This window comes from Salarias fasciatus, unplaced genomic scaffold (assembly GCF_902148845.1).
Source record: "Salarias fasciatus unplaced genomic scaffold, fSalaFa1.1, whole genome shotgun sequence".
NCBI lineage: Eukaryota > Metazoa > Chordata > Actinopteri > Blenniiformes > Blenniidae > Salarias > Salarias fasciatus.
In genome coordinates this window covers 85-71101 of record NW_021941244.1, presented here as the reverse complement: position 1 = coordinate 71101, position 71017 = coordinate 85, and the positions used below count along the sequence as shown (strand labels likewise).

The window sequence follows — 71017 nt, the reverse complement described above, 5'->3', positions numbered from 1 at the left end:
TTGTAGCTGGATAGGATGTGGTGGCTGATGCACAGCTGGATCAACAGGTATAGAGGGTATTGGCAGCTGGACAGAAGGTGGTGTGGAATGCAACTGATGCTGGAAAGTATGACGTGGTGGTGGAGTGTTCATCGAAGAGCGAACTTCTTGTTGGACAGTAGGATGTGGTGTGGGAGGCATTTGCAGTTGTGGTGGAGAATTGACCAGCAGTGGAGGGTACTGACGTGCCATGGACCAGCCATAGGAGCTTGATGCTGGTGGTGGTGTTGTGGTCCAGGGTGATGCAGACGAGGGATGGGAAGGTGGAGCAGGATTCAACGCAAATGCAGTTGTGCCCATTAGTTGCATGAGCATCTGGTTAGTGGACTGAAACTGGTCCTGCATAGCCTGGAATCGTTTCTCTTCACTGTCCCTTTGAGCCTGATGATAAAAGATAACAAAATGAATGGGGAGAAGGATTTTATCCACTATAGCAATGGTAAAGTCAAAAAACACATACCTGAACCAACTCTTTTAAAGCAGCGGTCTCCTCAGCCAACTGCTTCTTCTCCGTTTCACAAATGTCTTTCATCATTTTTTTGGTGTCTTCCATGTATTCCTGAATTCCAACTTCTGTTACGTTTTTCAATTTCTTTTTTCGTTTGCGGGCTTCAGAACCAGGAACAGGAAGCCTTCCCCCGATGTTCGACCCTCCACTGTTTATTTCGCTTGTGTTTGGTGCTGAGGGACCACACTCTGCCTCACCAGGGTTTTCGGCTGACTCTTCATCTGGACCTGTGAAGAAAAAATAATTTTTAATGTGTCATATTTATGCAAACAGTAATTATAGCCTAGATCCTGACTGGTCCCTTCACACTTGGTCTATAGGGCAGGACAGAACAAAAGAGAGATGGAGAAAAGACATGAAGAATGGGAAAGAGTAGGGAAGGTGAAGTCAAAATGGACCTACATAGAAAATATATAAAAAATTTTAATGTAACAGCCATTTATCCCCCTGATGACTTCTACAATAGGCAATTGTAAAGACATAACACAAAAACTTACTATTGATTGTAGAAGCAGTGTTGTCATCAGTAGAAGGAGTTGTAGGCTTGTGTGATGAGCTGGACTAAACCACATCAACAGGGTCGACAACGGGTTTACCCCCTAGTATTTCGTGGAGCTGGTCATACCAGGGCAATTTGTCCTTCTCCGACCCATCACTCCTGGTTTTTTGCAGTTTGTCGTGGATTTTAATGTAGTCCGCCCTCAACTTTTTCACTTTCGTTCGGCACTGTTCTATGGAGCGATTAAAGCCCCTTTCTTCAGCAGCTTACTGAAAGTGTCGTACACGGCACTGTTCCTGTGTCTACTTGAGAGTTGAGCGTCCACAAACTCTTCTTTCCATATATTCAAAAGGGAGTTAATTTCTTCACTGCTCCAGGTTTCCCCACGAGTGGTCTTTCTTCTTTCAGCCATTTTGACATGTGATCACTTTTCGGGGCTGACTACGGGTGCCTGTGTAGTTCATAAAGGCGGCAGCATTTGGCTGTGGGGCGAGCTAAAGCCGGTGCGCTTTCACAGTTCTGCCGCGCCGCATCCCACATCGACCCAAGCCGCTCCGAGACCACCCTTTCAGCCGCTCTCGGAGCGGGGGAGTTAGAGCGGCAATTAGAGTGAGTGGCGCTTTCACACCAACCCAGTCGTGCCGTGCTCGGTCCAGAAACTCTGTTAGGTCGAGCTAAAGTGGGTAGGTGTGAAAACACCCTTACTTGACACACCAGGTTTGAGACCAAACACTGTCAATGTGTGCCACTCGCCGCTCAGGCACGGGAGGCATTGGGTGGACCGTGAAAGTGTGTGTGTGTGTGTGTGTGTGTGTGTGTGTGTGTGTGTGTGTGTGTGTGTGTGTGTGTTAATGATTAAATTCTGTGTAATATCGCTGAAAGAGCCAACAATCAAACTGTTTTAGCATGATTCACCAATGATTTCTGGTTCTGCTCAGTGTTCATGTTGACAGACAGGGGCATCAGTAGGTTTTTTTGGGGTGAGGGGGGCTCAGCCCCCAGGAGATGCACAGGATGTGAGCGATGAGCCCAAAAACCGCACAAATGGCCAACGACTGAGAAATATTTATTCACTATCATGTCAGTTTATTATTTTTTTTTTTTTTTAATACAGTACAACAACAAGTATAGGTTGGCACAGTAACAGCAGCAGTTCTCAAACTGCGGCCCTCGGACCCCCAGGAGTTGGTGAGCCATACCTTGGGGGGGGTCCATAAAAAAAATGTCAAATAAATTAATAAAAAAATTGAATCATATCAGTAATAATAATAATAATAATGATAATAATAATAATAATAATAATAATAATAATAATAATAATAAACTGCACTAATTTCTCCCCCTGAGCTTAGCTATGGACCAATGATTGTTACCTATCACTAAATCTGTGATCATAACTCACATGGCACACAGCTCAACTGCAAAATGTGAGTTAATATCCTTGAATTAAGACTACTGGGCCTAGATTTCAGTAGTGCAGTAAAATACTGTTTTCTTTACTAACTTGCATTTAAACAGTTCTGTGAAATTATAGTGAAGTGTCCTTCAGGGGGTGCAGTTTGTCAGCAAAAGAAGTATAGTGAAAACATTTGCCGAACAAATGCAATTAGCTGTTCATGTTTTTACTTCTAATGTTCTTCAAATGCGTTATACCAGCAATTGCAGGTTGTAGTATCAGTGTTTTCCCCATTACAGAGAGCATTGTACCTATTTACATTTATCATAATGTCCAAAATTTTACTTGAACTCTTTTACTCAGAACTGTCTGTTGTGAAACAGCTGGTTTTGTTCATTTTCTACCACAATTTACTATCTCATTTAACCAGAGTTGGGGAGTAACGGATTACATGTAACGGCGTTACGTAATCAGGATACAAAAAAATGTAACTGTAATCCGTTACAGTACACGCAAAAATTATGTAATCTTTACAGGTACTTCTGATAAAAACACGGATTACTGAGCGGGATTACTTTTGAAAATCAGACGGAATATACCAGCAACAACAGACATACGCGTCGTGTACAGACATTGTGACACTTTACGGCACTTTACAGCACTTTATGGCACAAACCGCCACATCGTAGGTCTATAAACAATACACACCATAGATATATAAACGATAGACGCCGCATCGACCGCTATCTTGGAGCAGCCTCCCGCTCTACTGATATGTTTAACCGTGAATAAACAACCCGCCTTGCCGTGGATTTTACCACCTGCTGCTGGAGTTGTGGCTGCTCCCAGAGAGAGAAACTCATTCTTTGGCTGGAAACATCAACATTTTGTATTTAAGTCAGATGAGGCTTGGAACGTCTCTGTACAATGTAAATTCTGCGTCCCAGCTGTGAAAATGCTCTCAACATCCAGCGACTCGTCAAACTTGAAGACACATTTACAGGTATGAAACACACCTGAACTCACAGTGAAGCCAAAGTGTTATTAGCCCGCTAGCCTGTCAGTAACCTGCTGCTGAGAACCACAGCCTCACCAGGCTGAACTCAGAAGAATGTGATGGAGGCAATAATATCTTCAGCCTGTGTGGAGGATTTAATGGAGACTGCAGTGGCGGCTGGTGGTGAAATTTGTTGGGGGGGCTAATAAATGCTTGCATATTACCGATTAAATAGTTAAAGGTGCTGTAGGCAGGATTACCTTCGCAAGATGGCGATTTGACCCATCCAAGATGGCGATTTGAAACCCGGAGTCGTGCCCACCTCGGGGTGCCGAGCGGGGCCGGCAGTGTCGCTGCCGCCTGCGCTGGGGGGTTGATTCACCTGTGACCTTTTCACGGCGGGCCTGGGGTCAAAGCCTTTTTTTAAGAATTCCAGTAGAAACAGACAGTGTCCTACGGGGAGTTTTGATGATGTTATGTCCGATGAAGCATTTAAATATGCGGGCCTTGACTTCCTCGTATGCGTTCACGAGAAACAGAGCTTTAAAGCGGTGCCCCCTCGACCAATCAGGATAGAGCCTCAGGGGCTCTTCTGATTGGTCAAAGATACCGAGAGCGGTTGTGAATCCTTTTCAGCTCAGAACAGAGACAAATGGAAACGCTGCGCCCTCGCAGTAGTGCAATTATACTACACTCCTAAAGGATTATCAATGGATACTCTAACATTTAATCCAAAGAAAACACAGAAAAATTAGCATTGACTAGCAAAATCCTGCCTGCAGCACCTTTAACAGAGTTGCAAAAGCAACATCACCTATGATACACAGTTACATCAATTACAGGTACACTACATTCTTTTAGTGCTCTACATCAACTCTCTCTCTCTCTCTCTCTCTCTCTCTCGCTCTCTCTCTCTCTCTCTCGCTCTCGCACACATTTAAGCACTATAGACGTGTTACAACCCAACTTCAACGACTACCCACAGATAGCCTGCTGCAACTGTCTTATTACAACTGTGACATGTAGCCAAACACGCCTTCAGTACAACAGATAACCTCAGCAAAAACAAGGCGTCACCGTCCTTTAACAGGTCAACATGGGCCTACCTTGTTTGAAAAGAAGCTCACATCGACGCCTTTCTGGGATGCAAACAGGTTTATCACCATGTCGTTGAAGTCTGGTAATTTTTGGATGAAGTCCGTCTCAATAGACAGCGTGGCAAGTGCATTCAGTCGGTCCAAATAATTGGATTATCCAAAGCAAATAGTCCACCTTGTTCATGCTAATGCCCACCACAGCTGAACTGTTTCTCCCTCCTTCCCAACTCTGGCCCAAATAGCACCACTGCTGCGTTAAAACGCCGCTATTTGTCAAAAGTCAGTGGCTTGTGCGCTAACTGAAGTTAGCCCAAAATGCTCAGTAAACCACGGGGGGCGGGACATGACACCTGTCAATCACTTACAAGAACGAAATGAATGTATCTGCTGGGGCTAGAGATGGGTACCGAATTTCGGTAATTTTTTGGTACTGACTGAATTCCCGCTTAAGTACCGAGTATCGATTCACGGGAAATCCGTCGGTACCACATTTCGGTACCTGAATGCACCTTTTTTTTTTTTTTTTTTGACCCTGAACGCACCTTGACATTATGCATCGGCAAGAGCGGAGGACACGGTGACGCGGTTACGTGGGTCCAAAATCTTCGGGGTATTTTGACTCGCAGACTGGGAGCGAATATATAATATACCGGGAGAGCGGACACGCACATGGGCCGTGAGAGCGAGCGGGGCGGGCGGGCGGGGGGGGAGGGGCTTGTGGCTGCCGGCCGGAATAGACCCCACTGGCCTTGAACACACCAGCCGTTCGGGAAACCTCCCGATGGCCACCCCGCCCCTGTTCGGAGTTTTTCGCGGGAGGAACAAGCCGCTTCTGCGGCTTCTGCTTCTGCGATGGTCGCTCCCGCTGCATGTCACTTCCTAAATAATGCTCTGCGCATGCGCGGCTCGAAACAAGAGCGCGCATCGAGCCGGCGACTCGACATGATAGGTCATCACGCAACAGCGGTCCCACGTGGCTTTTGATTGGCATTATGACTGCCCAATCACGAGTTGGAACCATACAATTCTGATCCTCCAGTATACCTTTGAGTGTTTGTTTACTGTAGAGGTGCAGCTGGTGCTGCTAATGTGAAACATTTTATACAGTTATTTATTTTGAAAGTTGTTTGTTACTGTATGGGCAGCAGGTGCAAATGTGAAACATTTCAAACAGCTATTTATTTTGAGTCTATTTTTATTATGTTATTTATTATTGTTATTTATTTAAATTTTTTACTTTATCCCCACACACATTTTTCTCAAGTTCTATGTTGGAGTTATTTCAGTTGATGTTATTGAAGCATAAATGTTGAAAATTCCGAAGTTTTGACTATTTTTTTAAATATACAAAATAACTTTAATTACCAAATGCATATCCACCCCCCCCCCCCAAAAAAAAAAAAAAAAAAAAAAAAAAAAGTATCGAAAACAGGTACCGAAAAATACCGGTATCGATTCGCAGGTACCAAGTATCGGTATCGTATCGATTCAGATGTGAAAGGTACCCATCCCTAGCTGGGGCTGTAAAAAATCAGCCAATTTAGAGATATTCTGTTTTCCTTTTGACTGATTGAAGCTGTTGCTACCTTTTGTTTTATCTAAACTTAGAACAATCTGTTCTAAGTTTTTTAAAAAATAATTTTCTCATCTTTTTTTGTATTAGCTGTCTTTTTGTGCTGGGTGGGCTTAGCCCTACTAGCCCATTTATACCAGATGTCCCTGGGAGACTGCATGTTTCTTTCTGTCACTGAGGAACTGTTGAAAAAATACTTTGCACGGCCTACCTAAACGCAAAGCACTGCTCCTCACTACAGCAGTACAGCTACACAGCAGATTGAGTATATAATATAAATGTGTGTTAACACCATAGATTGTAAATAAATGGATAAACCTTTCGTGACGTCACCCATTGCGTTCCCAACCGCTGTTCTGAACATATATAGATATAAACACTAGATGGCTCATGCGCGCTGTAACCCAATGGGGACTAATGTCATCACATGGCGGCCATCTTGATATAGGGCTGCTCACTCACTCATCACATTAATGTCAATGGAGCGTCAACTTTGAAATAGCTGTTGATTGCTCAATTTTCAATCGATTGTCAAACGACTTGGTTTGTTATAAACATCAGACACGTAGCTATTTAAATGTGCGAAACGAAAAGTTGTGATTGTAAGATTTAGTCTGAATCATAGCAACGTAACGTTAGTAATTAATCAAACCGTCTGTAAATTTGTCAAGAATTCAATGAGTTGAGTATTTTAGTGAGTGTAAAGGCCGCCACACACTACAGGATTTTTTCACTCTTCCCCGATTCAGAGACCACACACTAGAAGTCAACAGAGGATAGATCACACCCGATCTTCCTCTCCTGATCTTCTAGTGTGTGGTGTCGCTCCAGAGCAGAACACACACTACAAGATTCTTCATCAGAAAATCGGCTCCTCACTCTTCCAAATCTCACGTACTCCAACGTGAGTTTGTGCGGCTTCCTTTCATTGCTGTGTTTAACATTGATCTCCACTTTCAATAATAAGCAGAGAACTCATTCATTCCCTCAGTTCATTCATTCACATCGGTGTCGCTCTGTCAGCCCCCACCGGAAAAAATCTCTGGGAACACACCGCACACTACACGAAGATCGGACCCGAACTCATTTGCATACTCCCGACAATCGAACCCTGTCGGTTTCGATCGGGAGGAGATCGGGGCAAAATTTTAATTTAATTAAGTTACTTATCATCTTTATATGTTGTAAATCACAAATTCACCCTTGAAGACGTCGTCTGCATATTCATGCATATTCTGCCTGTTCATGCTACATCTGTTAAGACATTTTTTCCTGCAGTACAGGGTCAAGTAAAACTCCCTGTCGTGACAGTTTCCACCGCCGATTGGGGTTCTGCAGGATTCTCCACCTCCGAGTCAGGTTCTGTCTCCACCTTTTGAGGTAACAAATCCATGTATTAATTTCTCAGCGTCACTCTGAGTCAACATGTTCCTCATTTAGAGGTTTTTTTTGCAGGTGAAACAAAGAAGTCCCGGAGACTTGTTTCATGTGGAGTTGTTCTGGTTCAAAGTAACTCCAGGTTCCTCTCAGTGGTTCTGGTTCTGATCTAGAGTAACTCTAAGTTCCTCTAGGTTGTTGCTACTAGATGTTTAGATCATTTCTGTCTCAGACTTGTGTTTTATCTGAGTTATACAGTGCTATAATGTACTTATATATTATACAGGGGTGCTTCAAGTAAAGTGTTACCCAAAATTCTATTCTGACTGGTTGATCAGGATCATCTGGTTCCACAGATCAATTGATTTGTGGATGATTTGCATCACAATGGAAGTTAATTTAATGTTTCCGATAGTGTTCACTCCAGGAAGCGTTTGTTAATGTGCTTCATTTTTCCACTAATTGGAGATCAGATATGTGAGCTGGGATTTTTACCACATCAAAATTATTTTTCAAAGTTTTGATCATTCCATCTTTGGTTTCACTTAGTATCTGATTGAAAGAAAAAAAAAAGAAACTTTCCACATCTTTCTCAGTTGAAACTTGTTTTGATCCACTTCTTCTCATCTTCTCATCACCACCCAATGAGGAGACGACTCAGCAGATTCATGAGCAGCTTCCGCTCTGTGGTGAGTTCCTACTTTGTGGAAGATACACAAAGAGAATAAGCAACGAAAGCTTCCACATGCTCTCTTTGTTTGTCAGATCGTCTGAGTTCCACTCCAGGACTGGCGTCCATCCTGACTCATCGGCTTCGGCGTTACCAAACACTGTTACCAAACTGTTACCACAGCACGCAGCGAGGAGGAGGGGCCGGAGCCCTGACTGACAGGGGCAGCCTCGGCCTTCCTCTGCCTCCTGCTGGTCAGCGCTTCCTCCTTGGCGTGGCCCCTCGGGGCCCCTGAATGTTGGACTTTGTTTATGTGACTCCTGATTTTAGTGTTTGAGCGAAATCAGAGGAGCTGTCCCTTCTGATCTGTCAGTGATGGCTGCTCCCCACCTCCCACCTCCTCCCGCTGTCCTGACCCCCTCCCCTTCATCCCCTCCATGCTTGTCACTCTGACCAATGGGAGTGGTGGGGGAGGTGAGTCCCCCCCCCCCAGTATAAAGGCCCGCGGCCCCGTGAGGGCCCTCCTGAGCAGCTGAGTTCCTGGCCCGGCCTGGTGGAGGGACTGCAGGAGGGACGCCACTACACGGCCTCTCTGTGTAGTTCGGAGGAGTCGGGAGTTTCCAGGCTCGACCGTTCTCATCGGGGACTTTTCTGGGACACCTCAGTGGATAAGGAGCCAGCAGCTCGACCCTGCTCCGGGCTCCGCCCCGTCAGTCCCGGCACCCTTGTGAGAACAAGTGAGTACCCGCGGCGGCCCCCGCAAGCCCGGACCCGGTCCGGGTCCCGAACCCGGTGTTCTGATGCAGACTGTCGGGAGTTTGGGTCGGTTCTGGTTCGGCCTCGGGGATGTTGGGCCTGTTTGCAGGCGTGCAGTACTTGGAGGATCAGGTCTGTGGAGGTTAAGAATAGCCGCTGAGAGCATGCGAGAGGCCCGTCAGATGGCCGCTGATGGCTTTTTAAGGGAATCAGCTGCGGGGGTATCACTTGCTCCTCCAGCTATGTGCCACATGGTGTCTGTCAATCAGGTGCCGGGGTCAGTGGTGGGGATGCAGGGAAGGAAGGGGAGGGGGGGGCGGGGTATTTTTAGTCACTGCCATATCAGTCGTTCAGATTCTGTTCTGCAAATATCCCACTGAGCAGTGTGGCCTTCACTGTCACACACACGGGAGGAAATGTCAGCTCCTGCTCACTGTGCTCACTCTGGAAAGTCCAAACAAGTTCACAACAACATGCACACAACATCAATACAACATTCACACAACATTCAGACAATATTCTTACAACATCAACTCAATATTCATAAAATATTCACATAACATTCATACTATATTTACACAACATTCATACATCAACAAAATATTACCACAGCATTCACAATATCCACACAACATTTACACAAAATGAACACAACATTCACAGTTTTGCTGTTTGAGCTGAGATTTGGATCACAGTGAATCTGATTTTTACAGTCTATAAACATGAAGCCCCCCCCCCCTCTCTCTCTCTCTCTCTTGCTCTCTCTCTCTCTCTCTCTCTCTCTCTCTCTCTCTCTCTCTCTCTCTCTCCCAATGTGTGTGCGTGTGTGTGTGTCGCCTGGTGTTCCCATCAGTACTTGAGCTCTTGTTCCTGATTGGCTGTTGGCCTTTGCAGGTATTCCCAGTGAAAGTGACCACAGAGTGTCTTTAAAATAGATTCTTTGAAACCAGCTGAACTTTTTCATCACTGATGAATCCCACTGTCAGACTCTGTGGACGCTCTCTCTACTTTGTGTATTTTACATAGTTTGTGTAGATGTTGTTTGTTGTATACATCAGAAACATATTTTTTAACTGTTTATTTCGTAACTTCCGTACACCAAAAATGTCGTTATTTTGTTGGACATTTAAAGCTTCACTGTTATTTTTCAATGAATGTGAAAAATCAGCCAATCAAAGAAAAGCTTAATGAATTTAGCCAATGCAAACTTTATTAAGGTGGTTTGGTTAATGGTTATACTAATAACCCTTTCATACCGATGTGGTGACTCTGCTGAGGTCTGTGGATCGCTGTGGACTGCTGTGTGCGAAACGCTGCGCGAGAAGTGATTTGTGCTCAAAAAAGAACTTGTGTTTGTTCGCTGATGTGTCATAACTGGCGGATGCTGACGGAGTGGACTGACTGCATATATGGTGTGCGTATGGTTGTATAAAACCACAGATCGATGTCGTACAGTTGCTCAGAGTTGGTGGAGGGACGTAGAGACGGTGTTTTGTTCTCCTGCAGTTCGGTCTGATCTCATTTACATCTCACACCACTGTGGACAGTGGGTGGATTGAGCCCATAAAGAAAGGTGTTTTCACATTAAATTCAGAGTGGATTGTGTCGTATGAATGAGTAAAACTTTATAAAAGTCCAGGTGAACGGTCGCACGGAATACTGCACGAGAAAAAAAATAAACCTGTTTAATTTTGGGAAAAATGTTTTCGGACAATCTTGGAAAGCTTCAGACCGTGGAGAAGGGATTTCACATCATTTCCCAATGCATTTCGTAAAGCCACATGCCAGACAGTTTCACCATCAGCGACAGTAAGCAGCCCGGTTGGGAGTGTAACCAGCGAGCTGCAGCCGGGGCAGCCTGAAAGAGGAGTGAGATATCAGCAGAGTGATGTTTCACACTGTCAAATGTGACTGTGACAAGATAAAAGAAGAAGGATCAATGAAAGTAGAAGAATATGGACTGGTGAAAGTAGAAGATGGACTGACAAAAGCAGTTTTTTTTTCAGAGAAACATCTAATCTGCACTTTCAGGAAGTCTGAAGAAATGGGGGATTCCTCATGTCCTCATTTCACTGGAGCTCAGTTCCAACCAGCGCTCTTGTTGCAGAGTTGACTTCATCAGAGAAATTGTGAGGACTTCTGAAATCATTTAACTAAATAAACATAAGTTTAAAAAAAATGGAGGATTAGATGGTGTCCTCCAGTTCCCCAGTAATGTAGGGCCCAGAAGATTTCTCTTCAGAGGAGGTTTCACCATTCACAGGCTTCACAATCTGGAGGAACGACACCGGAGAACATCAGTGAAGATGGGAAAAAAGTCTGATAACGGGTTCTCAGGTTACTAGTTTCAGTTCAGTAAGAACTTCACAAAGCATCTCAGCAACAACCAAACAATCGTTTCTACTGTCTCCACACAAACTAACAGCTTCATCGTGTTCACTGTCCAAACTGAGGAGGATGAACCCCTGCAGGAGAGACAGGGACAGTATGGGGACCTGAACTGAGACGGCAGCTTCTGGCAGCTCCTCCTGGATGAAGCCTGCAAAGAGAAAAGAGACGAGCCTGATCCAGCGGTGTGAAGCGTCCATCGTTCTGAGAATTCTGACAAGAAAGAGGATCTTTTTTCGATGACGCGTCCCTGAACTCTGTGCGCTCTAATCAGTTTGACACAAACAGAAAGACACTGAAAGGATGTTGGATCTGAGGCATGTCCTCTGAAGCTGGACTCACAGACCCTGGACTCTGAAGCTGGACTCACAGACCCTGGACTCTGAAGCTGGACTCACAGACCCTGGACTCTGAAGCTGGATTAGCAGACCCTGGACTCTGAAGCTGGACTCACAGACCCTGGACTCTGAAGCCGGATTAGCAGACCCTGGACTCTGAAGCTGGATTAGCAGACCCTGGACTCTGAAGCCGGATTAGTAGACCCTGGACTCTGAAGCTGGTGTAACAGATCCTGGCCTTTAAAGCTGGACTAACAGACCTTGCCTCTGGGTTGACTCATCCAGTGTGAAATGAGGGTCACCCAGACTTTTCCCATTCTGATCAGTACTATGAAGCAGGCTGTCAGCTCAGTAATTCAACTCAGGCTTTACTGATATATTTATAACATGAACCATGATATTGATTAAAAGACAGTGATACCACCTTGCTAACCAGAGTGGTGTCCTCCTCTCTACCAGAACAGGAAGTTCTCGCTGAGGCAGATGAGGTTCTTGGACCTGTCCTGTCTCCTCTGAACCCCATTGGTGCTGGGGGGGGGAATTAGGGAATGTCTAGTTTATTTCCTAACACTGATAACATGTGCGCACCGCTCTGTGCAGTCGTACACAAACAATAAGTGATGAAAGTTCTAGAAGGGTTAAACACCTAAACACCACACTGAATGGACACTTTAACACAGTTGTGTCAATGACAGGATGAACAAACCGCTTAAAAAAGAATCTTATTTCTGTGTTGTGCTGTGCTATGGCTCCCTTTGCTAAATCAGTGATCGTAAATGTTTGAATACTGACAGTGGCTCTTTTTGAAAATGATAATAATGTGAAGTGGGCAGAGGAGTGAATATGGTTCTATTTGAGGGGTTTCTGACTGAAATAAGAGATGAGGCCCTGCTTCGGGCCCTTGGCCACAAGCCTCTGCTGTTTGCTGCTGTCGATGTTTTCATTTTTGTGTTGCTATTTTTGAATTTAGGTTTTGGTTTGATGTTTTTCTGTTGATGCGCTATGTTAATGTTTCAGTATTTACGCTTTGGTTTTATGGTTTTGTTTTTGTCATAATGTTTTTTTTTTGTTGATGATTTTGTCTTAATGTCTTGCTTTCGTGTTGATACTTAAGTGTTAATGTTTTGTGTCAGTGTTGTTGTTTGTGTGTTGGTGTTTTTGTTAGTGTTTTGTATTTGTGTTAATTTTTTGGGTTTCGTGTTAATACTTTTGCGAGAATGTTTTTCTGTTGTATTAATGTTCTTTTATTGTTTTGTGTGGTTTTTATGTATTGGGTTAGTGTTGCTGGTTTTGTGTTGATGTTTCTATTTTTGTGTTGATGTTATTGTGGTGATGTTTTTTAATTGTTGTATTAATGTTTTTGTGTTGATACCTTTGTTTTTGCTTTTTGATATTTTTTGTGTTTACTCTGTGTTGATTTTGTGTCGATGTTTTGTTAATTTTTTTTGTTTTGTGTTGATTTTTGTTTGTTGTTTCATTTTTTTTAATTGATTTTGAAATGCTTTTGTTTTCTTTTGTATTTTTGTCTTGATATTTTCATGTTTCTTTTATTATTTTGTGTTCATATTTTTCTTTTGATTTTTTAGTGTGGATGTTTTGTATTTATGTTTTTGTTTTTGTGTTGATTTTTGTGTTGTGTTTGCTGTTGATGTTTCTATTTTTTGTGTTGGTTTTTGTTTTGATATTCTGAAGTTGTTGTGGTTATTTAGTGTTTTGTGTCAATGCTTTTGTTTCTGTGTTGATGTCTTAGTTTAAGGTGTTGTTTTGTGCAGGTGTGTTTTTGTTTTTTGCAAATTTTTTTCATTGGGACATGCGTGCACACGCACACACACACACACACACACACACACACACACACACACACACCCATATACAGAGTAGCTCTGACCTGGGATATTTATCGCTATTTTTTAACCATTCAAAAGGTCAAAAAGATACATCTGGAATGAGTAATTTGTGGAATGAAGTGACCCTGGTGGCTTTATTCTGTATTTATCAGACATATCGTCGTCTTGCACAATTTGATGGGCCCATGTTTGCTTTCTCTTTCAGGGTGCCATCACCATGACAACACAAGCACCGACGTTCACGCAGCCGCTGCAGAGCGTCGTGGCACTTGAGGGTAGTGCCGCGACGTTCGAGGCTCAAGTTAGTGGTAAGAAACCGTTCTGATGCCAAGAGAAGTGGGACTGGAGACACTGATGAGAGTGACGAGACTGACAAAACTGCTAAGACTGATGACAGTGATGAACCCTTTATTTTGCACATGTAATAAAAATAAACAACGAAAAAAGATAGAACGACAGAACATCCAGTTATGTAAACAATATAGAAAAGATGACACAATCGTGCCAGTGTCATTCGCATGTACAATCTTTGACGAGCCTGATGAGGCTGGTTGAATTCATTAGGTGGACTGGACTTGTGAACGTGGCTTTTTCGACGGTGGTTTGATTCCCGCTCCACCCCGCGCAGGTTCTCCAGTTCCTGAGGTGAGCTGGTTCCGTGATGGCCAGGTTCTTTCTGCCGCCGCTCTGCCCGGCGTTCACATCTCGTTCAGCGACGGCCGCGCTGTTCTGAGGATCCCCGCTGTGACCGCCGCACACAGCGGACGCTTTTCCGTCAGAGCCACCAACGGAGCCGGTCAGGCCACCAGCACTGCCGAACTGCTGGTTACAGGTCAGGCACGCTTTGTGGACAAGTTGTGGTTCTGTTGGTTCCTAGACATGGCTCTGTGGCGTGTACTAACTGGACATGTTTGATGTCCTCCAGCCGAGACGGCGCCTCCAAACTTTGTCCAGAGACTGCAGAGCTCCACAGTGAGACAGGGCAGCCAGGTCAGGCTGGATGTCCGAGTCTCCGGGATCCCCACCCCTACCGTCAAGTTCTACCGAGAGGGAGCCGAGATCCAGAGCTCCACCGATTTCAGGATCCTCCAGGACGGAGACCTGTACAGCCTGGTGATTGCAGAGGCCTTCCCCGAGGATTCTGGGACTTACTCTGCAACAGCCACCAACAGCAGCGGACGGGCCACGTCTACTGCCGAGCTGCTGGTCCAAGGTGAGGAGCACAGTTCAGTCCTGTCGCTCTGTTCTTTCCCTCTGTACTGTCACTCTGTTCATGCACACCTGCTTGTTCCACTCTGACTTCAAACTTTGCTGTTCCAGGTGAAGAAGCCGTTCCAGCAAAGAAAACCAAGACAGTGATTTCCAGCACTCAGATCTCACAGACCCGACAAACCCGAGTGGAGAAGGTAGAGTTCTGCTGTTCTTCTTCTCCTGTTTGATGCTTTCATGAATTCACTGCAATTCAATGTTTCTAAATAGCAAATGACCTTAGATGGGGTCTTGTAGCAGTGTGAACAGTGTAGAATGATACTTGAGGGTTAAAACCAGAAAACATGAACTGTTCTTGACCAGTGTCTTTCCTGTTTCCTTCATTGGTGTTATTGGCATTAAAATCCAAAGTCAATCCAACAATGACAAATTACTCTCATTCTCACATTCTATCAGAGGATGGAAGCCAGTTTCCAGGCCACAGCCATGGTGCAGATGCACGTGGAAGGCGCCGAAGTGACTCAACAGCTGGCCCACAAGACTCCACCCAGAGTCCCCCCGAAACCCACATCGAAGTCCCCCACGCAGGCCTCGCTGGTCGCCAAGGTGGCCACAGGACGCCAGCAGTCACCATCGCCTGTCAGACATGTGAAAGCTCCCACGCCCACGCCCGTCAGGTGAGTGCAGTCCGTGGTTTTTGGTTGTTGGCCGTCTGCAGCTCAACTGAAGTTTGGGATGTTCTCCGGCAGGCCTGTGAAGTCCCCCATCACCACCAGGAAGCAGGTGGCCGTCGGCGCTGACGTCCTGCCGCCATGGAAGCAGGGAGACTACACCGCCGAGTCCACCACCACTGTGACCCGCCTGGTCCAGGAACAGGTGGTCACCGGGGTCAGACAGGTGAGGGTGGAGCCATCAGGGTCGGGAGGGGCTAGCATATCACCAGATCGACTCCTCACTGTGAACCTGCACGGGCCTGAACCAAGAGGCAGGATTGATATTCCCGGGATACCTCTCTGTGATCTGGATTGACAAACCCAGACATTCAGAATCCTGATAAGCAGCTTACTTCACATTCATATTAAGAGGCAGATACATTTTCTCCATGAATATTAATAATTGAAACACATCGTGCAGGTCTAAAGCAATCCTGTTGCTTCAGCAGAAACCAGAAAGAAATGCTGGCAGAAAATTGCTGACTCTGTTAATGTGGAACCTGGTGAGATTCTCTAATAATAGCTAATGGTACAGAAAAAAGGACAACACTCTGATCACTTGGTTTGTCTTTATTTGGCTTCAATTCAAGAAGATGGTCAGAAGGTACAGAGCCTGTTACTGAAGAGAGGCTGATCTGATTTAGTATTGATCACTGATTAGGGAAATGTCTTGAAATAGTTTGGTGGCTTGGATCTAACAGACATGTTGGTTTAGCCGAAGAACTCAGAGAGGTCTATAGAATGGAAGCTTGAGATCAACGTCTAATGAAGAAGATGTGGTCCATCGCTCTGGGTGTGTCTTCAACTTGATCTCCTGTGGACTCTGTGCACAAGCATGGTGACGGACTCCCGGTTTTCAGCTGTTATTGACAAACTAGTTTCCAGTTCACTTCATCCTGCAGTCGCTACGGCAGTCATATGAATCAATATCAATGCATGAACACTCACTGTATGAAAGAAGATGAAATGTAATGTCAAGGATGCTTTTAAATTTCAGAAAACAGTGGATGGTTCTACTGAACATGGTTGTGTTGATCTTTGTGCTGCTTCAAGTCGCTTTAGCAGTAGACTGAGCTTCCTCTGCTTCCCGGAGAACACCAGAATGTGAATCTACTGCAAATCTATCCCGAAAAACTCTTTCTCTCCTCTTCTTCTCTCATGATCCACCAACCAGGATCTTCTAAGAATGGCCATGTCATTTTCTGATTAGTCAGGAGGCAGAGCTTTTATTCTGGCTGATCTCTTATCCAGAACATAACCTGCTCCGGAGCAGGTCAGCTGTTCAGCAGAAGTTACCGTGGTGACTGACCCAGGAAGAAGAGAACCAGAGTGGTAGGACAGAAAAACAGGGTTAACCCTGAAGGTAACGCCAGAAAAGAAAACCCTGCTTTGTAGTACAGGACTCTGGACTGCAAACATGCAGTAACCCATGCTGACAAACCCGAACTAGACAAGATCAACAAACCTACTTCACCTACTTAACAAAGGGTTAAACAAGCACACAGAGCACAGGAACCACATTCTTGTAGTGAATCATCTGCTGTGCTGTGTAACATTATAGCCTCTTGACATTTTCTCCACTACGAACTACAGAGTCATACAACTGAGCAAGAAGCAAAGATTCCACCGTAAGTTCATCTGAAGAGAAGGAGCCACACATCATCTGCTGGTTCGTGTGCGTGACAGAGCCCCCTACAGGTCACACATGGACTCAACGTATTTACTGAAATGTTTTAGTAACAATGTTTAAGTTTGAGCAGCTCAGTTAGTGAGTGAAGACAGCCAGAGATCCTGTCACACCAAAATAATACTCCAACCTTCAGACATGGATCAACTTGTGCTACCACTTGTACCACTAGTTCGGGTTGTCCTGCACTGGCTGCACCGGCCATATCCCAGCATGCATCGATTTACTGCCTTAATGTGGACCAGGCTCCTACTTCAATCATACAGAGACCAGACAGCCCTTAACAAAGGGCCCCGGACTCCATACTCTCAAAGCAATCCTGTCAAGATACCACGAGGGACACGGTCAAATGCCTTCTCTAAATCCACAAAATACATAAGCTGCCCCTGGAATAGACTTTCCCAGGGAAGCTGAGGAGTGTGATCTCCTATAGCTGGAGCACCCCTTCTGTTTGCCCTGTTTAAAAAGGGGGACCTCCACCCTCGTCTACTGTCAACCAAGACAGTCTCTGCATATCCAGAGACTAAAAGTACTCAGAGCAGAGTACCAGCAGGGTCCTTTCAGGAAATCTCCTCCAAACCATGCCAGTCTATTCGGTCTCTGTGGATCTGCTCACACTGGAGCGCAGCTCAGAGCGGTTCTTGAAGGTGTTTGGGTTGTTAGCGGCCTGATGGAGCCATATGTGACCTGGCTGGGCCCCTGTGAGGAGGATAGTGTGATTTTGAGTGATGGAGTCTTGCCCCATATGAAGGAAGATCCAGATTGTGGAAGACATTTGGAGTGTCTTTAGAGCTTCACTTCACATGCCTCCATTCATATGAAGATTCTCTCAGGTTTGCAAACATTTTTTCTGATTTGTTGGAGTTGTTCCTGGCATGTGTACCTCCTCCGCTCTCTGCAGCAGGTGCTACCGGACACCTCTCAAGTGTTTATCATTTTTATTTTTCAAGGCTTTCCTCACCTCTATTGAGACATTTCTCCACTTTCTTTTTCACCTCCTGTCATCTCTCGTGACTCGGTGCTCGTTGTCTGTATGATACTCTTATGACCAGACGATGTTAGCGACAGCATCAGGAGAGTGGCTGCGTGTTGACAATGAGCTGGAGTCAGAACATGGCTCACCTGTTTCACAGTAAAGACAGAGATGACGGAAAATCTAAATGACAGACCATCCCATAAACCATCGACCAGCTGACCACCCCACAAACTAAAGAACCAAATTACCAACCAACAGAACAGTCAACAAACTTACAAGGAAAACAGCCCACAGATGGACTGACCCATCAACCACACATTCAGTCTGTTTGAAGGTTTCATTTTCCATCCTGTTTTAAAGTTTCAATTCAGTTCAGAAAGTTTTCATCGTACATCAAAAGTGCTTGTTTGAAATGGTTGGTCAGCCATTTGTATGAAAAGAGGGGAATCTGTGTAACGTTTTCTTCCTCCTCAGTCAAAGTGATGAACTGTTGATTGATGTGGTCTGAGTGCTTCCAGTCCTGAACGCTGCTGCTTCGTCTGCAGGCTGAGGGAGGGAAGCGAGCCGGCGCGGTGGCCACCGTGGTGGCAGCCGTCGACCTTGCTCGCGTGCGTCAGCCGATGCATGTTGAGGGAGGTCGAGCAGAGGAGCAGGAGGCGCGGGAGGAGCGGGAGGAGCAGGCCATAGAGGTGGAGTTCAGGCACATAACTCCATCTGCTCAGGAGTTTCCACCTGAAGCCACCCAGCCCCTGCCTCAGGTCAGAGAGGGCAGTATTACCAGAGATTGTCTCAGTCAGCGTGAGGCGGAGCCACGGCTTTTAAAACACTCACAGTTTGGAGCTTTTTCTGCTCCTGAAGACTCAGAAGTCCCTCAGATACACAGAAACTACACAAGAAGTTATCTTTGGCACACTTCCTGTTACAGTCATTCTGTCACATTAGAAGAAGCCATGTTTGTCAGTGAGAGGGCAAATCTCTGAGTAATCCTGCTGTGTGTGCAGTGAAGAAGTTTCCACATGTCTGCACACCTCCTCTAACACTCCTATGTGTTGCCTCAGATTCAAACGTCCCCTCATGTGGACGCTGTCCCATCTCCTGTCCCCCATTTCACCGTCTCTAAAGTCTCCGTCCCCAAAGTCGAGTCTAGCTGTGAGGTAAGACAGGTGGTGTCAGGCCAGCAGCACCAAACCAAGAAAACAAACCAAACGCACAAACGGGCATGAAGCAGTCAACCAGAGGCTGACCACCAAGTCTGTCACAGACCCGTCTGTGATCTGTTACAGTCCTGATAGTGACCCGCCTCAGACCTGTCTGTGACCTGTTGGTAACTTGTGACATACTTGGTCACAGACCTGTCACACACCCGATTGCTAGTGCTTACATTTGCTCATATTGAGCGCTTCATGCACATTTCTCATGGACAAATAAATGAGAATCTGTGATTGGATGGTTGATCCGACAGATTTTTTCCAATGGTGTGCTGCGTACTGCTAGCCTGAACCGCATACAGTGTGAGGAAATAACCAGTGAGCTTTAACCTCCCATCCTCCATCCCATTAATCCATAAACGCACCGATTAATTAATCCGTCTAAAACTCCATTGCCCGATCCTCCAGATTTAATCACACTAATGACCTGTAGCTCCTCCCCCTGCTGTGATGTCACTCCTTTAAGCCAGCGTGTGATTGGATGACGGTGTGGGTCTTCCTCCTCTCTGGCCGGCTCAGGTTTCCATTGCCGGCTCAGCCATTGCCACTCTGCAGAAAGAGCTGTCCACGTCCCACGTCCGAAAGATCATCACACCCGTCAAGTCTCCGAGTCCATCTCGTAAACCAGCGGAGACCCTACACGCCTCAGTGGAGTCTGTCCCCCCTCCGTTCAGAGGCCTTGCCCACCAACAATTGGTGGCAGAGTCCGCCCCCCCTTCGATCCACAAATTTGAGAGTCTCCTGGGCAGCCAGTTACAGACACAGGTGCTGGAGGCCCAGTTCCAGGTTTGTAATTGTGTCGGTTGAGAAGGGCAAGAAAAGTTGACAAAGGGTCATGGAAAAACTCGCAAATCAATGAAAAACCTGACGAGTCAAAGAAAACCTGACAAGTCACTTAAAGTGGAGGGTATTGCATGTTTTTTAGCCCTTTAGTATCAATCTACAGCACACTCAAGCAACAGCTTTGCCCAAAGTTGGATGGTGAAAGCTGCGTGTGTCAAAAACAACTTAAATCAAATTTGCCTCTGCATCAGGCTGCCTCAAACAACTGGAAAGGAGTCTCTGTCTCTTTAAGAATCTCCTCAGCTTAGCGATACGCCCCCTTCAGAGCGTCCATCTCCATGCGCATTCTCCAAGAGTGGAGAGGAGCGGGGAGACTGTGCAGCCTGACGAATCAATGAAAAAAAACCTGACGAGTCAGTGAAAACCTGTTGAGTCAACGAAAACTTGATGAATCAATGAAAAACGTGACAAGTCAGTAAAAAATGTGATGAGTCAGTGAAAATCCTTAATATTCAGAAAAAAACCTGACAAGTAAATTAAAAAAAACCTGATGAATTGATGAAAACATGACGAGTCAGCAGAAAAACCTGATGCGTCAATGAAGAACTTGATGAGTCAGTAAAAAAAACCCTGATAAGTCAGTAAAAAACATGACGAGTCAGCAGAAAAAAGTGACGAGTCAGTGGAAAAACCTGACAAATCAATGACAATGTGACAAGTAAAAAAAACCAAAAACTGTTCAATCCAAGAAAACCTGATGAGTCAATCAAGAACCTGACTTGCGTGTTGGACCACAGACTTTTGTGAGTTGGTGTTAATGGACTCAGACACCATGTCTGATACAACGGTTTATTTGAAAGTGAAGACTATTTGCCTCTTTTTCACGTCTGTCTTCGAATTTGTCTCCATGTCTCAGTGTTGTGTCTCTCTGCCATGACTTTCTCTTGTCTCTGTTGTGTCTCTTTGATGTGTCTCACTGTTGCCTGTGTGATTCATGTCTGTTGTATCTCAGTGTTTTCTCTCTGCAATGTGTCTCAGTGTTTTATCTCTGTCATGTGTGTCAGTGCTGTGTCTCTGATTTATGTCTGTTGTGTCTCAGTGTTGTCTTTCTGCAATGTGTCTCTCTGTGTTGTGTCTCTTGTGTCTCGTCTGTCTCTTGTCTTGTGTCGTGGTTGTGCTTTCTCTGCCCCACACTGACTGTTTTGTGTTTGATTGACAGGTGGTTGAGGCAGCAGCCGTCCCATCTGCAGGGGGCGCCGTGGTCCCACCAACCCTGCTGTCTGTAAGTCCCCCGGCACCCGACGTCTGTCCCGCTGAACGCCCCGACCTTCCCTACAGTCTCTTTGCTTTCGCGGCTTGCAGGGCCTGAAGAACGTGACGGTGACGGAGGGCGAGTCGGTGACCCTGGAGTGTCAGATCGAAGGCCACCCGGCGCCCGTCATCATGTGGTTCAGGGAGGACTTCAAGATCGAGACCTCCATCGACTTCCAGATCAGCTACCAGAACGGCTTCGCCCGCATGGTGATCCGCGAGGCCTTCGCTGAAGACAGCGGCCGCTTCACCTGCACCGCCACCAACGAGGCGGGAACCGTCAGCACCTCCTGCTACCTGCTGGTCCAGGGTCAGTCTCGTTCAAGTTCTGACTGTTATTTCATGTAGCAACAACAATCCTCTGCTCATTTTCCATTAATATAAACAAAGTGGACAAGACATCTTGAAACAGTCTAGTATTGATGTACTACAGATGTGTGTGTGTGAACGGTTTGTGTTTCTGTGCAGTTTCTGAGGACATTGAGAGCAGAGAGGAGGGTGCTGCCATCAGCCATGTTGAAACTGAAGAAAAACTGTGAGTATACGAACACTTCTTCGCCGCCGTGCATTCACGCCACTGAGTCGTCTGCTCTGACCACACGTCTGTTCTCACAGAATGACCCGAGAAGAGGAGGTGAGCGTGGCCGAGCCGGATGCCGCCCCCGCCGCGCCCTTCTTCATCCACAAACCCACCGTGCAGAAGCTGGTGGAGGGAGGCAGTGTGGTGTTCCAGTGCCAGGTGGGAGGAAGTCCCAAGCCACACATCATCTGGAAGAAGAGCGGCGTGCCGCTCACCACCGGATACAGGTATCTACACAGATACAGGGACCCACACAGATACAGGATTCGGATGTGAGACAGATTGAAACATCGAAGCAAACCAATGTAATGTGAACGTAAATGCTGACCTTCCTCAGGGTCACAGGCTTTAGATCACTCTGAAAGGATCGCTAATCATCAATATCTCCTTCTGTGCTGTGAATCAGATACAAAGTAGCTTACAAGAAGGAGACTGGCGAGTGCCGGCTGGAGATCTCCATGACGTTCGCCGATGACGCCGGAGAGTACTCTGTGTTTGCCAAAAACCAGCTGGGAGAGGTGTCGGCCTCCGTCAGCCTGCTGGAGGAAGGTATGTCTGAAAGCCTCATGTGACAGACCCATCGTATGATGAACAACTGAAAATCTGACCTCTCGTCCATTTCATGGGTTCCACAGAGGAATACGAAGTCTACATGAAGAAACAAGAAGCAACCTTCAAAACCGAAGTGACAGCTGTGGTCCAAGAACCCAAAGTGGGAGATGTTCCATCAGTCGTCTTGATGCCAGCGAAGGAAATGATCAGCACCACGTCCATCACCACCACTACTGTCATCTCTGGACAGGTAGGACGTCATTGTGTGAGAGAGAGAGAACACTGACTACAGGACAGAGAGAGAGAGAGAGAAAGAGAGAGACAGAGAAGGAGAAACAGAGACAGAGACATATTCATCCTGTCAATTTTTCCTCATTGGTTTGGTTGTCCTGATGATGACGGAATGATCCTGTCACACCTGCAGGAGTTCCACCTGTCTGCCATTGAACTGAGGATCATCCAGGAGATCGAGCTCCGCATCATGAGGATCTCCTACAGAGAGCTGGTGACGGAGGACGGAGAGCTGGTGGTGACCGTCGCTGACGAGGAGGCGGTGCAGCCGGCCTTCGACACACCTGTGAAGAACTACAGGATCATGGAGGGGATGGGTGTCACTTTCCATTGCAAGATGGCAGGAGCGCCACTCCCGAAGGTGAACAGATTCAACCAAACAACCTGAGAATGAGGCAACGTTCGGATTGAACAGAAGGAAGCATTACTGACGATTTGTTGTCTGCTTGCAGATTGCGTGGTACAAAGATGGCCAACGCATCAGGTCCGGCGATCGCTACCAGATGGAGGTTCTCCAGGACGGACGAGCCAGCCTCCGCCTGCCCGTGGTGCTGCCGGAGGACGAGGGCGTGTACACCGCCTTCGCCACCAACATGAAGGGAAACGCGGTGAGCTCTGGGAAGCTGTACGTGGAGTCATCCGGAGCTCAGAGGTACACACCACAGCCGGCTGTGCAGAGGATCCGGTAAGTTTCACTCAGTGGCCCCTGAAGTCGTCTCATAGCCACAGACTTTTGACTTTCTGATGCTTCCTCCGTAGCTCCACCTCCCCTCGCTCTCTGAGCCGCTCACCCGGACGCTCTCCCAGTCGCTCTCCTGGACGCTCACCCCGCTCGTCGGCTCGATGAGACCGACGAGGCTTCACTGGAAAGACTCTACAAACCTGTTTTGTCATGAAGCCTTCCTCGTGTAAATGCTCTGAGGGACAAACTGCCAGATTTGACTTGAAGGTTGTTGGTAGACCGATGCCCGACACCTACTGGTTCCACAACGGTGAGGGAAATGTACAAAACTTAACATTTCAACTCATGTTTTACCTCTAATGCTAAAAAGAAAATAACTTCTTGCTCCTTTTTTCTCAGGGCAACAAGTGATTAGTGACCACACCCACAAGATTGTTGTGAAGGAGGACGGTACTCAGTCTCTCATCATCGTCCCGGCCATGCCTCATGACTCCGGGGAGTGGACTGTCGTGGCTCAGAACAGAGCTGGACGTTCAACCAATCTCCGTCACTCTCACTGTTGATGGTAACTTTTCTTTCAGACCCAAGCATCTGGTAGGACAAGCTGAAAGACTTATGATGACATTTTGATATGTTTTGTTTTCCAGCCAAAGAAACTCTGGTGCGTCCGCAGTTCACAGAGAAACTGAGAAACATTAGCGTGAAACAGGGAACGCTGGTCGAACTGGCGGTCAAAGCCATGGGAAACCCGCTGCCAGACATCGTGTGGCTCAAAAACAGCGATATCATCACGCCGCACAAACATCCAAACATCAAGTATGTCTGACACTCATTACAATAAATGTATTGTTAAAGGAGATGAGATGAAGTACACATTTAAGAAAAACTTAAAGATGGTGTGCAGTTTTGCAGTTTTTCAATGGCAATTTCATTTGACATGGCCAAAAACAGCATCTTTTGTATTAATAACAACCTACGATCAGGATCATGATTCAACAACTTTGTCTTTCAGGATTGAAGGAACGAGAGGAGAAGCCAAATTCCAGATCCCTTCAGCCTCAGGCGCAGACAGCGCCTGGTACACAGCAACAGCCATCAACAAAGCCGGACGAGACACCACCCGCTGTAGGGTCAACGTGGAAGTGGAATACGCCGAACCAGAGCCAGAAAGGAAGCTCATCATCCCCAAAGGAACTTACAAAGCCAAAGAGATCGCACCTCCGGAGGTGGAGCCACTCCACATGCGCTACGGTCAGGAGCAGTGGGAGGAGGGCGACCTTTATGACAAAGAGAAGCAGCAGAAACCGCAGTTCAAGAAGAAGCTGACCTCAGTCCGCATGAAGCGCTTCGGTCCAGCTCACTTCGAGTGCAGGCTGACACCCATCGGCGACCCCAACATGGTGGTGGAGTGGCTGCACTGACGGCAAACCTCTGGCCGCCGCCAACAGGCTGCGTATGGTCAATGAGTTCGGCTACTGCAGCCTCGACTACGAAGTAGCTTACGCCAGAGACAGCGGCGTCATCACCTGCAGAGCCACCAACAAGTTTGGAGTAGACCAGACCTCGGCCACCCTGATCGTGAAGGATGAGAAGGGCCTGGTGGAGGAGACACAGCTGCCCGAGGGCAGAGTCCACCGCATCGATGAGATGGAGCGCATGGCTCATGAAGGCGGACCTTACGGAGTCACCACCGAAGAAGAAACGGAGAAACTCAAACCAGAGATTGTTCTGGTCCCTGAACCCGTAAGAGTTCTGGAGGGTGACACAGCACGATTCCGCTGCAGAGTGACCGGTTATCCCGCTCCCAAGGTTAACTGGTACCTCAACGGACAGCTCATCCGCAAAAGCAAGAGATACAGACTTCGCTATGATGGTATTTACTACCTGGAAATCACTGAGATCAAGTCCTACGATGCAGGAGAGGTCAAAGTGGTGGCTGACAACAACCTGGGAACAACTGAGCACACAGTGAAGCTGGAGATCCAGCAGAAGGAAGACTTCAGGACTCATCTACGCCGTGCCCCCGAGGCCAAAGCGGCTGAAGCTGCAGCCGAATCTGGAAGGACCCCGTTTGAGGTGATTAAGGTGGAGAAAACTGCAGAGGACTCTCAGCTGAAAGAGGTGGTCAAGCTGAAGAAGCCCAGAGAATCATCCACGAAAAATCTACAGAAGAGTCCGAGGAGCTGAGGAGCAAGTTTAAGCGCAGAACAGAGGAAGGCTACTACGAGTCCATCACCGCTGTTGAGCTTAAGTCCCGTAAAAGGGACGACTCCTATGAGGATTTGCTGAAAAAGACCAAGGAAGACCTGCTGCATCACGCCAAAGAGAAGGAGGAGGCTGAGAAGAGAAGGGATGGAGCGCCTAAAGTTACCGCCAAACCTCTGAAACCTGAAAGAGTCAAGCTCTCCGCCAGCTGGAAGCTCCCAAGATCCTTGGCGCATCACCAGCCAGACTGTTGGCACAGGGCGACGAAGTCAAGTTCAGAGTGCGCGTGTGGTGCCGGCCGGAGCCCGAGCCAGTGGTTCAAGAACGGCGTCCAGCTGGAGAAGACGGACCGCGTTTACTGGTTCTGGCCTGAAGACCACGTGTGTGAGCTGGTGATCAGAGACGTGAGGGCCGAGGACTCGGCCAGCATCATGGTGAAGGCCACAAGCAAAGCTGGGGAGACTTCAAGTCATGCCTTTTTGTTGGCAAGGTATAAACCTGGTCTTACAAAGTCAGGTCTTTCACCTACGTTACTGATTCACCTATGGCAGGCAAAGTCCACTCGTATAAAATCTGAAACAAAACAAAGCATTTATGCTTCTATAAATGTAGTGTTTTGTCTGTGTACTAGCTGCTTTGATGTGCAACAAGCTTTTTCTAAATTTTTGTATGACAGTTTTCTGTGACTGCACAGAATCAGAGATAACAACCCTGCACATGCTTCAGTACACATAGCAAATAACATTATTCTGAATGTCATGGAAAAAAAACAAAGCTAACAGACTCAAACTGATTTTTCACAGGAATTGTGTACAGGAAAAAGTTTTTTATGGCATAGATGGAGAATGTAAATGTTCCAATAGTTGACCTTCTCAACAATCAAAGTAAACTACAAATTTGATCGCCCACCTGCTTTTCTTTTGGTTGACATCTGTATCTCAGCAGCAGTCACACTGTGCTTCGCAGTAAGATTTCCAGAAAATATTCAGACTGTACAACCGACATCTTTCGTCCACGTTACGCTGACTGGCATCGTGTGGCACCTTCAAAGCCTTCCGTCTTTCAGCGAGCATTATCGAAAGAGCACAGATCACATGATCACATATAGGAACTTAAAAGTTGGGATTGAAGAGAGCAGCAGTGTTAGAGGCTCCTGGAGGACTGGAGTTATTCTACATTCATCAATTTTCAGCAGGCTTATTCTCCCAAGTTGTGTGTGTTACTGTGTTTCTTACATACGTTTTCTCGTCTTTTCTGCAGCTAAACAAGTGATCAGCTTCACACAGAAGCTGGAAGACGTCAATGCTAAGGAGAAGGACACCATGGCAACCTTTGAGTGTGAAACCAACGAACCATTTGTCAAGGTCAAATGGATGAAGAACAACATGGAGATCTTCTCTGGAGATAAATACCGGATGCACTCTGACAAAGGTCCACTTCCTGTCTGTGCTGGTGATCGAGATGAGGGACGATGCAGAGTACTCCTGTGTGGTCATCGACGATGACACTGTCCGGACCACTGCCAAACTAATGTGGAAGTGAGCTTACGAACAGTTCAAGGAGTCAGTCAGATTAACTGACTCTCTGGTTCCCATTTTAACAGTGATTTACCAAGGTTAAATTTTAATCCACTTCCTGAATATGGAAAGACCTGTCAGCTTTGACCAGTGGATCTAAAACACAGGTCTGAACTGACCTCATGAAGTCCTTTCCTCTAACAAATGGGTTTCTCCTTAAATTCATGGGAAAACAAGTATCAACAGACAAATGATTTGTTCGGTTTTCTCTAGTTTGTTGTTTCAGTTACCTCCAGTTACCACCAGAAGTCAAAATCATGGTATTTATTCTCACTTCTGATTGGTGATTCGCAAGCAGAATTTCCTCTGTTATGTGGTTCAGCTAACATCTGAACACGCTTGACTTCTGCTCATGAAAACCAGTTGTCAGATTTTGGAAGAAACACATTCTAAAACTGATTCTTCGTGGGTACAGTAAAGTGGAGGGTCTGACAGTTTTATGCGTTGGGACCTCAGAGACACCAGGCAGTGCGTGTTGGAATGTTGATGAGATGGAGCTATCGGTCAGTAAAGCTAGTTGGTGTGTGCCACTGTGGTTGATGCGGTGTCTGTTTTGTACTCTGACAGGAGCTCCTCTGGAGCTGGGAAGCAGCTGGAGAGCACCGAGGCCAGAGACCTACACGGCAGAGTTTGAATGCGAGGTGCGTGTGACGCTGAAGGTAGCTGGTTCTTCGGAGAAAAGCCACTTCATCCCAGTGGGAAATACGTCATGTCGTCACGCCGTGGGAGACACACCCTGTCTGTGAAGGACGTAAAGAAGGAGGACCAGGGCAATACACCTTCAAAGTGGGCGATTCCAGACCAGCGCCTCTCTGAAGATGAAATGTGAGTCCTGGAGGTCTTTATGATGGGCTCTTCTCCACCCTCAGAATGGATAGAGTGTTTGTTGTGTTGCTGCAGTCGGTCTGCCGCTTGTTGTTGGTCATCTATGTTGTTATCTGCATCACGAACATGTTTGTCTGTTCTGTTGCTTCAGTCCGTCCAGTTACCCTAATACAGCCCCTGGCCGACCTGACCGTCTGCGAGGGTGACATCGCCCAGCTGGAGGTCAAGTTCTCTCAGGAGAACGTGGAAGGAACCTGGTTGAAGAACGGCCAGCCTGTCGTTGCCTCCGGCCGTGTGCACATGGTCATTGACAAGCAGGTCCACAAGCTCCTGATCGAGGACACCGTCAAGGATGACCACGGGACGTACTCTTTCCCATCCCCGCTCAGGAGATCTCCACCTCGGCCAAGCTGGTCGTACAGAGTGAGTGACCTCATATCTGTCTCTCTACAGCTGACGGCTCTACTTCAAAGGAAAACCTCACAAACATTTTGCTTTCCCCCGCCCCGCAGCCATCGGCATCCTGATTCCCCTGAAGGACATGAGCCCGTGGAGGGAACAAAAGCTGGGTCCGGAGGCCAGATCTCAGCTCAGGACATCAGCTCCGTCAAGTGGTACCACGATGACAAACTGCTGACCCCCAGCGAGCGGTCCAGATAGTGCCCAAGGGCTCGAAGCAGCGACTGGTGTTCAACCGCACCTATGCCTCATGAAGGACGTTACAAGCTGGTGGTGGGCCGAGCCGACACCAGCTGCAATTCACCGTTCAGCGTGAGTTTCTCAAGAAACACTGCAAATGCAAGTAGAAACCTTGTGTCAGCAGTGGGTCTCTGCAGGATCTGATCGGTGACAACAATCAGATCCAAGGACCTCTGACTCTATTGCTATAATTTATCCTGACTGATATGAAACCTTTTGGAGTCTGTTTTGAGTCTTAGTTTTCCTGTCATCTCTTTCAGCCGTTCAGATTGTGAGCCCCATGAAGGATAAGGAGTGCGCCGAGTCCGAGAATGTTACCTTCGAGGTGGAGGTTTCTCACCCAGGCGTCGACGCCTTCTGGACCTTCAAGAGGCAACCACTCAAAGCCGGCGCCAAACACAAGATGGAGTCCAAGAACAAGCGCCACACCCTGACGGTCATTAACGCCATGAAGGACGAAGAGGGAGAGTACATGTTCGCGGCTGGCGAGAAGATGTGCACTGCCATGCTCACCGTGACAGGTACGTCTCAACTCTTGTTCCAGAAGAGATCAGTAAGCAGTGGATGTTCCTCTGTAACAACATTACTCTGTCACCAGGTGGCGCCATCAAGAAACCGCTCCGTGATTTGGTGGTGGCCGATTCGCAGACTGCAGTGCTGGAGTGCGAAGTGGCCAACCCGTCCTCGGAGGGCCGGTGGCTGAAGGACGGTCAGCCTGTTGACCTGAATGAGAATGTGCTGGCAGAGTCTGACGGCGTCGTCAGACGCCTCGTTATCATCATCACCAAGGCCACTGACGTCGGAGAGTACACCTTCCAGGTTGCCACCTCCAAGACCTCCGCCACCCTGAAGGTTGAAGGTTAGTCATATGCTACAACGGAAACAACCACACTCAGGTTTACCGATAGCATGTAGCTCTCAGTTCAGCAGCTTCAGGGAAATATAACATCAAGCAAAAGTTTTTCACTTCATTGATTGATTGAACACGTTAATGCTGTGGATTGGCAGTTGTAATGCTGTCATGCAGTAATTAGTGGAACTGTCCTATGGCTGATGAATCCAGAAAGTGCTGCCATATAGGGTTGATGGTTTGAAGGTGCAGGTGTAGTTTCATTGAGACTTTTGTGTCCACAGCTGTAAAGGTCAAGAAGACCCTGAAGAACCTGACTGTGGTCCAGACTCAGAACGCTGTGTTTAGTCTGGAGCTGACCCACGAGAATGTGAGAGGAGCGCAGTGGATCAAGAATGGTGTTGAGATCCAGCCCAGCGACAAATATGAGATCTCCATCGAAGGCACAGTCCACTCCCTGAAGATCAACAACTGCTCCACCCAGGATGAGTCCGTGTACTCCTTCAAGCTGGGAAAACTTTCCGCCAATGCCAGACTGAACATCGAAAGTAAGATATCAGTCTCTCTGAGTTTAAGAATCCACAGAGTCCTACAAATACTTTTTCACTGAATGTAACAAAATTTTCTCTCAGCCATCAAAATCCTGAAGAAGCCAAAAGATGTGACCTCTCTGCTGGGTGCGACTGTCGCATTTGAGGTCGGCATCTCTGAAGATGACATCCCAGTCAGATGGATGTTCAACAATGTGGAGCTGAGGCCCAGTGAGCACTACGCGATGCTCTCTGAGAAGAAGAATCACAAACTGATTGTCCAAGATGTAGACAGCAGCAAAGAGGGCGTCTACACCGCCATGGTCGGACACCTGCAGTGCAGTGCGCGACTTCTTGTTGAGTGTAAGTGTTGACCTTAGAGATACAAGTCCACAATGCTCTGAAACGCAGTCGGACGGAGGTTTTTTGTTTGCCCCCCCGCAGCGCTGCGCGTCACCAGACCCCTGAAGAGCGTGCAGGTCCCAGAGACGCAGGTGGCCACGTTCGAGTGCGAGGTGTCGCACTTCAACGTGCCGTCCACATGGCTTAAAGACGGCGTGGAGATCGAGATGAGTGAGAAGTTCCGTATCGTGGTTCAGGGGAAGCTGCACCAGCTGAAGATCATGAACACCAGCCGGGACGACTCGGCCGAGTACACCTTCGTGTGCGGGAACGACCGCGTGTCGGCCACGCTCACCGTCAGCCGTAAGCTGATTGTCATCTAAAATACTGCAGAGTCTTCATTTCAGCTTTCTATTCTTTTATGAAAGTTTTGTGATTCACCTCTATGTGTTGTTTTCCAGCTATCCTGATCACCTCAATGCTGCAGGACCTGAATGCTCAGGAGAAAGACACGGTCACTTTCGAGGTCAACATCAACTATGAGGGAGTAGCCTACAAATGGCTGAAGAACGGCGTGGAGATCCGTTCCACTGACAGATGCCAGGCTCGCTGCAAACAGCTGACGCACTCGCTGAGCATCCGCAACGTTCACTTCGGAGACACTGCCGAGTACTCTTTGTCAGGCTCAGCCGTCACCACCGCCAAGCTCTATGTGGAGGGTAAGATGCTGCAGAAGGCTGGAACTGTTCTTTGACTGTTCTCAGTTGTTGGTTCTACCATGGAGCGATTCTCCTCTGAGATGCTTTTATCTTCAGAGATCAATAAAATCAAGTGTGGCTTTTGTAAATATGGAAGTGGAGGAAGTTTATTTGCCTTCCGTTTGTCTTGCTGCAGCTCGCGTTGTTGATTTCACCAAACACCTGAAGGACCTGAAGATCACTGAGAAGAAGAGAGCAACATTTGAGTGTGAAGTATCTGAACCAAACGTACTGGTGATGTGGATGAAGGACGGTCAGGAGCTGGAGACATCCGACAGGTCGAGCTGCGCCCTTTAACGTGGAAACATTCCCCCTCGTTTCATAGCTTCACACCTTCATGACTGCCTGTGCTTTTCCTACAGATACAAAATGTCCTCCGAACAGTTTTGCACCGTCTGGTTTGCCATCTGTCCGGTTTGCCGATGCTGGCGAATACACCGCTGTGGCAGGGTCCAGTATGTCCAAGGGCCACCTGTCAGTCGAAGGACGAGACATCAGGATCTCTGAGCCGGTCAGCAGAGACGTCACGGTGAGTTCAAGCACCTCTCCATCACCGCCTACCTGCATCCCCAAGACTGCAGGGTCACATAAGTTCTTCACAAGTCTGCCTAAATATGAGGACTGCCTGTCCTTTGGTTGTCTGGCTGCTAAACTGGAGCCAGTTCTTTCAGATAATTCTGGGAAAAACTGGGAATTCTGTTACCCAAACCTGATGGTCTGTTTTTGCAGGTTGTGGAGAAACAAAGAGCAACCTTTGAGTTTGAAGTGAGCGAGGATGATGTGGAGGGACGCTGGATGAGGAATGGGGTAGAGATCCAGTTCTCCACGGAAGAGCGGTTCACCTACGCTACCATCCGGCGGCTCCACCGGCTCACCATCGCTGAGACCTACAGGAGCGATGCTGGAGAGTATACCTTCTTAGCTGGCAAGAACCGGAGCACAATGAAACTCCATGTCCGATGTAAGTTATTGTATAAGGGATCCTGTTGATTTTGGTCTATATTCTGTATTTTCCCATTCTGAGTAAGCTTTGTTTCTCGTTTCAGTGCCAGAGCCTCCTCAGATCATTCGCCACATGCAGGCACTGACAGCCATGTCGGGCCGCTCAGCTCGGTTCTCGGCTCAGGTGAGTGGCCTGCCACAGCCCCAGGTGTCCTGGTTCAAGGACTCCCAGGTTCTCTACACCAGCCAGAAGTGCAAAATCCTCCACGATGAGAACGAGCACACTGCTGCTGCTGGAGGTCTTCCCCGAGGATGCCGGCATGTACAGCTGCCAGGCCAAGAACGACTTCGGAGAGGCGATGAGCTCAGCCCAGCTCAATGTGGAGGGTACGTTTACCGGTCCATTCCAGAGGCCTCAAGCTCTGTGCAGCATGAAGACTAACAAGAAATCACAAACATGCTGATTGTGAATAATAGAACTTTACACCTGAGGGTCAAATTTGCAGTTTGGTAGCTGCTTCCTATACTCTATATTTGTATTCCTGCATGTTGAAGCTGCTTCCAGGTTTTCCCAGTGATCCCAGAATCCTCAGTATTCTCAGTTCCTTCAGTGTTCTGAGTGTTTCTAGTGTTCCAACTAATCCCAGTTTTCCAGTATTCCCAGTATTCCCAGTTTTTCCAGTGTCCTGAGTGTTCCCAGTATTCCCAGTGTTCCAGCATGATTGGTCCTTGAAGCCTTTGTTGGCCGAACTCTGTGTCCAGATGTCTTTGACAGTATGAATGATCATCCATTTGAGTGGATGAAGGTTCTAGAATCATTTCCTCCGTATCGTGGTGCTATGTGGTGCTGAAAGTTTCCTGATTGGCTGGCAGTGGCCTTGTTTCTCATTTGTTTGGATGTTTTGAGGGTTCCGGGGTTCTGACGGGGTTTCCTTTCGGTGTTGCAGTTCCTGAAGTAGTGGAAGTGTCTCGGGTGTCGGCTCCAGTCCTCACGTCACCACTCAGAGACGTCCTGGCCTCAGAGGGAAGCGCTGCTCAGTTTCAGTGCACCGTCTCTGGGGAAGGTAAGGACTGCAGCTGGTTGGACTGTTTTCAAGGATCCTGTTCATCCTTGGTCATTTGTCAATGTTTTGTGTCCAGATGTGCAGGTTTCCTGGTTCTGTAACGACAGAGAGGTCAGGCAGTCTGACATCTTCAGGATGTCTCAGTACGGAGACACCTTCCAACTGGACATTTCCAGAGTCCTGCCGGGACATGCAGGAGAGTACTCCTGTGTGGCCTCCAACCTGGCAGGAATGGTCACATGTTCGGCTTCTTTGCACATTGACGGTGAGTCCAGCGTTTGTCTGTGTGGTGTGCAGATTAAAACGCCGCGTTCCCACAGGCCTCTGCTGACAAGAGGGGCTCGTGATGCCTTCAGGCGTCGCTCGGGCAGTTTTTGCAGAGCAGACTGATGAAGCTGCAGGAGGAAGTGTGGTGGAGTCACACAAAGCTTCTCAGATGCTCGCTGAGAGCTGAAACGATCTCTGAGAAACATTTCAGAAACTGAGATCAGATCAGAAACTCCACACGTAGACAAGCTGCAGCCAGACCACAGAGGAAGAAGAAGAAGCTGTGTCAAACACACGCCAACCTGAGTGAAGCCTCTTTTTTCTTCACCATCTTTCTTTTTTCAGCATCTCTTAAATTTTTTTTTATCTGATATCAAAATCTGTGCGATTTGACAGGTTTCTGTTGTTCTCTTGAGCACAGTGAATCGTTTGCTCTGAATGTTTCTGCAGATGACAATCGTCAGGTGAAACTGAAAATGTCTCCACAATTAAATGACATTTAGTGTTAAATGCCATGTTATTGACAGAATTTGACAGAACATGTTACATTGTAAAAAAATTTAAGTTTTATGATTAATAACTCAAAATTTTACAAAAACTTTTAAAATACTGTAAATTTAGATATTTTATGGAAATTCACTTTTTTTTCAAATATTTTAATAATTTTCATTTTGTGAAGGAAACATTACAGAAAAAAACATTTATGTTTGTGATGTTTTCAAGTAAACATCAATCACATTAAGTTACTGAGTAGAATTCAAGTGTGGGTGATAGTTGTATTATATTAGTTGTATTACACGTTCATAGAATCATACTGATCTGTATAAGAACGTTTATGAAATCCAGGAGTTGTAAGAAATTATTCAAATTCCTCCCAGGTATGATCATACAACATGTCTGGCCCAAAGAATACACACGGTCACCCATATTAAAGGTAATTAATTGTAGTAGATTAGGGTAAATCTGTAAATTGATCTTATTCCAATTCAGAACTCTTAATGACAGTGTCTGTGAATGGAATGAATGTGCACTTCATTTTAATTAAGATATTTTACTTTAAATTTAGGGCTTTTGTTTGGTGGCTGTAGCTGCCAGTCGTTCACCGTCTTTTAGCTGTTTTTTAATCACAGTGTAGATTACAGGTTAACCAGGCGGCGGGTGTCTGGCCGAGTTTCAGTGAATATGTGGTGCTTGTGCGACGGTTTCTCAGAGGGTTGCTCTCTGACGACGGTAATGACGAGCTCCTTCAGGGAGCTTCCTCTTCTGCCCGGCCACAGCTGGCCTGCGAGGGGCGCTGCAGAGCAGCAGCTCAGGAAGCGGACCGCCTCGCCTCACCTCTCTCCTCTACTCTTTCTTACTGCCAGATGAAAAAGCCTTAGCTAGCGCGTCGGGCGCTGGGGCGGCGACTCAAACAGCTCAGAGAGCGGAGGCTTTCACGCAGAGCTTCAGCTCGCACACGCTCCACTTTACCCACACGCTCTCCGAGAGCTCCTCGCTGCACGTTGAGATGGATGGCGGTTCAAGTCTGGGCGTGGCCCCCCAGCTGCTGATGGAGATGAGCGATATCCGAGTGAGGAGTGGCGAGGCGGCCGCGTTCAACTGCTCGTTTGGCGGACCGCCACTAACCGGCGTGGCGTGGGAGCATGACGGCCGCAGCGTGGTGGACTCGGAGCGGGTGAGGCGCTCCCGCAGCGGGGGCGTGTTGTCCCTGCTCATCCAAAGTGTGCAGCCGACCAGGGCACCTACAGCTGCACCGCCACAAACCGCCACGGGCCAGCAGCTCCTCCGCCCGGCTCACCGTGGAAGGTGGTGATTCTCTCTTACTTTACGAGTCTGTCTCTCATCAGGTTCATCCCACCCCACCCCTCCCAGCAGGCGGTAACCTGTAATCTGGACTCCAATAACCAGCTGGTTAAGCTCCTCCCACCTCATTAACCTCATCCACCATTCGACTAACCTTTCGTGTTCAGCCACAGCGCCGCAGAAAGATTTATGACTGCGCCCCCGACGGGCTGCAGTGAAGCCAAAACACAGAGGCCCCGCCCACAAACCACACTTACCAATCACAGGCGATCCCTACTGTCAGAGCAGCTGTCAGCCATCTTGACCTTTAACTCCTATTTTATGACAGCACAAAATCAGATCACAAAATGCAAGCTCGTCTAAAGACATTATGAAGGACTACAAACATGGAGGATAGTACAAACCTGAAGAACCACAGACTTGGACAATAACGCACTGCTACAGGACTACAAACATGGAGGACAGCACACTGCTACAGAAGTTGTACTCACTGAAAAGATGAATGATTTAAAAGAAAAATACTCAAATAAGCCAAATTAGTCCTGAGCATTTTAACAGGAAATCGGAAAAGGTCCCCTTGTGAGACAGGAAGTGATGACTGGACATTTGCATCCTTTCAAACAGGAGCGATTCTTTGTGGGAGTGCTTTGGTCCAGTGTTGGTGTTGGTGGGCAGTCAGACGGTTGTTGGCTGATGAAGGCAGGCAGGGCCTCGGTGGGGCTCCGGTCTTCCTGCGGCCTGAGGCCCCTCCTCCTGTGACAGTCTGAAACTAACTGTCCCTAACTCTATCCTCACCCAGCTCAAGAAGCTCATGTCACAGCAGAAAGCCCCGCCCCCTCCCCGTCTGTGCGCGCAGACCGCGGGCGGACGGGGCGGGCCGTGCCACGTCCCCCGCCGACCCCCGCCGCAAACTGGACACCAAGGAAAGGTCGGGGCTGCAGAACGAGACGCAGCGCCGCCTGCTGAGCACGCTGTGTTTCCCCGACGTGGAGCGCAGCCACAGCTGCGGCCCGGACTTCCTGATCCGGCTGCGAACCGCGCCGCAGGGCCGGGGCTCGCTGCTTTGCGTTACGAGGGGGCTCTCCGCCCCGTTTGTCATATGGCTGTGTGAGCCGTTGAGTGTGGAGGACTCGCTGTGTTCCTCCGTGAAGCGCGATGGCCCCCTGTGCAGCACACAGGGGGGTCTCCACCTGCAGGGCTCCAGGAGCTCTGTGGAGACTGAGTGCAGCTCAGTCCACAAAGGTTGGCATCTGCATGACACTCCTGCTCCTCCTGCTGCTCCTCTTCCTGCTCCTCCGACTACTGCTCCTCCTACTGTTCCTCCTCCTCCTCCTTCTGCTGCTACCCTCGCTGCTCCTCCTCCTCCTCCTCTTCCTCTTCCTCCACCTCCTCCACCTCCACCTCCTCCTCTTTCCAGATGTGCTGCACACTTAAGCTCACGCAGCCATTCAGAGTGACGACACGGTGCACCAGTGTTCACGGCCTCTTGGTCTGTCTTGGTCTCTTCCTCCTGCTGCTCCTGCTGCTCCTGCTCTCTAACATGTGGATGTTTGTGTGTTCACAGTCCCTGCAGGAGGTCCGGACGCTGAGTCTCGGCGGGACATGACAGGTAAATATCACCATTATTTTGCATTTTTCTCACTCTCTCATCTTTTACACCTTCAGTTTGCACTTTATGTGTTAATTCTTGCATTTCATCAGTAGTTTAGGGTGGTTCTGTGACATTATTTCTAAAGATATATTTAGGAATCTTCCTCTGATCTCTGTACAAGAATGTTTATTCAGAGTTTTAGCATTTGTTCTTTTCAATTGATTTGTCATGATTTACTGCTAGTTTTTGTTCATGTGTTTTCACCTGGCATATTTTTCTTGTAGGTCTAACTGGACGTTTTCCCAGTTTTCAGCTTGGTCTGTGCTTGTTGTTGTTGTTGGTCTGACGTTAAACTGTCCTTCACTCAGCCTTCTCTAGCTCAACCATCATGATGACAGAAGAAAGCCGGGAGTCGTTCTCCACCAGCCTAAAGTTGCCACAAAAAAGCAGAACACTTGAACTCGAGACAGAATCCAAACGCCTCTCCAGCTCTTTGGGGAAGAAAAAAGAAAAACCGCTTTTCCTCAGCCAACTTTCTCCAGTTGTAGCGACTGTTGGAGAACCTGCTACCTTTACGGTGCGGGTGTCTGGCTTCCCCAAGCCCGCGATTCAGTGGACCCACAACGGGCAGACTGTCACATCCTCGTCACTGTACACGTTCACTCAGGAGCGAGATGAGTACAGTCTGATCATTAACCGGGTTCACCGGGAGTCCGAGGGAGAGTACTCCTGTACGGTCAGCAACCGGTTTGGCCAGTGCACGAGCTCCTCTTACCTGCATGTGCAGGTGGAGTCCAAACGGGAGGTGTTCGGGAAATCTCCTGAGTTTATCAAAACTATCGAGTCTGTTCAGCTGCGGGAGGGCGGTCAGGTCTTCTTCAGGTACGAAGTGACCGGAGATCCCCTCCCCCAGGTTCAGTGGCTCAGAGGTAGCCTCCACGTTCAGCCCAGCGGGTTCTGCATCATTGTGAACAACCCAGACGGGTCAGGCTACATCAACATTAAGAGCATCAAACAGGAGCACGGTGGTGTGTACACTTAAGGCCTCCAACCAGTATGGAGAGGCTTCGTGTACAGCAGAGCTGCTGGTGCTGACAGAGGAGCCTCAGGAGGAGATAGTCCAGAAAACTAAAAGTCTGAAGATCTCCATGACTGAGCAAACGAGTGAGTCCAGACTGTACCAGGAGCGCACTCGGTCTGATCAGATGATTTATACCATAAGCACCCAGGACCGGCAGATCATCCCCAGTGAAGAGGTGGAAATCCTCGGTGAGCTCAATATCTCAGCTGCCACCATGCAGCGAGAGCTCCTCACCCAGCAGGCGGCAGTACTGCAGTCACACGAGATCCGGAGAGGGTCTCTGTGGCGCCCTGCCATCCTGCTCGCGTTTCGGCTGTGCCTGCCAAACAGCTTCACATGGCCGCCTTCTTATCATCTGTCCATGAGAAACAAAAGATCACTGAGCAGCACTCTGAGCGAATCCTTAGCCCGGAGGTCATCGAGCTCGAGTTTACCAAGGAGCAGCAGGCTAAGCTGATGTCTGCCACATCTGAGGAGGTCCTGCCGCTCTCCACCGTGAGAGCCGAGGCCTTGACGGACCGAATCCCCGAGCAAAGGCTCCTCTCCAGCAAGCCACAGCAGCTGGTCAGTGGTCACCTGGTGGAGTCGGCTTTGTCGATCCAGGATGAGATTTCAGGTGATGTGCACAGACCAGAGGAGGAGAGGAGCTTCAAAGTCACAGAGGGTGTAAAGATTTTGTACTCAGCTCAGTCAGCAGGGCAGCTGCTCCTCACAGAGGGACACTCGCAGCCTCTGCCGGCTCCAGACACAGCCACTCAGCCCCTGCTTGAAAAAGAGCAGCCCAAACCCACAATAGCACCAGTGAATGAGAGCCAGATAGTTTTATCTAAAGAGCAGAGGTTTGACATCCAAGAACCAAAGCAGGACCGGGCCACTGCATGTAAAGACAGGGTATTTAAATCTGTTGTGACCACTGAGGAGATGTTTGATCTGCAGGCCGATCAGGTGGGGCAGGTGCCGAGCATCGCCACCTCGGTAAGTCTGCAGCCTCAGCGTGAAGGAGAGCGACTCCTTAGCCTACAAGTCATCAGTGATCAGGACATCTTACAGTCCGAGGGTCAGTTTAGCAGCGAGAAGCCCATCGTGGAGCGAGCTGATGCTCGGAAGAGTCCCACCCTGCTCCATGTGGTGACTCAAGAAGAGCAGAGGTCATTGGTCTGTGAGGCGACCAACCAGTTCACCGCCAAGACCGACACCTCCTCCATTCAGCCAGTGAAAGAGCCACTACCAACAAAATACCTGCAGTCTGTCCAGTCTCTGCCGGTTCTACCAAAGGAGGATGTACTCATCGTTGCCAAGCCAGACCATCAGGTGGCAGCACAGAAGCAGGAGAAAGCTAGGAGGCATGCAGCAACCTCAGAGGAAAGAAGAACTGTCATGGCAGATTATCACAAAGATCTTGATGTGTCAGTAGAGGGTGTGAAGCCACAGCTTCGCACTGAGGCCAGACCTCTCAGCATCCTCAGCATGTCCTCCCAGCCCCTGCAACTGCCAAAGGAAACCCTGTTAGAAGCTGACATCAAGAGGCAACGAGCTCTGGTGCAAAAGGAAGACTTCTGGAACCTCATGGAGTCCGTAATGTCACAGACACTCAGACTCTGGAAGAGGGTCACACCACCAGTTTGGAAAATGTACAGAAATTTGAAACTGACGTGAAAATGGAGCCCAAGATCCCGAAAAAGCCCATTTTCATAGAAGAGAAGGCTGTTGCTACTGAAAGCTGCACTGTCTTAACAGCTGCTGAGCAGGACTTTGCAATCCAAATCCAGGAGGGACAGTCCATCCGGCAGTCAGTGCTGCTCGAGGAAAAGCAGGTGATCCTGGGGGAGCAGTCAAGTGAAATCCATAAATCTGTGAGCTCAACAGCGAACATTAGGAATCAGCCTCAGGAAATGGTGTCGGTTCATGAGTCTCAGGATGCTCAGACTCTGCCCAAAGAGCTCCACTTTGTCATTAACATCCCCAAACCATCTGTCGTGAATGTCCGAACTCAACTCAGAGATGCCCTGCTGTCAGCTGTGGCCAGCGACCGGCCGGTTCTCCTGGCCGACGTTGTCAGTCTATTGCAGTCAGTGCAGATTCAGGAGGTGAAAGTCCAGAGGGAGCCCAGAATGGCCACATGTACATACCTGATCACGTCCCCTGGAGCTCCTCTGGAAATTACGCTGTCCTTCGAAGGTGAATACCCTCAGAAGGCAGACCTCCGGGCCGAGCTGCAGGTGGCACTACACGCTATGGTTTCCCAGGAGCAGCAGAGTCTGACTTCTGAGCGTCCCGGGACGGTACCGATCGACACCCCACAGAGGGTGCAGGTCCGTTCAGTGCCCTCCAGAGAGGTGCTGTCCTCAGTCGTAGACTCTGTGATGGTGACAGAGAGCACCGCCGGGTTTCCTGCGGTGGCGTCTCAGTCTGCGGTCGTCAGGACTGAAGCCGAGGCTCCATTCCAGAGCGCCGCATTCCAGAGTCAGACAGAGATCCATGAGGCCCGACAGCAGAGTCGGACCACCGTCAAGTCCCAGCAGAAAGCTGCTGCTGAGGTGACTACCATGGTGGTCGCTGGTCAGACCTCAGTGGAACAATACGTGGACGTCTTCGTCCACAGAGAAACCCGGGAGGAGTATCTTTCTGAGGCCATCATGATCAGCGAGTCCTCTGACAGTCTGGTGGACTACCCTGTTTTTACCAGTCCACTGGAGGATGTTTGTGCTGAGGAAAACGGTAAAGCAGTTTTCACTGCTACCATAAAGTTTGTGAGTAGAGTCAACTGGTTCTTCAATGGGCAGCTCCTGAAATCTGACAAAGAGTTCAAGTGTTCCAAAGACCGCGACACGTACACGCTAGTTATCCACAGAGTGGTGAAGGAGCGGCATCAAGGACAGTATGTCTGTGAGGCTGAAAATGAAGCCGGCAAGATCACCACATCCTCAAGGCTCACAGTGGTTCCACGAGGTTTGATGATGAACAATTCTTCAAAATCATCATCAACTAACTCCACATGCTGCTTAAACTCAGAACCTGAAAACTTCAAACCCAGAAATCAGGAACCGAAAGCTCCACAGAGTGACTGAAAAACTGACTAATGTCACTTTAATAAGAGTGATAATGTATAATGTGCTTGAACTAGTGCTAATAAACGACAAGTAGCTTCATTTGAAATCCATGTTCAGCACAGTTTCATTAAATGAATACATTCTGACATACAAAACCTTAAAAAAATTAAGAAATATTTATTTTGCAAAATTTGCTCTCGACAGAAAAAAAAATCCTTCATAGGAAATAAACTATGGATTTAGATTTTTTTTCCTCTTTTTTGACATTAATAGTGTTGATATTATTTATAAATAGAAGTTTATTATTTTGTCCAACCTGGATGTATGGGTTTGACGTTTTATCTTGAAGCAGTGACATCTTCACTTCCTGTTTCCTTCCAAAGAGCCGCATCTGACTCCACATCTGCACAAACCTTCATCAGTAATTCATCCCAGTTCTTTGCATGCTTCCTCCTTCTCATCCTCTTCCTCCTCCTCCCCTCCTCCTCACCACAGGCTCTCTGGCTGCGTGACCACTTTTCACCACCCGTCACCACCCCCACCCCCAACCCCCCACCCCTCCACTCGCCCACTCACTGGCTCCCTCTACTGTCTTTGCAGTGAAGCCGGTGTTCATTCACCGCATCGCGCCCATGGAGGTCACCATCGGCCACGTGGCCAAGTTCGAGTGTGAAACGGAGGATGCTCCTAATGTGAGCTTCAAGTGGTTCAGAGATGGACAGCCAATCAAAGACGGCGATAAGTACCGCATCATCAGCCGCTTCAGGACCTCCTCTCTGGAGCTGCTCAGCCCCGCGAGGGAGGACAGCGCAGAGTACTCCTGCCGGGCGTCCAATCAACACGGCGCCGATGAATGTTCGGCCTACCTCAGCGTGACAGGTAAGAGCCTCATGAATCTCCCTCTCTTTGACCGCTGGTCGTGTCCGAGCAGTGAATCCAGCCAGGTGCTGCCCCCACCGGCTGGTATAGCCTCACACTGACACTCTCTCCTTCTCCAACCCTCCAGAGAGGTCCCCCCCTGTGTTTGTAACTAAACCTGAACCTCACACTGGCTTTGTGGGGAAGAGGGCCGTGATATTCGGTGTGATATCAGGGTCTGCTCCCCTCACTGTGGTCTGGTTCAAAGATGAGCAGCCTCTGCCCATCATGCCCACACGCTACCACACCTCTTGTGAAAAGAATAAGCACACTCTTGAGATAAGGAGTCTGGAGACAACTGACAGGGGCCGATATGTGTGCAAGGCGTCCAACAGTGTTGGGACGGCCGAGTGTGGCGCAGAGCTGCGTGTGGTTGATAAGCCGCGTTTCGTAAAGCCACTGGGCCCGGTGGCGGCTGTGTGGGGAGGTCCCCTGCACCTGGAGGTCAGGTGGACGAGGACATTGGAGTCACCGTTGCCTGGACCAGAGACGGCAGGAGAGTGCACCAGTCTCCGGACTGTAAGCTGTCTTTTGAGGTGAAGGCAGTCACTCTTGATATCCCAAAGACCACCCTGAAGGACTGTGGTGATTATGTGTGCACGGTGACCAACGAGGCCGGGAGTGCATCCTGTTCCACCTCGGTGAAAGTTCAAGGTAAGAGCTGTCTGCTTGACTGTGATGGACACGACAGAGCCGAGAGTAGATGTTGGTCCTGAGAGTGAAGCTCTGTGTTCTGTGGTGTTCGGATGGTTCCTGTGCAGCAGAAGCTGCTTCTTAATGTCTCCAACTTCTCCTCTTTCACTGCTGGCTTGTTTTTATTGACCTTCTGGCTTCATCGTGCCTCCTTTAACCGCTCGCCTCCCCAGAGCCACCAGTCTTTGTTAAGAAGCTGGAGGCCTCCACAGTGTGGAAGCAGGGCAGCAGCGCACGGCTGCAGTGCGCCGTCACTGGATCCCCTGAACTCCACTGCAGCTGGTTCTTCAACGACAGCCCACTGAGTGCCGGCGGTCGCAGCACCGTCACCATGAAGGACGGCGTTTCCACGTTAGAGGTCCAGGATGTCATGCTGAGTGACAGTGGGAACTACACCTGTGAGGCTGTCAATGACTCCGGAAGTGAGATCTGCAGCACCAAAGTCACAGTGAAAGGTCCGCCCAGTCTGTCCTGCTCCAGAAAAGCTGGCACGCTATGTCAACTGTGAACAAAACATGGAGACTATCCACAGACCTCAGATCAGATGTCAATGCTGTCTGACAGCAGCAGGTTCAACTCTTCTTCTCTGGTGACAGATTTCAGCAGTGTAGCTGAGCCCCTGCTGTGGTTTCTTTCTGTTGCCAGTCTCCTGTCTTGTGTACAGAGCGTTTTGTTGTTTCATTGTGAAGAAGTCATTTTCAGCTCAGCCCACTTTTTAGTTGCGATGTCCCAACTTCTCTGGAACCTCCTGCTATCAGATAGTTTGAAACATACTCATATTCGTCTGGTGTTTCTGGATAGTTTCCTCTTAAAAACAGGCTTTCCTTCACTTGTCTGGTTTTCTTCACATTTAACACAGTGTTGCAGCTTCTCTGGTCCCTGCTTGGGATGGAAACAGGTTTTCAGTCTCACTGAGCTGTGTGTTCCCCTGTAGAACCCCCGTCTTTCAAGAGGGAGTTACTGTCCCTGGAGGCAGTGCGAGGCTCGGTCGCCGTCTTGGAGTGTGAGATTACGGGCTCGGCTCCTCTTGAAGTCTCTTGGAAAAAGAATAAGAAACGTCTGACCGGAGATAAGAAGCACCGAATAGTGTCGCAGGGAGCACTGGCCTCTCTGGAGATCCAATCCTTTGAGAGCGCAGACGCTGGTGAATACGAGTGTACAGTTTCAAATGAGGTCGGTCAGTAACTTCCAAGTCTGGCCTCAAACAGAAAGGTTAGTGATATAAAATAACACCGGTAGAAAGCAGTCTCCATGTGATAATTGTTAATCATTTGGTTGCCATTTCCTGTATGACCGCTGTTATTTCAGAACCACCAATGTTCTCTAAGAGGATTGAGAGTACAACAGCAGTTTTGGGCAACGCAGTGAAGCTGCAGGGAACTCTGAAGGGCTCAGCTCCAATCATTGTGAAGTGGATGAAAGATTCTGAGCTGCTCAGAGACGATGATTCCAACATCAAGATGACGTTTGAGAATAATGTGGCCAGCATCTCGTTCTCCTCTATCGAGCTAAAACATGGCGGCAAGTACACATGTGTCGCTGAAAATGAGGCGGGGCAGCAGAAATGTGAAGCCGTCTTATCCATTCAAGGTCAGAGCACATTCCCCCTTCTCATAAATCTGAGCCACAGGTCACATGTAGCACCTTCTTGAGTCTGGTATTGTATTTTAGAACCTGCCAGGATCACAGAGAAAGCGGCATCCATCAGCGTGACAGCCGGCGAGGCGGCCACACTGGAGTGTGCCATCTCTGGAAGCCCCGAACTGAAAGTAAAATGGTTCAAAGACGGAAAAGAGATGATCAGCGGGCGTAAATATAAGATGACAATTAAGGAAAATATTGCTGCCTTAAAGATTCTGTCGGCAGACAAAGGCGACACTTCCGAGTACACCATGGAGCTGTCGAATAAAGTCGGCAAAGACCAGTGCACCTGCTCAGTTACCGTGATAGGTTAGTTCTCGCCAGGAACACGTCATCCCTGACCCATATACAACCCAATCCTCCACAGTTTCTTAATTCCTTGACATGTTTTCCCACACAGATCGAGCTGTTCCTCCATCATTTACCAAATCTCTAAAGAAGGTGGATGCCAGCATCGGTAGTGATGTTACGTTGGAATGCAGACTCACTGGGTCACAGCCGATTGTTGTCTCGTGGTACAAAGACAACAAAGAAATCCGCAGTGACAACAGATACAAGATTGATTTCAGTGAGAGTCGAGCCTCTGTCACCATAACAGGCCTGGATCAGAGCGATGGTGGAGTATATATGTGCCGCGCTTCTAATGACGCCGGACAGAAAGAAAGCAGTGGCACCTTGTCCGTTAAAGGTCAGAGGAGCTGAACCTGCTCAAAATTAACATTCCAGACACTTGCTTTTAATAGGATCTCAACGTTTCTGCTGTATCTCTTCCCAATGACTCCAGAACCTCCATCCTTCACGATGAAACCAGAGTCCCAGGATGTTTCACCAGGATCCAACGTGGTCATTAGATCAGCGTTTGTGGGATCGGCTCCAATGATCATTAAATGGTTCAGAGAGGACAAAGAGATTTTCACTGGGGGTAAATGTTTCATAAAGAAAGACGCCTCCTCCAGCTCTCTGGAGCTTCACTCTGTCAAACCCAGCGACTCTGCTAAGTATACTTGCCAAGTATCCAACGACGCGGGAAAGTGGACTGCACTGTGGTCCTCTTCGTTAAAGGTGCTGCTTTCATTCTTCATTTCACTGAAGTGCTGCAGTGTTTCCTTTTTGTACTTCCTGTTTCTACTGTAATTGTTCCTGTTAATTTACAGAAGCACCAACATTTACAATGAAACTTGAGCCTTCACAGCTGCTGAAAACGGGACTGCCTCTCAGGCTGTCCTGCAAAGTGCAGGGCACACCCGTGATTAGCATCACGTGGTTCAAAAACGGCTCAGAAGTTGTTTCCGACGCCAGGCACACCATGACCTTCGACGGCTCGATAGCCACTCTGGAAGTAGACAACTGCTCTGTAGACGACAGTGGAGAATATGTGTGTGTGGCATCGAGCGAGGCCGGCAAAGACCAGAGCAGCACCTCTGTGTCAGTCAAAGGTTCGTTCAGTCTGCCAGCAAAACGTCTGTGGTGACTTTAGCTCCTTTTGTCTTGCTCTGTCTGGAGACATCGACTCAAATGTCTGGGCCACACAGCTCACAGCTTGGGCTTCAGGTTTAATCCCGAAAGTCCTTCAAACGTCATTGAAATTGTTTAGATTGGAAAGTAACCTTAAACCTGTGAAATTAATCAGAATGTAGTTCAAAGGTGTTCCAAAGTTAATCCAACGGTAGACTCACAGTTGTCATGAAGTGTTAAAGTAATTTGAAACAGCCCATTATCATTGTGTCATAGTATATATACAATGCATTGAGTGAACCACAAACATGTTTTTTGACCAAAAAACAAAATTAATTCACAGATTTTAAGAATGAAATTGGAAATGTAAACTCAGTTTGGGAAGATTTGTCATATTTAATTGTGTGAATGTTCTCTGGTGTGGCTTTGGGCTCTTGAGAACTTGATGTTTCTTGGATGTTAATGTGTAAATTGTCTCAACTTTACTCATCAAAACTGAACTTTCCTCTTCAGGCTTTGTAATGTAACCTGTACCGTTTCTTTCTGTAGAGCCTCCAGTGTTTGTGAGGTCTTTTGAATCCTCTGAGATTGTGAAGGGAGCGGACATTTTCTTGGAAGGAACCGTTTCTGGTTCTGCTCCCTTTGAAATGAGTTGTTTCCTCAATGAAAAGCCGCTGAGAAATGACAAGAGACATAAGATGAGTGTTGAAAATGAGACAGTGAGCCTGCAGGTCTCAGACTGTGAGAGCACTGATGCCGGGACGTACCGGTGCACAGTCACCAACGAGGTCGGCGAGGCATCTTGTTCTTGCCAAATTTCCCTGAAAGGTCAGTGAAAGGACAGCCCGAGTGCTGTCAGTAAAGGTGGATGCATGCTCACCAGTTTTACCACAGTTCAACATGTTCATATATGAATGTCTGGACTCATCTGTTTGCCTGCGAACAGAGCAGATGATCCAGCTGCAGATGTTTGTTCATGTTGCAGTCTGATTTGTGATCTTCTCCCAATAGAACCGCCTTCGTTTATTCAGAAACTAGAGGAAATGTCCTGCATGGTGGGCTCTGAAATCACTATGAAGTGTGTATTGTCTGGATCTCTGCCCATGACCTTCTCCTGGATGAAAGACGATCAAAAGCTCACAGACGATGAGCACTTTCAGATGTCATGTGATGAACGAATTGCCACGTTGACCCTGAGAAACGCTCTGGTGTCACACGGTGGCAAATTTATGTGTGAGGCTCAGAACAAAGCCGGGACTCAGCGCTGTGCCGCTGGTCTGGTAGTGACAGGTTTGTAAGCCCGCCGTGGCGCTTTGATCTCTCCTAACTGCTTCTGCTTCCTGTTTGAGCTTCGTCTGTTACCTCTAACACAGCAGGCCAAAGCAGTTTCAGTCATTATTTTTTATTTTGTCATCCCAGAACCTGCAAACATTACCGAGCAGGCAAAGTCCGTCAGTGTGACACAGGGCGATCCAGCCCGGCTGGAGTGCCGCTTCTCAGGCACCAAACCGCTCAAAGTGAAATGGATGAAGGAAGGAAAAGAGCTGAAGTCAGGCCTGAGGTTTAAGATCCAGAGCAGAGACAACACCTCGGTGCTACAGGTCCTCCGCACAGAGAGTAGCGACGCTGGCGAATACACCTGCGAGGTGTCCAATGTTGCCGGCAGTAGTGCATGTGAAGCGTCAGTCACAGTTTTAGGTCAGTTGATCCAAGAGTCAAATGTCATTTTGGATGTTATTTTGTTTTAGGCACCATATTAACACTGCTTTTAAACTGTATCACAGACCAGATTATTAAACCAGCTTTTACCAGAAAGCTGAAGGAGACTGAAGGTATCAAAGGATCGTTTGCACACCTGGAGTGCCTGCTCTCTGGCTCCCTGCCCATGACCATCCAGTGGTTCAAAGATGAGACAGAAATCCAGATGGATGAAAAACACAAAGCTGCCTTCTTTGAAAGTGTGGCTTTTCTGGAAATCAGCGGTCTGGACAGTAAAGACGGCGGCAGATACAAATGTGTTGCTAAAAACGAGGCAGGATCGACCCAGTGTTCCGCAATTCTGATTGTTAAAGGTTTGAAAATCTCTCGGTTTATACTTTAACACATATTAAGACAGTGGTTCCCAAACTGGAGTCCAGGAGAATCTCAGGGGACATGATTGCAGTTAGTATTGTCAAAGACACGTACAATAAAATACTTCTAAAGTTTCTGAACCGACTTGAAAACTACCCAATAGGCTTCAGCTTTTTGAAGTTGATGAGAGTTGGGTACAGTTTCTTTGGAATGTTTTGATGAATCAGGAATCATGGGGTCCACAGTCTGGGAGTTTCCACTGGGCAAAAAAGGTTCGGGAACCACTAGTTGAAGGTGCATCAGTCGTGTTGTAACAGACCTTTTGGTTCACCCACAGAGCCACCGTATATTGTCCAAAAACCCCAATCCGCAGAGGTTTTGCCCGGATCGAAGGTGACATTTAGTGTCCAAATGTCTGGCACGCCACCGCTGACCATCAAATGGTTCAAAAAACCAGAAAGAGATCTTATCCAGTGCCAATTGTTCTGTGGTCAAAAATAGCAGCTCCAGCTCACTTCAGCTGTTCTTTGCTAAAACGTCAGACACTGGAGACTATGTCTGCGAAATCCAGAACGACGTGGGCACCACGTCCTGCCAGCTCTCTTTGTCAAAGGTTAAGATTCACTTCTCATCTTGATCGGTATTTTTGCTGTGATGGAAAAGCTTTTGTAACTTTTCTATTCATCTTTTGCAGAACCTCCGTATTTCATAGAAAAACCAGAGGATGTTTCATTAGTGCGAGTTGGGGACAGCAAGATGTTTGAGTGTAAAGTTGCCGGTACTTCACCGATCTCAGTACGTTGGTTCAGAGATGGAGCTGAAATACAGCAAACTTTCAGGCACAAGACGACATTTTCAGATTCTGTGGCCACGTTGGAGATCTATGAAGTTGATGAAAGTGATGGTGGAAAATACTTCTGTGAGATCTCCAACGAGGCCGGTGTGGAGAGCTGCACATTCGGTCTTGACGTGAAAGGTTGGTCTACTTCTATGTATCCACAGCTCAGAGGTGAAAAGGCAACAGTGCGGCTCCACAGTTGACTTTACCATCTTTGTTATTACAGAAATACCTTCTTTCATCGAGGAACTGTCATCTCTACAAGTTGTTAAAGGTTCAACCGTGGCATTTGACTGCAAACTGGCAGGAAGTGCTCCTTTTAATGTCACGTGGTTTAAAGATCAAAAGCCAATCAAGTCCAGCCAAAAGTTCCTTATTGTTGATGGCGAGAAGGTGGGCCTTAAGGTCCAGGACTGTAGAGAGGAGGATGTTGGGGCTTATCGATGTGTGGTCACCAATGAGGTTGGGAGTTGTGAAAGTTTTGCCTCATTATCTCTTAAAGGTTGGTGTACTCTGACATGAAAACACAGGACATACCACTCTTGTAACTTCTCTAAGTCATCAAAATCTTTTCTTTCTGTCAGTTCCTCCGATATTTGTCAAGAAAATCGAAAATGTCTCCACTGTTGTGGGAGACGTTGCTGTGTTTAGCTGCCTTGTGGACGGTTCACCACCTCTCTCGGTGCAGTGGCAAAAAGATGAGAACTGGATCTCAGAGGATCCAAAGATACAGAGGACATTTGAGAACAACCAGGCATTTCTGAGGATCCCTGCCTGTGAGGCCACTCATGGTGGGAGATACACCTGCCAGGCTGTGAATGAAGCTGGGCAGGACAAATGTGTTGCCACCCTGATCGTACAAGGTACACCAGTCCCTCGGTTCAATGTCGCCGGCCGGTCTAACCACAACTGCAATTGTGACACTACTCACCTCTTCTTCTTGGCATTGTAGAACCACCAACCATAAAACAGAAACCAGAGCTGGTCAAAGTGACCCGTGGAGATCCGGTTAGTCTTGAATGCAAAGTAGCCGGTACTCCTCAGATCAATGTGAGATGGGTCAAAGATGGTAAAGAGCTCGAATCGAGCAGGAAGCATCATCTGCAGTATGAGAACCAGCTGAGCAGTCTGAACATAGCAGCCTCTGAGCTGCAGGACGGCGGCGAGTACCTGTTTGAAGCGAGGAACGCGGTGGGGACGTGCAGTTGTAAAGTCACACTGGTGGTTTTAGGTCTGTAAAACCAGCTGTCCGAAAACTAATCCACAAAGCTGCTGAAGTGCTTGTTTCTTTGACTCTAACCATCTTCTGATGTTGCTTCACACAGAGGAGGTCATCCCTCCCACCTTCATTAGGAAACTGACAGACATTCAAGCTCTCATGGGCTCACTGGTGACTCTGGAGTGCAAAGCTGCCGGCTCTCAGCCACTGTCAGTTCAATGGAGCAAAGGGAAAGAAAATATCAGCAGCAGCTCCAAGTACAAACTGCTGCATGCTGACAATACCATGTCTCTGGAGTTCAAACTGAGCCAGAGTTCAGACACGGGAGAGTACTCCTGTAAAGTTTCCAATTCAGCCGGCAGCTGTGTGTGCAGCGGCGTCCTCACTGCCAAAGGTCAGCTCTAAGCCTGTGAAATGTTCAGCCTTTCTGCACTGCCTCATGTTTCTAAATATTGTCTCTGTGTGGGTTTTAGTGCCTCCCAGGTTCACAGTCGAGCCCGAGTCTCAGGCTGTCATCCCAAAGTCTGACGTGCTCCTCAAGAGCGTCTTTGAAGGGACACCACCCTTTACGGTGAAATGGTACAAGGATGAGGTGGAGCTAATCACGGGGCCACAGTGCACCGTCAGACTGGAGAAAAACTCCTCGTCTGTGGAACTGCACTCTGTCGGGCCTCTGCACAGCGGCTCTTACTCCTGCCAAGTTAGCAATGAAGCCGGTGCAGTGAAAAGTGCGGCAGAGTTGTTGGTGAAAGGTTGGACTTCTTTTCTTTTTTCTGTCCACCCTCATGGCCTGGCTTCTTTTTCACAGCTCCTCTTTGCTTTGCCATCTGACCCTGTCTTCTTTCTTCAGGAGTTTCTCCAACCTGTCTCTTCCTCCTCTCCCATCCAGGTTTCTTTGTGCTAACATGGTCTTTCTGTGACTTTGCAGAGCCTCCTCAGTTTGTCGTCAAACTGCCTCCCACTACCTTTGTGAAGCAGTGTGAAGGACACCGCTTCGAATGCAAGGCCACCAGCGCTCAATCCCTGAAAATGTGCTGGTACAAAAATGACCAAAAGATAACCGACAGCGACAACTATAAAACAATGTTTGTCGACTCCACCGCGTACCTGCAGCTGAACAGTGCCAGGTTCGAGGATAACGGCACCTTCACGTGTGAGGCGTTCAATGACGCCGGCTCTGCCAGCTGCAGCACCGTGCTCACAGTTCAAGGTCAGACACCGAACAGAAAACCTGGTGACACTTCGTGGTTTGTGGATATTCCCCCTCGTACCCCTTTAGCATGATATCTGTCTAAAACTTTTATGAATGTTCTTTTTTGTTTAAAACTTTCAGCATGAAGCCTAAAAACTTTTTTGTCAGTCCTGGCATGAGTCTTTTTTATGAATGTTTTTCTCACTTTTGATGGATTTCAGTCACAGATTATTATTACAAATTATATAATTTAAAATCTAAATAAATGACTCCTGATTTCTGTTTTGATACACACCTAAAGAACAAGACTCAAAATAAATTTTGTTCTTTTGATCAAAATGAAAGGATCAAGAATCCGTATTGAAAATTGAAAGATAGATTAGCTGTGAAAATAATTTGGTTCTCGTACTGGTAAGAAGTAGCCTAAACATCAGCACGAAAAACTGGTGGTATTGAAAGGTGTCCGTGTGTTGGCTCTTTTAATCTCTTGATTCAATAACCAAGCATTTCTTCTAACTTGTCTTTCTTTTAATAACGTGTTTTTTTCTCAGTGATGTCTTTGTCTTTGGTCGACATCTGGATTGATGACCTGAGCATGGACTGAACCACAGCATGGCACCAGTCGGACCGTCCTGAAGTTCTGCTTGTGCATCTCTTAACGTGTCTTGGTCTATTTTCCAGAATCACCTTCCTTTATTAAAACTCCCAGCCCAGTGGAGGGCATCAAAGGAAAAGACGCCAGCCTGCATTGTGAGATATACGGCACCCCACCTTTCCAGGTCAGCTGGTACAAAGACAGGAGGCCTCTTAAGGAGAGTAGAAGGCATAAGATTGTCTCTGAGGGAACCTCTGCCGCTCTTCATATTATGAAACTAGAGCAGGATGACATCGGCCTCTACGAGTGCCGAGTGTCGAATAATGTGGGAAGTGAGTCCTGCCGCACCAACATCACTCTGAAAGGTTAGTACGCAGTCAGTAGGGTGTTTCCCCACAGCTCAGTCCACCTGCCACGGCTTCTCCTCACCTGTCATCTTTCCATCAGAACAACCGGCGTTCGTCAAGAAACTGGTTGACCAGTCAGTGCAAGTCAATCAGCAGCTGGTGCTCACGGCCACTGTGAAGGGCTCCGAGCCTCTGACAGTGTCCTGGGTCCAGGACAAAGACCACATCCTGAGAGAAGGTGACAACAGAAAAATCACCTTTGAGAACAACGTGGTCACTCTTATAGTTCCCAAAGCTGACTTGGCCACGGCCGGGAAATACACTTGCCAACTGAGGAACGACTCCGGTGTGGTGGAGTCTGTCTCCCAAGTGACCGTCCTAGGTTTGTAGACCTACCAAACTCCCTCTGTTACCGTGTAAGGATTTGGTTAGCTCAGTGTTTTCTTCTCATGATTTTTAGAACCGGCTGCCATCGTGGATAGTCCCGAGTCCTTGAATGTGAAGTCTGGAGATAATGTGTCTCTGGAAGTTACCGTTTCTGGTTCACCAGAGCTGAAAATTAAGTGGTTCAAGGACAATAAGGCCATTTCTGTGGGTGCCAAGTATCAAACAGTCTTCTCCAAAAAGGTTGCAACCCTGAAGATTCGCTCTGCTGACAAAGGAGATGCTGGAGATTACAAGGTGGAGGTCACAAACCCCATAGGCACAGCCTCCCAGCACTAGACTCTCTGTTTCAGGTTGGTGATAACAGTGTAGCTGCTGTCTTTCAGAAGAGTTGTGCATCAGCAGCCTGTTCACAAATTTTACTGTGTTATTTTCTGACAATAGATAAGTTGATTCCTCCGAGCTTCATCAGGAAGCTGCGGGACACCCACCTGGTTGTGGGTAAACCCGGCGAGATGGAGTGTAAGGTCACCGGTTCTCCTCCTTTGACCACTTCCTGGCTCCACAATGGTGAAGAGATCAAGAGCGGCCCGAACTACGACATTAGCTGCACCGATAACAGCTGCAAACTCAAAGTTCTCAGCATCAGCATGTCTGACGCTGGCAAATACACATGCAAAGCAACCAATGACGCCGGCGCTAGTGAGACAAGTGCTACCATGAATGTGACAGGTTAGTAACATTCAGGGTTCCTTCACCAGAATCAGGTCTTAACTCTCATGACAACCATCTCACAAGCTTTTTATTTATCATCTGAACCCAGAGCCTCCTTCTTTCCTCGAACCACCCGAGAACAAAGAAACCCTGCCTGGCAACAATGTGTCTTTCGTGGCTAGAGTGCAAGGCAGCATGCCCTTGAAGGTGAAGTGGTTCAGGGGGGTGAAGGAGATGCTGCACGGCCGCGGCTGCGAGATCTCTCTGAAGAACGACGTGGCCACTCTGGTGCTTCACCGAGTGGACACGTCGCATGCAGGAGAGTACACGTGCCAGGCCATCAACGAGGCCGGCAAAGAGAGCTGCCCAGTTTATCTGTTTGTTAAAGGTTTGTTAGCATCTCTGTTCTTAAACCATTTCTACTCCTCTGACTGTACTCTGTCTCACTCATCATGATGGGGTTGCTTCCCTCAGAGCCCGTCCGCTTCGTGAAGAAGCTGAGGGACATTTCCACTGAGAAGGACAAGCCGTTGAGGCTGGAGGTCACGTTTGCCGGTACACCACAGGTCAACGTGAGCTGGAAGAAGGACGGAAAACCCATCTGGGGCTCGTATCAGTACAACGTGATTTCCACCGACACCTCCTGCATCCTGGAGGTTCTTAACTCTGACCGGCTGGAGGCGGCTGGTAGATACTCTTGCGAGGTAGACAACGGAGTTGGAAGTGACCGATGTGAAGCTCAAGTTTCCATTCTAGGTAAAGCCATGGCAAGCGTGTGCTGTTGTTTAGTTCATCCCATTGCCTTCACTCATTCATTCATTAACTCATCTGTGGTCTGTACTAAACCCTCATCACCATCTGTCACCTCAGAGCGCCCATACTTTGTTGACAAGATGCTGCCGCTGGCTGTGGTTGTGGTGAATCCATCACCCTCGAATGCCGTATCGCAGGAACACCCGACATCTCCGTTTCTTGGTTTAAAGCTGGCGGGAAGCTGCGAAAGTCCAACACGTGCTCCATGGATTTCGTGAACGGTGTGGCCTCTTTGAAAGTGATCAATAGCACCAAGCTCGATTATGGCGAGTACACCTGCAGGGCTGAGAACCGCATGGGCTCAGCCTCCACCTGCTGCCAAGTGACGGTGACAGGTGAAGCCCTTTTTTGTCTTGTTTTGTGCACGTATTCTACTTCGAATAGAAACTTGAATTCCGAGGGTATTTTAGGTTTCTGGCGCGGAAGCAAATCTTCCACTTACCGTTTCTTCGTTGGATGTCACATCCTCCAAGTGTCTCTGATACTTGCATCAATGAAACACTTTTGAAATGAGATAGAGTTTATTCGAGACATGCAGTCTATTGTCTTACTTTGATGGTCTGTATTCGATTACTAAACAGGTAAGGGTTGATGGTTGTTAAAACACAACTTTTTTTCTAAATGTAGTTTATTCATTGATTTAGGAGGGTGAAAAATAGGAAAAGAGTGAAGTTGAGCTAAAACATTTGATACCAGATGTGTGCCGTAGGTGGCAGCACTGACTCAGTTTCTCACAGTTTCAGTTGTTCTCAGCCTTGTTCTGTTGAGAGACTTACAGTCCCGTCTACTGGTACGAATGGGTATTACAGAACCGGACAGGGCATGTTCTCCAATGATGCCTATACTCGGCTCGGCATAATTCGACTTGACTCAGTTTTCTTGCTTTTCCATTACGAGTTGTTACCTGATAACAGCTACTTTTCTCGTACATACTCGGCTGCGGTTCCAAGCGAGCTGAGTGGAGCTGAAACTATGACATCGGCAGATGGCTGGCCACCGATTGGCCGGGACTCAGCATCACTAGATGAGTCAGGAGAGTGACTCGTTCAGAAGAGTCAACCTGCCATTTTTGAAATGCAATCACAACAAGAACGATCAGAGATGGATGAACGGTAATCAACTCCATGGAGCAACGAAAAGCTATAGACATTTCTTCTGGTGGCTCATCAGCGGATGCAGCGGAGCTCGAAAGGGCAACCAGCAGCATGTCACAGAACAAATGACGCCGGAGCTTCGGGTTGCCTCAACATGATGGCTCCACCCACACCAAGGTGGAGCTGTCAGAATGGAAACCAATCAAGACTGAGCCGAGTCGAGTCGAGTAGTGCTGTAGGATTTGTAACTTCAGGTTTCTCTGCAACATTTCAAATTTGATAGTTTTTTTTCAATGATATTGAAAATAAAACTTTCAGATGTTATTCCAGCTATTTATTTTCTAAAGTGACACTTTTGGAAGTACCCGGACTATTTTCGTGAACTCCCCCTCGGTTTTTCTGATAGCAGCTGCCCTTCATTGCTAATGGCTAAGCTAACGGTGAACTGTGATGCATGAGCTCCTGTCTAACACAGCTTTGCTTCTCTCAGAGCCTGTGTGCTTTATCAAGCGGCTTGAGGACACTACCTTCATGGTCGGCGAGCCGTTGAAGCTTGCGTGCACATACAGCGGCAGCCAGCGTGTACGTCTCCTGGCGGAAGGACGGGAAGCCCATCTGGGCCTCCTACAAGTACAACGTGAAGACCAGCGAGTCCACCTGCATCCTGGAGGTCCTCAACAGTGACCGGCCCGAGGCAGCCGGCTCGTACTCGTGCGAAATTTCCAACAAAGCAGGAAGTGATGTGTGCCAAGCTCGAGTCAGTTTAGGTAAAGTTCTAACATGGCAGCACACCCACCTTCTACTAAGCCTGCTCTCAGCAGGTTTAGTAGCTCTAACAACATGATGCATACCATCCACTGCCTGCTTGTTAACATTGTAAACATGCTACATGCTACTAACTGATCCTTCACTCCTCTCAGAGCCAGTTCGATTCGTCAGAAAGCTGCAGGACACGCTTTTCAGGCTCGGTGAACCCTGAGCCTCACATGCACGTATACCGGTAGCCAGAGAGCGTACGTGACCTGGAAGAAGGACGGGAAGCTCATCTGGGCATCCTACAAGTACAATGTGAAGACAACCCACGACACCTGCACCCTAGAGGTCCTCAACAGTGACCGCGAGGATGCAGTGGGAAAATACACCTGTGAGATAACGAATGCTGAAGGAAGCGATGTCTGCCACGCTAATGTGAAGCTAGGTAAAACAACAACAACAAAAATCCGATACGCTAATGTGAAACTACGTTTAAAAACAGAAAAATAATAATAACGTGAAGCTAGGTAAAATCTGATGTGAGGGGAAGACGTTGCTGTAAAAATGGCTTCATACTTGACTCTTAAAACCAGGAACAGCAGTTTGTGGAATAGTTCAGCACCACTCATACAGGTCCTCTGCAGGAGCTCAGAGGTACTGCATTCCAGTTAGGTCAGTCAATCTTCTGTCCTTAAAATGTTTCTTTGATACTGGGATACTTCCTTATACCCAAAGGACATCCAAGTGAAAGGAGTTGTGAGTCCAGTGAACTTATTTTTACAAGTTTTGTTCACTGTGAATGACTCTATCATTGTTAAACACCACCAAACTGCATGAGGTATTCTGATTACCAGTTACTAATTGATACCACATAGTTATACAATTGAATAGCCTTTAATTAAGTGTGCATACAAAAGCAATGACTTTAGGTTTTCAGTGCAACCTGACTCTCGATTAACTGGTCATCCGATCAGAAGGAATCTAACCCGTGACCTTCCTGCCCCATCCCATAGAGCCGGTTAGCTTTGTGAGGAAGCTCAGAGACTGCTACTATCAGGTGGGCCGGCCTCTGCAGCTGGACTGCACCTTCACTGGCAGTCAGAGAATCTACGTCAGCTGGATGAAGGATGGGAAACCTATCTGGGCTTCATACAAATACAACGTCCACACCACTCGCTTCTCCAGCACACTGGATGTGCTCAACAGTGACCGGCAGGAAGCTGCCGGCAGGTACTCCTGCCAGATTTCCAACTCAGAGGGGTCAGCGATCTGCCACGCCACAGTCCAGATAGGTAAACCTCTTTAGCCAGACATCGTCCTCCATTTGTAGGAGCCTTAGCCCTCTCTATTTCTCGAATACCCACAAGCTGCTAATCCCCGCATTACATCCTTCAGAGCCCGTTAGCTTCACCAGCCCGCTGCAGGACACCACCTACAGGCTGGGCCAGCCTCTGCAGCTGTATTGCGCCTTCAGTGCCAGCCCACCTCCACGTGAGCTGGAGGAAAGATGGGAAACCCATTTGGGCTCGTACAAATACAATGTGACGACCAGTCGGGACTGCAGCGTGCTGGATGTGCTGAACAGTGACCGGCTGGAGGCCACTGGCACATACTCCTGCGAGGTGTCCAACTCCCAAAACCATGCGGTGTGCTCTGCACACGTCACACTAGGTAATGCGGTAATCGTGATGATTGCTCAGCGCTCCCATTTTATTATTCTTAATTTTAATCCAAAACTGTTGGCAAGCAACCAAAAACCTTACTTAAAACAACATGAAACGATTAAAAATAGCATGGAAATACCAAGAATAGCTAAGAAAAAGTCAAAATACCATATTGGTCCGAATGTAAGACAATCCCACAGGACCACAGTGGCTCCTCTCAGTCTGAGTCCATCGTGACAACAGTGCTTTTTCCTAGTCCATCTGTGATTCTTCTCAGTACACCGTGGTTGTTCTCGATAAAGGCAGCCGCTTCACCTTCTCCAGTCGAGATGATCTTTGAAGTCAGTCTCAAGGAAAATGAGCTCTTTGGAGCTCGAAGAACAGGTCTGGTTCTGTTCACTGTGTCTTTATAGTTCTAACTCTCCTGTCTTTGGGGACCACAGTTCGATCTCTTCGGGCTCTTCTCTTGGCTTCAACAACTTGAATCGCAGCTGCATGGATGTCCATTAGATTAAGATGATCTTCAGAATGGATTCATTTGCCTTTGATCCTCTTTTCTCCAGCTGAGCTCTGTTTCGAGCCTTTTGTTTGTTATCTGGAAGACTTTCACTTCCTGGGACACAAACTGTCAGATGATGCCCATTGACATTTCAAAGACGACGACTAGCAGAGATCGTTTTCCTGAGACCCCCCCATAGACGGCCACCTCACTAATCATTTCTCAGAAATAACTTTGTCTTATATTCAGACCAATAAGGCACCAAAAATACCACAGAGCTATCAAAAACAGAATTGCTACTAAACTAAATGAATAAATAAAATGATAAATGATAAAATGAAAATAGATGATAAATTGGGCGCAATGAGCTTCAAATTGAATGTTTCCAGCCTCAATCCCCGACTCGCCCACACTAACCACTGACCTGGCCTCCCCTAGAACCTGTGCGCTTCCTGAAGAAGCTGGAGGATGTGACCTTCAGAGTCGGTCATCCTCTCAAGCTTCATGTCACCTTTACTGGCAGCCGCCACATCCACGTGAGCTGGACTAAAGACGGGAAGCCCATCTGGGCATCGTACAAGTACAACGTGCACACGACAGACACCAGCTGCGAACTGGAGGTGCTGAATAGCGACAGGGAGGAGGCTGCCGGGAAATACTCCTGTCAGATATCTAACGCTAGCAGCTCCGACATCTGCCACGCACAGGTCACTTTAGGTAACTGCTCTCTAACATCCTCGCTCACTGATTAGCCCACAGCTCAGGTCACATGACATGACTAACCCCGCTGTTGCTTCTCTCAGAGCCGGTGCGCTTCCTGAAAAAGCTCGAAGACAAATTGTACCGTCTGGGTGACCCACTGAGTCTGATGTGCACATTCACTGGCAGTCAGCCTGTGCACGTCAGCTGGATAAAGGATGGAAAGCCCATCGGGGCCTCTGACAAATTCAACGCACGAACGACGGACTCCACGTGCATCCTGAAAATCCTCAATAGTGACCGAGAAGAAGCTGCTGGCGTGTACACGTGTCGAGTTTCTAACGCTGAAGGTTCAGATGTCTGTGATGCTCAGGTTATCCTAAAAACCACCAAGAAAGGTACTGCCTGAGCTGATGGTAACAGCTGCAGAAATCCCAAGTTTCATTCATCTCCTATTCCTGTTCCCAGAATAAGTCAACACCCCAACAGTCTGGCATTCCTAATTTCTGACAGTCAGACACCCCTATACTCCCACAGTCTGACAGTCCAACAGTCCAAGACCCCTACAGTCCATGGTCTGGCACTTTAAAAAAGTGACATGCCTACGTCTCTATTGTAACAGTGGGGTGGACATCGTGATGTTGATAAATCGGTTATTTCAACATTTTTTTTTACTCTTTTTGTTGTTTTTTTGCTGGTAAACAATCAAACACGATGAATATAATACAACAAATCCAACTGTCTGAAATGAAGAAACGAGCAGGATGAAACTTGGGTTCTGTGCACTGACCTTCATCAATTATAATTACAGATTAGAGCTTGAATTATAATTGTAGGTGCTGCTGGATCTGCTTCTAACTCCCGCTAACACTACTCCTCACAGAACCTGCTCGCTTCATCCGGAAGCTGGAAAACATCACATTCAGAGTGGGCCAGCCACTCACACTCAGAGTCGCATTCGTCGGCAATCCCAGGGTGAGCGTGAGCTGGAAAAAAGACGGCCGCCCAATCTGGGCCTCCTATAAGTACAATGTGAAGACCACAGACTGTAGCTGTGTGCTGGACGTCCTGAACAGCGATCGCGAGGAAGCGCGTGGAAGATACACGTGTGAAATTTCCAATGCTGGAGGCTCAGACATCTGCCACGCTTTTGTCCAACTAGGTAATACTAACCAGCAGCTGACGCATCACGGCTATAATCTGTAGTGGTAAAGACTAATGCCTCACATCGCTTTATCCAGCTTCATGTAGACGTAAGGCTTCCTCCATGCACATAGGTTCGCTGTAGGGAACACGATGGACTCTTCTGGACAGAAACACACTCTTTGGTCCTCTGGCTTCTATAACTGATTCACACGTTGCTTCTCTCAGAGCCCGTTCACTTTGTCAAGAAACTGGAGGATGTCTCACACGAGCTGGGTAAACCGCTGACGCTGGAGTGTAGGTATTCCGGCAGCCAGCGCACCTATGTTACCTGGAAGAAGGATAACAAGCTTATCTGGGCGTCTTACCAATACAACGTCAAGACCACCCACTCCTCCTGCATTGAGGTCCTCAACTCTGACCGGATGGCTGCTGCGGGAACATACACTTGTGAAATTGCCAATGCTGAAGGACATGACACATGTCATGCTCGCGTTAAAATAGGTAACCCTCTAACCGGCATCTCGTTTCCCACTTGAAGTTTTATTTTCTAACCCTTTCGTCCGGTCCTCGTGGTTCCTGTCGGTAACAGAACAGTTTTGTCCGTGAAGCATCCTGGGTTGCGTCGTCGATGTTCGGGAATGGTTGTCCTTGTGTCCAGACAGTTTTTGAACGTTTCATGGATGTCTGAGAGCATGTACTCCTCATGGTGGTCAGATGAAAACCTACTTGCCTGATGAATCCTTTGGTCGGACAGTTTTCGTGTTTCCTTTTTTGTTTTTCAAGGTTGCGTTCTCTGTATTGGCCTCTGTGTTTCAGGTTGTCTTCATGTTGTCTCTGTGCATTGCCGCCATGTTCTCCCCTCTGCTGTGGTGAAGGCCCACTGGCCTGGTTCAAACATTTAGGCATAACAATGTCTAACTTGCTGCATTTTCTCCCCTCGAACAGAACAAAAAGTCCCTCCAACCTTCACCAAGAGGCCCTCAGAGTCCATGGTGGACTCGGTAGGTAAGACAGTGAAGATGGAGGGTAGGGTGTCAGGCTCTCAGCCTCTGACCGTCACCTGGTACAAGGACAACAATCAGATCACCCCGTCTGGAAAATACGATGTCAGCTTCCAGAGCAATGTGGCCACGCTGAGCGTGAAAGACTCCAAAGACACTGACAGCGGCTTGTACATCTGTGAAGTCGCTAACGATGCTGGCAAAGCTTCCTGTCGGGTTTCTCTTTCCATCTCAGGTATGAGAACAAGCTTTTAACACTATCTTCTCCAAACTGAATTATTGTTGAACATCATGTTTTTTTGTAATTTTGTAAATAGTGGTTGCTTTCGAATTGTGTAGCTGTGTGCTATCCTCCAAGTTTTTAGTCCTTAAGTCCTGTATGCTCTTTCCCAGTTTTCGCAGTGAAAAATGTTCATCCTGTCTTTCCCTAAATGTGTGTGGATGATATCTCTGACTGTGTTGAAGAGCTCCTATATTTCCAGTTTTCCCATTGTTCCCAGTGTCCACAGTTTTCCCAGTATTCCCAGGGTCCCCTGGGTTCCCATATTATTCGTAGTGTCCTCAGTGTTCCCAGCATTCTCAGAATTCCTAGTGGTCCCAGTGGCCACGGTGTTTCCAGTGTTGTCAGTATTGCCAGTATTCACTGGATTATTGTTGGAGGGCTCAGAGTGAGCTTTAGAAACTTCAGACTTTTTTTTCTAGGATCTCCGAATGAAATGTCCAATTGTAAAAGGGATTTAGGTTGTCGAAGGTGTATTGGTCACAGTCATAGATGCAGATTAGACGGTGAGAGTTACAGAGAGTGATGCCAGAGCAGGGTCAGAATATTTCTGAGGTTTGGAAAGTTTCAGTATAATGCATGTGAGATCCTCAGGCAGTGGGAGGTTACTGTCCATAGGTATAGTCAGAGCTCAAAGCAGGATCATATTGAGGGGAAGTGAGCTGATGTGAGTGAGAAAGAAGAAGAAGTTAGGAATAAAACCCATGTTAGATTTTCCTAGGTGGTACAGCAGTCATTACAGACAGAGATGGGTCATCCACTCAACAGATGTACACACTGATACAGAGACCTTCCAGTTTTCACAGATTATCACGAGGACTCCTCACCATGTGTGACAAGCAGACAGGCAGAAACAAACCCATGTAGAGGCATCATTAAGCTGAGAAAAGTCACAGGTTTACCATGTCTCTGTGAAACAGAGAAAAATCAAACTTAAAGTAGAGGAGAAGTCTTGGAGCAGTTATCGCTTTCAAGTGTGGAGGCTTATTAAATGTTGACATTGCTACAGTTGGTAGTGATGATTAGCCACCACAGGTTAAGTTGGTAAGTTGAATTCTGTTGGTGGATGAAGGAGGTCTGGAGGGTCTCCGTGCTCAGCAGAAACTCGGAGTCCATGGTCTTCAGTGGGGAAGCACAGAGTGGGTCATTCCACTGCAGCCAAACTAAATGCTCCTTGGATGACTGCTCGGTTTTCAGCCAGCTGGAAGTGCTGTGACGAATAAAATATACTTTTGGCCATGCTTCTTGAACCATCACGCTTGTGATCAAGAGTTCTGAAGCTCTGAAAATGACTTTCCCCTTCTTGAAAAGAGAACTGCCACCACTGGTGTGAACTTGATGTGTCCAATAGAAGTGTGGTGTGTCTCTGCCGCCAGACCTTCTATGATATAGAGTTTGAGCCTTTTCACATCCTTGCTTCAACAAATGTCAGGTATCACTTTCCTAGGTGTCAGTAGACATTTAGAACTTTCATTAGGATGTTCAGTGGAGACAAATCAACATGAAACATGAGTCTGACAGACTTGGATTTGTTTATTTCATCTCAGGTTTGTTCATCTGGTTGTAATGACTTCACCTCCTCTTTCACTAACCTAGAGTCATACTTTTTTATTGTATCACAACAATCTTGATAGGGTTACCTCTGTTCCTAGTAGTTGATCCATATTTTATCTTCATATTGATCAGAATATGTTCATCCATGATAAAAAGGACTCTGTTATCATTTGGTCTGTGGTTTACCTGGATGAATAACACTGTGTCTCCATCAGTCTGTGTCCACAACAAAAGACACGCAGCTGAACCTGTTCACCCTCTTCCCGTCTCTCCATCAGAAGGTGGCCAGGCTCCGAAGTTTGACACTCCTCTGGAGCCAGTGTCGGTTGGCGAGGGTGACAAGCTGAACCTGCGCTGTCACGTGACTGGCACCCCTCCTCTCACCATTCAATGGATGAAGGACCGCCGGGAGCTCAGGTCCAGCGGAAACACCCGCATCACATTTGTGGGTGGGACAGCAAACCTGGAAGTCAGCCAAGCGTCCAAGAGCGATGCCGGAGATTACCTGTGCAAAGCTAGCAATGCTAGTGGGAGTGACTTCTGCAAGTCCAGAGTCACTGTCACCGGTGAGTACCTGCAGTACAACCGCCCCCCCCCCCCATTCACCTAGGAGACACCCTGTAAACCTGAAGACATAAAGGTGTCCTTATAGATCCACTGTGGGATAATTACAATCAATAACAGATTGACAGCACTGGAGTTTCGATTAAAAAAATACACTGACTCGATTCCCATCATGAGACATCAAGATGTGAAATTAGTGACTGGATGAGTTTGATACCTTTACAGATAAGAAAGTGAAACCATCCGCTGCGGAGCCCGCTGCCGCCCCCGCTGCCGCCCCCGCTGCCGCCCCGGCTCCCGCTGCTCCAGTCAAACGGCTTGATAATCTGTTCTTCATCGAAGAGCCACAGAACGTCGCCGTCACAGAAAGTGAGTCTGCTACAGATTGCTTCTACCTGCTCATTTCCAACATCCCAGTCTAACCCGATCCCCTGTTTCTGCAGAGGGAACCGCAACCCTCATTGCCAAGATTGGAGGTGACCCCATCCCCAGCGTGAAGTGGATGAAGGGCAAGTGGAGGCAGATGACCCACGGTGGACGCATCTCCCTTGAACAGAAAGGGCAGGATGCCAAACTGGAGATCCGAGACGTGACCAAGTCTGATGCTGGCCAGTACCGCTGTGTGGCCACCAACAAGCACGGTGAGATTGAGTGCAGCGCGGACATCGAGGTCCGCAAGAAGGAGGAAGCAGGAGGACTCGGCGACCTAAGGACCATGCTCAAGAAGTAAGACAAAAAGATATGCCCATCTGAAGGTCCAGAGGAAGGAGCACAAGAAACCAAGTCAGTTTTCTGTTTCCATATCAGAACTCCATCCAAGCAGAAGAGTCCCAAAAAGGATGAGGAGGTGAACATTGTGGAGTTGCTCCGAGGCCATGACCCCAAAGACTACGAGAGGATTCTGCGAGAGCATGGCATCCATGACTACAGAGCCATCCTGCAAGCTGTTGAGTTCCTCAAGAAGGAGAAGGAGATGGAGACCTCCAAAGTGGTGAGACACTGGGGTTGGACATCTGATTGTCTCTGAACACTGTTCGAACCAGTTCTATCCTGGCTTTGGACCGTTTTGGATGTGTCTCCCACATTTTGCACACAGTTCACGTCTTCTTGTCTCAGACTTTGGCAGACAGTGGTGTTCCGTGTGGTGGGTCTGTAATCTGGTCTTCCTCTTTTGGTCTAGGGTGGTCTGTGGTATGTGTTCTGTGTGCCTGTCATAGTTTTGTTGTGTGTGGATTTGTGAGGAGTCTGTAGTGTGGCGGGTTTGGTGGATCTGTATTGTGGTGGGTCAGTATTTGTTCTGTGGTGGATCTACAGTGGGTCTGGGGTCTCTAACTTGTGCTGGACCTTTGTCCTGCTGCAGGAGGTGGAGCGTGGAGGTCGTGTTGAAGAGGAGGACATGGCCAGACTGATGCAGCAGCTGGAAGGAAGTGTAGCAGCTGAGGTAACCACAGCTGCTCCGATCATCACTTACTTCATAGTTAACTAGTTGGCTCGTCGTTTAGTTCATAATTTGAATGATCTATTTGAAATCTCTCTCTTTGCAGCCCGTCTCAGTGATTGAAGACCTCTGACCAGACAGCCACAGAGAACCAGAGTGCCACCTTCCAGTGTCAGATCCGCATCAACTACCCAGAGATTGCGCTTACCTGGTATAAAGGTACAACGAAGCTGGACAGCAGTGACAATTATGAAATTAGCAGCGTGGGTGACCGCCACTTCCTGAAGATCCGCCACTGCCAGCTCAAAGACCAGGGCAACTACCGTGTGGTGTGCGGCCCCCACATCTCCAATGCCAAGCTCAGCGTCACAGGTACGAATCCCGGGATCGAATCCCAGGACCAACCGTCTGTATTTGTGTGAAACTCACTGAGTCTCTGTTCACGGCTTCTGTTATTCTCTTTAATGTGGTTCAACACCAGTCATAAACGTAAGTCACAGAAATCCCAAACATGACTAATGACTTAAACATTACCTACAAATGTGTCCAAATTCAAAAGTCATAGACATACAAGCTTCATGTTGAGTTTTCCATTTCCTGTATTTTGTCTGCTGCTTGGTCTGTTTCCTGCTTCCTCTCTACTGGCCTGCCAGGCTTCCTTTGTGGCCCATTTCCTGTCTAAATGGACTCTTTCCTTCCGGCAGAAGCCAAAAGGCCTGTTGAGGAGCAGGTTTCAAGGAAGCAGGTGGAGATGCGAGGAGACGTCCCTGAAGGTATCGCGGCCTGTTGAGCTGTGAGCTGCTCTGCCATAGAGGCGTAAAGGCATAAAGGCCTAGAGGCACATGTCCGCTGTCCTCACTCTGCTTTTAAAGGCTTCCTGCTTCATTTTCTGCGTGTGTGTGTGTGTGTGTGTGTCAGCTCTTATTAACCTCCTCTTCCACGTCCTAACCTACACTCTCTCCATCTTCTGAGCAGCAGACGCTTACAGGAGAACAGACGACAGAGCGTCTGCACCTGAAGCACCTATTGTGGACACCAAAGGTACCACAATACCTTTTCTTCCTCCCTGTCTCTCCTGTCACACCTACTTTCTATCTCTTTTTCGTATTGTCTTCCACTTGTGAACTTCCTGTGTATTCCCTGTCTTCTTTCAGTGGTATCCCTGCGTATTTCATGTATTTCCTGTGGTCTTTTGGTGTATTTTCTCTTGTCTTTTGATTCACTTTCGTCAACTTCCTGTTGTCTGTATGTGATATCCCTTTCACAATTCCGCTGTACATCCTGTCACCTTTAGGTGAACTTCCTATGTACATCCTTTCTTCTTTGTGTTTTGTTATGTTTTCTGTCTTCCTTCTGTGTTGTCATGTGCATTTCCAGTGTACTTACTGTTATCTTTTGGCTTGTACTTCCTGTCTTCTATATGTGTTGTCCCTGCATATTTCCGCTATACTACCTGTCATCTTTTGGGGCGCTTCCTGTCATCATTCTGTCTCCTTTCTGTATTTTGTCCCTGTGTGTTTCTGATGTACTTCCTGTCATAATTTGTTGAACTTTCTATGTATGTTCCGTCTTCCTTCTGTGTTGTCAATATGCATTTCCAGTGTACTTCCCGTCCTCTATATGTGTTGTCCCTGTGAATTTCTGTTATACTACCTGCCATCTTTTTGGGGTGCTTCCTGTCATCACCCTGTCTCTTTTCTGTGTGGTCTCTGTGTGTTTCCAGTGTACTTCCTGTTATTCTTTTAGTGCACTTCCTCTCGTCTTTTGGTGCACTTTCTGTGTGCTTCTTGACTTCTTTCTGTGTTGTCCCTGTGTATTTCTGGTGTACTTCCTGTCATCTTTTTACGAACTTCCTGTCTCCTTCCTGTGTTGTCCCCATGTTGTTCCCATGTGCTTCTTGTCATCTGCTGGTGAACGTCCTGTGTACTTCCTGCTGTCTTTGATGAACTTCCTGTCACCTTTTGGTGAACTTTGTGTATCTGTCATGTATTTCCTTAGCACCTTCTGTGCACGCCCTGCTTCCTCTTGATGTCTGATGGTGAAGCATCTTCCTGTTCAGTGTTCAGTTCAGCTGTAGGGCAATTGGTGTTGCAGCAAGTATAAAAACGTTAAAAAAAACAAAAAACAGTCTTTCATAGGAAACATAGAACACTTTAAATTTCGGGAGGAAGAGGTTAATACATGTTGAAACAGCATCAGTAGTAGTGACTCAAGAGAAGTGTAAAATAAACAAAATAGTTTGCCTGTGAAAGTCTGTCAGCTGTAAAATCAAGGTTGTTGCTGTGCCAATAATCCAGACTGAGGAAAATAAGGTCAAATTAAGTTTACTTTAGTGACAACTGAGCACTTGTACCTGTGACTCTTTATACAAAACAGTCCAAGCTGAAAGCCAAAGGCAAAAAATAGAAGTCAGGATGTTGGGGATTGGAGCAGAAACCATCAAAAAGCGTGGGAGCTGTAAGAAAGGATGACAGCTGTCTGGAAGGAGGGAGCTGTCTGTAAGGACTTGAGCTGTCTGAAAGATGGGAGTTGTATAACATTCCTGATTATTCATCAGCTGTATATATGGTAGTGTGCTGTGTTGAACTCCCACAATCTTACTGCCTGTCATTAACCGTCAGTGCATTTTTTGATGAGATCCTGAGATTGCGAAACCAGCAGAGGACAGAAAAGGTCAGCACTGATCATGATCATTGATCATTTAAATAAAACCATCAAAGCCTGATCGATGTAGAACTTAGAATATTTCCACAAACAAGATACTTACTGTTGGTCTCTTTTTTTTGTGCAGATTCCTTGAATGATGTGAAATTCAGCTTGTTACTCATAGTAGTCTCGAGACATTTATTATCATCAACAGTCTCTACTGCTTGGCCTTTGATGTTTTTTTGACTTGTGCTATGAAGGTTCCGTCTAAAATCAATGCATGTGTCCTGGTTTTCTGTACATTGAGTTGAACAACAGCATTGTCACGTCAGGTTACAGATTTATCATGGGAATGTTCATGGTCATGAAGGAGACTGACTATTATGGTGTCATCTGCAAATTTGATTAAAATTCTGTCATGATGTTGACTGTGAATAAAATGTAGAGGAGAGGGGAGAGGACAGAATACTTAGAAAATATCTTTCCCGATGTGTATCCAGTCACCCTCTGTGCTCTGAAGATTCCAGCCTGAAATATTAAACTGTAGGTTAAAATTGTGAACACGTTTTTCAGTTAAAATGTGAGTCTGGATTGTCTGTACAGCAGATGAGAAATCCTCAAATAGCAGCTTAGTGTGGCTTTGCACCCTTCAAGATTTTTAAAAGCCATAAATTGGCAGTGGCACCCTCAACTCCCAGACCAGCCTGGTATGTAAACTATAAAGGGCCAAGTAGATGCTCAGTCTTGGTAAGAAGTTCTCTCTGAATCAGTCTCTCAAAGGACCTCATGACAAGGGAAGTCAGCGTGTTGATCTCTACTCTGTTTTAAAGTGGCAGACGAGAGGAAGTGGCCAGCTGAGGAAGTGCTGAGAGCTCCGGCTCGATGGGAGGAGACAGCTGAAGGTAACCTCCATCTTTAATGGCTCAAGGCCTTCTTCCACTTCATTTATTTATTTGTTCTGTGTCAGATTACAACAGCAACAAAGTGATTCAAAGTGATTCAGACATTTACAAAGACAACATGGCAGTTACTGATGGATTGAAATTTTTTCACATGTCTAAAGTAAGTAATTTAGTGATACAATTTAAAATGTTGCCACAGAAATGGAAGCAGTTGATTAATTGTTTCCCCTTTCCCACTGTGACACTTTTTAAATTGAGATTTCAGCTTTAATCTCATAGATTTATAAGATGACTATTTAAATGTCAAGTTTTTGTTGTTGTTGTGCTGTTTCTGAACAACACAACACAACAACAACAACAGTATTATTCTGGCTGTGACCCAGTGGTTGGGCGGTTGCTTTTGAAAGCAGATTTGAGCTTCTGGATGGTTTGAACATCCTCAGTCTTTTTCTCTGGTCCAATTTCTTCTCACTGTGTGTGAACATCTTCCTTGGTCTTGTTTGTTGTGTTCCTTTTCAGTCCTTACTCTTCAGTTTGTGTCTTCTTTTGGTGTCTGAGTGACCTCGTGTTTCTCTGTTAACCTTGAAGAGCCTTCAGTTTACCCCAAACCTGAACCAGAACCACAGATGGTTCCCAGAAAGGAACCTCAGCCACCCATGACTACCGAGAAAGCACTACCTGCTGTCCCCGAGCCCAAGCAGGCCAGAGTGAGTCCTGAAGCTCCAGAAACTTTGAGGAAGACTGAGGAAGCGGCTAAAGCCAGAGGTAACGTGGTCCACTCTTTGGTTTCCTGCTGTCTTTCTGGGCAGACCTTGTGCTGTGTTTTTACGTTTGTCTCTTGTTGTTGATCGACAAGTCTCAACTCTTTAACTCATGTTCTTCGTTCTAACCTCTTGGCCGGATCTTTGACAACTGAACAGTGTTTCTTAAGTTTAGAGAGAGAACTAAACATAGAAAACTTTTCTCCAAACCAGAGGAAGTTACAGCTCAGCCAGTTGCTGCCAAGACACAGATTCCCCGGAAAAAAGGCTGTGATCTCAGGTATAGAGGGCCAGTGTCTGTGTGTGGTGGTCTGTGTTCATGTTTCTTTGTTGTCAGTGCTTTGCAGAGTGATTCAACACTCTGTACCTAAATGTTCTTTAAAGTGCCAGAGCCACTGAAGCCAGAAGAACCAGTTGGACGACATTCAGCGATTGCGCCTGAGCATCGTCCAGCTGAAGGTACTGGCCACAACGCTGCAGTGGCTTTGCTTCGCTCTCAGACTCTCAGTGGTTGACTGAGGATTAAACAGTATGTCCTGCTCTTTTAATGCAAGATGTTCCAAGACCAAAGGAACAAGATGTCCAACCACCTGCACCAAAAGCCCATACCGTCGCACCCAAAGGTACCGCCGAGGTTCTCCTTTGTTTTCATGTGCTGCTCTGCATGTTGTGTTTCTTGTTCTGTACACTTTTTTATCAACTTCTGCTTCCGAGTTCACATGGAGAGCAATCCTCTCCTCGGTATCTTTTACAAATATCTTACAGCGCTCGTTAGAGTGTGACTTCTAAATGTGAAATAATGTTCTTATCAACAAATCTTCTTCCAAGCTGTCTCAGAACCAAAGACACCACAGCCTCCCAGAAAACCTGCTCTTAAGCCTGAACCAGAACCACCTGCATTCATCCAGGAATCAGAAGAACTGATTGTTTACGAAAAATTGAGATTCCTGAAGAAGCAAAGAAGGTTCAAGAGGAGTCAAGAAAGTAGAAGTAAAGAAGATGCTTGAACGAGAGGAAGTTCCACAAACACCAGAGAAAGTCCATGAAGAACCAAAAAGGGCTCCGCAAGCACCGAAAAAGGTTACTGAAGAACCAACAAAGGTTAAAGAAGCACAGAAAAAGTCATAGAGGAGTCAAAGAAGGTTCCTCAATCCCCACAGATTTCAGAACCACTGAGAAAGTTTCCTGAAACTTTGGAAATGGTTCCTGAAAAACCAACAAAGGTTCCAGAAGAAGAAATCTTTATTCCTGTAGCACCACAGAAGGTTCCTGAAGCACAGCAAAAAATTCCCATAGAACCAAAGAAGCTTCCCAAGCACCAAAGAAGGTTCCTGAACCAGAAAGCAAAATTGTTATTGAACCCAAAAAGCTTCCTGAAGCACCAAAGAAGGTTCCTGAAGCAGAGCGCAAAATTCCCATAGAACCCAAAAAGCTTCCTCAAGCACCAAAGAAGGCTCCTGAACCAGAGAGCAAAATTGTTATTGAACCCAAAAAGCTTCCTCAAGCACCAAAGAAGGTTCCTGAACCAGAGCAAAATTGTATTGAACCCAAAAAGCTTCCTGAAGCACCAAAGAAGGTCCTGAAGCAGAGAGCAAAATTGTATTGAACCCAAAAAGCTTCCTGAAGCACCAAAGAAGGTCCTGAACCAGAGCAAATTATAGAACCCAAAAAGCTTCCTGAAGCACCAAGAAGGTTCCTGAAGCAGAGACCAAATTCCCATAGAACCCAAAAAGCTTCCTGAAGCACCGAAGAAGGTTCCTGAAGCAGAGACCAAAATTCCCATGGAACCCAAAAAGCTTCCTGAAGCCCGAAGAAAAATGTGGAAGAACCTGAAAGAGGTCCAGCACCCAAACCACCGCGACATGTGGAAACACCACAACAAAGTCTTCAGCAGTCAGGTAGATATGAGAGCAGTGTGGATGTCTCAGCAACTCACTTTCTCATCTAGAGTTCAGACATTCTTCTACTAACTTCTCAAAGGTTCCGGTATGTGTTTGTTTGTGTTTTTGTGCGTGTGTTGTGGTGTAAGAGGTTTTCCTGACTTCTTGTCCTGATATTTCTTTGCTGTGTGTT

General features: G+C 47.4%; 1 protein-coding gene across 1 annotated transcript; it reads left to right on the top strand.

Annotated features, from left to right (window-relative positions):
- Positions 1-13702: 13702 nt before the first annotated feature.
- On the top strand, positions 13703-68948 carry LOC115384473 (titin-like; the record flags this gene model as incomplete). The annotated part of the gene is given in 109 exon segments (XM_030086744.1): positions 13703-13793; positions 14114-14317; positions 14411-14710; positions 14815-14891; positions 15151-15591; positions 18616-18828; positions 19129-19224; positions 19798-20064; positions 21281-21343; positions 21424-21682; positions 21841-21907; positions 21988-22179; positions 22359-22501; positions 22588-22754; positions 22929-23156; positions 23248-23480; positions 23555-23621; positions 23623-23677; positions 23680-23787; positions 23877-24016; positions 24018-24042; positions 24125-24293; positions 24490-24895; positions 24897-25614; positions 25617-25889; positions 25892-25991; positions 25993-26183; positions 26952-27108; positions 27110-27214; positions 27675-27685; positions 27827-27904; positions 27907-28029; positions 28032-28052; positions 28055-28084; positions 28236-28457; positions 28460-28507; positions 28597-28626; positions 28629-28733; positions 28736-28793; positions 28795-28855; positions 29052-29304; positions 29382-29642; positions 29918-30181; positions 30266-30526; positions 30608-30868; positions 30967-31224; positions 31400-31541; positions 31626-31652; positions 31654-31792; positions 31993-32224; positions 32310-32490; positions 32492-32592; positions 33153-33269; positions 33346-33558; positions 34901-35257; positions 35384-35414; positions 36196-36581; positions 36904-36948; positions 37299-37968; positions 37970-38277; positions 38280-39578; positions 39581-40960; positions 41662-41940; positions 42068-42421; positions 42424-42633; positions 42846-43127; positions 43607-43849; positions 43852-43884; positions 43981-44262; positions 44344-44622; positions 44714-45001; positions 45098-45334; positions 45337-45375; positions 45468-45749; positions 46318-46596; positions 46780-47058; positions 47188-47466; positions 48179-48288; positions 48290-48437; positions 48440-48454; positions 48536-48817; positions 48906-49181; positions 49264-49542; positions 49632-49910; positions 50005-50292; positions 50372-50650; positions 50827-51108; positions 51772-52050; positions 52133-52414; positions 52493-52740; positions 52803-53148; positions 53240-53518; positions 53605-53886; positions 54001-54039; positions 54042-54278; positions 55607-55748; positions 56042-56235; positions 56804-57082; positions 57186-57461; positions 58392-58670; positions 60744-61034; positions 62912-63199; positions 63432-63566; positions 63641-63923; positions 64005-64188; positions 64558-64638; positions 64773-65007; positions 65340-65408; positions 68772-68948. Coding segments are annotated over 109 exon segments (24316 nt in total), but the record flags the coding sequence as incomplete, so codon positions are not given.
- Positions 68949-71017: the final 2069 nt, after the last annotated feature.